Raw genomic sequence first — 72,089 nt, 5'->3', positions numbered from 1 at the left:
ATTACCTCCAGTTCAGCTATATATAATTGAAGCATGGCCTCTGGTTCCTGATCGAACTGCTTAATGGCCATGATCCCAGAGACTCAGAAACGAATCTCAGAACCCAAAGCCTTTTGGCAGAAATGCGTCCTGTTCCTGCAGTAGGTTACTGGCGCCAGGCCACTCCAGGTGGGAATAGGCTTTGTGCCTTGGCCTGTTTCCCCTGGTGGCCCGGTGACTGCCATCCTCCAGAGGCCACTGGACAGTCAGGTTTGGGCCTGCAGTGACGAGACACGAGGGTCCTCACCAGATGGGGGTGGAACCAGCACTTTCTCCCCATCCTAACGAGACCCTGAGTCGCCACCTACAAACAGCCTCTCTGGCTCCTGATCAAGCTATTTAACAGCCATGATCCCAGAGACTCGGAAACAAAACTTGAAACCCAGCGGCTTTTGGCAGAAATGCATCTGGACCACATACAAGGTGGCCGCTGCCTCAAAGCTTATTGGAAAGCCAGGTATGAGCCAGCGGTGATGGGGCAACTGCAGTCTCATGGGAAGGGGGACGGTACCGGCTCATCCGTCATGCCCTACTGAGGTCACAAGTTGCCCCCCAGAAGCGGCTCTCCAGGAGGGCCATAGCTCCAGAGGCAAAAGGACTTAATCCAGAGCCCAGCAGCTTGTGGCAGAAAAGTGAATGGACCATGTGTTAAACTACAGCACCATGCCTCCCCGGGAGGGAAAAGGTGTTGCTCCCTTCCGCCTTTCTTCCCCCCGCCCCCCACCCAGCAGCAAGGTGGCTGCCGCCTCAGAGCTTATAGGAAAGCCAGATATGAGTTGGCGATGACGGGGCAACTGCAGTCTCATGAGAAGGGGGGCGGTACTGGCTCATCCTTCACGCCCTACCGAGGTCACGAGTTGCCCCCCACGAGTAGCTCTATGGCATAGCCATAACACCATATGCACAGAAACCAATCTTGTAATTATCTGGCTCTTTGCAGAAATCCAAAATCATTATGTGATTCTCATAACCAGCTATAGAAAACAAAGTATTTCACAATGCCTTTTCAGCAATTCTGATCGTGGGGGGGGGGGGGAGATTCTAAACAATAATGGTGCATCTTTTGTCAAAATAATGAATGCAATCAATGTAGAGAAAAGTTAAGTATAAATCATCTGCCTCACAGGCATTGGGAAGGGTGGGAGGGGGGTATATTGGGCTTCTTGGTGGTGAAAAATGAGTACTGATGAAGGGAAAGGTGTTTGATCATTGTATGACCAAGACTTAAACCTGAAAACTTTGTAACTTTACCCACAGTAATTCAATAAATAAATATAAGAAGAAAAAGATAAATAAAATTATGGAAAAAAAAGTAAGGTGGAGTTCATGCCCAATTCAATCAGCTAATCAGTGGCTGAATAAATAGCAGTACTCCTACATAAAAAAAATATGGACGTAAGCAGAAAACAGACGAGGACAAGACTTGGTCATATATTATATGTAAGTGGTACTGGGAACTATTTTTATTGACTGTCCCAAATCCTTTCAGTCACCACTGTCTTTTCTCTCATGTAATTTCAGCCTGACAAACTGCGGTATCAGTCAGGAATATTTCCTTTGCAAGGAGTAAAAAGTCTGATGTGGGTCGTATCTTTTGAAATGGAATTTACCTGCTGGGGTACTTAAGTGGAGTCACCCGACTTTGGGGGGTATAAGTAATGGTTTGCTGAAAGCTGAATAACACTGTTTCACTTCACCATCATTGACAACTGCTCCCCCTCCTGCAGCAAAATCAATCGTTCTCGAGTTTGTAAGGAGCTTTCGAACAATTCCAGAGGTACCGGTCTTGGTCACACCCAGTGGCAGAGAGTGTGTCTTTCCATCTGTGTCCTGAAATTAGTTCGAAAACATTTCTCCAGAAGTCTCCAATGAGTTACATTTCATTGATTTCATTGTCCCTTTTGGGATTATTTACTAGACACACACACACACACACACACACATATGGATGGGGCTGGAGCAATAGCACAGTGGGTAAGACATTTGCCTTGCATGTGGCCGACTCGAATTCGATTCCTCTGCCCCTCTCGGAGGGTCCAATAAGCTACTGAGAGTATCTCGCCCACACGGAAAAGCCTGGCAAGCTACCTGTGATGTATTCGATATGCCAAACACAATAACAACAAGTCTCACAATGTTACTGTGCCCACACAAACAAATCGATGAACAATGGGAGGACCATGTGATGGTGCTACAGTGCTACATATATATATATATACATACATACATATATATATATATATATATCTCACTGTATCACCATCCTTCCTGGTATTCATTGATTTAGTTGAGCGGGCACCAGTAACATCTCCATTCGACCCAGCCCTGAGATTTTAGCAACCTCTCCTTATTTGTCTTTTCAACACTGTCATATTGGAGGCTCTTTCAGGGTCAGGGTAATGATGCCCATTATTGTTAGTGTTTTTGGCATATCGAATACACTATGGGTAGTTTGCCAGGGTCTGCTGTGTGGGCGGGATACTCTCAGTAGCTTGCTGGGCTCTCTGAGAGGCATATATTTCCCTATATGATTTGTTGCCTACTGTCTGAACCCCACCATTTATGGTGTGGAAAATGGGTAGGGAGTGTCCTATGATGTGTCCAGGAATATGTTTACTCATATGTGAGGCTTGGCCCAAGTGTGTGGAAAGCGGCCTGGAATGTGGCAGCCGTTGGATATATATCCAACTCCTAGACATTGTATCCACCAAAATCTCTTGTCAAGGTCATCAAGCTTTCTGCCCAAGACTGTTGATCCATCCTCGGTCTTCATTTGACTCAATGGATTGTCTGCTCCCTCTTGAAGTACTTGCCTCGTTCCCATGCCTGTTGTGCTCTCCTTCCACCTGCCTGCTTGCTCTGATTTATTCTCCTTCACTGGCTCTTCCTTGAAATCCTAACATCTCAGAACGGGAGCAGTCTTGCCATCTCTTCCCTTTTCTAGGCACACTCATTGCCCTGATGATCTTATCCAGTTCCACAGCTTCGATTGTGAACTACACTATGTTTAACCAAAGTTATCACCACAATCTACAGAATAGAACAAATCAACATCATCGTTCTCAATCCCAGATGCCAGAGAAGTGCTATCTTGTTTGTTCCTGAGAGGACCTATTAGGCAGTTACTGTCTCCATTAAACAGGGGAGAAAACTGAAACTGATTGACAATGTAAACAACTTGGTTAAGGCTAGGGAGAAAGTGGGATGACCTGACCTTGAACCCATTGATAGATCCTGTAGCCATTTCCATTCACCCCAGTTATAGCTGCTCTGAAAGGCTTGCCCGTCATGCTAGTATATGAAATCACTCAAGTGTCTTGCTCTCAGGAACCTGTTTTGCAAAAGTTCTCTGGCACATAACTTCGACCTTCAACATTTCCAGCACTGAACTGTTCTCCCAGGGAACTTGGAGAGGTTCAAAATGCGAGTGATTCTATTTTCTTAAACAAAGGCTTTCAAATAGCAGAGAAATGGCCTAAAACAGTCTTCCCACTGGCTAACACCTCCTTTATTTCGTTTCTTTGCAATCATTTCAATAAAATAATACTTTTCTAAATAAAGGCACAAATGTGTAATAAATAAAATCAAACCTTGTCTCCTTGTGTGCTATTTGCAGTCACTTCCAACTTTCTCATTCCATGGAAATTACATTGTTTTACTTGTCACCTCCTAATTGGCACGAACAAAGAACATTTTTCAGTCTCTGTTCTACTCAAATTCTCTCTGACATTTACCAGAGCTGATTATTCCCTCAATGAGACGATTTCCTCCCTTCAATTCCATGACATCAGACTGTCCAGATTTTCTCCTCCTTCGGGGACATTTTCTGCAGAGCACCTCTTGCTGAAAATGTGTTTCAGTTTGCTTTCCTTTGGGACCATGAGTCCTTTTATTATAATCTCTGCCTCAAGAATGGCATCTAAATCTTAGATTATCACTGAAAAAAAGAAATAACCCCAAACACGGATTTTCCCATGGAGCTCCCACAGGTCGTCAGCTTATCTGAAAGGGGTTCGCTCTTCTCTTCCTTGACTACATTAGTGATATGGCACCACCACTATCCTAAGTCCCGAAAACCTGCAGGTACCCAGGACTTGGTGCTTCTCTTCCCATGCGCATCCACCGGAGAGAATCCTGGTGCACCCTCAGCCTCTTTCTGCTCTTTCCATCCTCCTCACCTGCACCCGAGCCATGACAACTGGTTGAGTATCACATTCCTCACCTCACACTTGCCCCGGCACTCCTTTTTTCCTTCTGTTTTCCACCTTTTCCCCCTCTCCTTTGCTCTATTTGTTATTTCACTCCCTACCCTTTCGTCTTCTTTCAGTACAAAATTGCTTGTATTCTTGGAAAATGGCAAAGTTGCTTTAGAGCTTCCCATGGTGTGAGACGTCATTCCTCCCTTTATCTGCTCATTGCGCACCGATTCATCCTACCGGGTTAGTTCACTTGCTTTGCCTCCCAATTTCTCAAAACTAGGTTATTCTCGTCCATCCTTATACTGGTTTCACAACTTGCTTATACTTTATTATACACAGGATTATCTCATTAAACTTGTCTGTATTCTATGCCCTTACTAGGGGATAATTTCCTTAAGAGTGGAAGCTCTGGACTGATAGTACAATGGGCAGGGCAATTGTCTGTCAAGTAACCCACCTGGGTTTGATCCCCCGCCCCCACACACACACATATGGTCCCTCAAGGTTCATGCCAGACATGATTCCTGATCAAAACCAGCTAAGGCCTAAAAACAAACAATCAGACAAAAAAAAGTGGCAATTCTGTTTTATTTTGTACTCTTTTATTAATCATTACAAAGTTCAGCAGTAAGAGAGGCTCAATTTTGCTGAGTTGGGCTTAATTTAATACTGTTAAATAATTTCCCTTGGTATATTAATAGTGCATCTAGAAATGATATCATACACTTTAATGCCATGCTACTTAATAACATATGCATGTCTGCACAGCCTTCCACCAAGCCTAAGTAATTTTCACTGTAAGTTAACATTATAAGAAGTCACATTTGATACGTCGAATCATTAAGATACCATTTAGCATAATTAATAAATAACATGTCATTTATGCTAAAATACATATAATTTTTCATATGGAAAATCACTTCTGTTTTCTCATAGAAATAACCTCAAGGGAGGTGTTATTTGAGATAACAGTAAGAGCTGAATCCAAATACACTTGATTGCATTATTCTCAGGGAATATAAGGTTCGTTTTAAACCATTTATTTTTGCAAGCTTCAAATTTATACCACAGTGAGATATAGATTATTTAAAGATGACAAGAACATTACTTCTGATTGCTATCGGAGAGAACCCAGCTTAGGTTTTTAAAAACAAAACTAAGAGGTGCTGTAAAACAAACCTTGAAAACTCGTCTCTTCTTTTTTTAGAGTCAGAGCATACCAAAAATTAATCGTTGCAGCCCGAGTCTGCCAATAGTTCTATAGCTCTGTTTTTCTTTTCTGTCATCTCTCTCAAACCTTTACAACTTGAAAGAAATGGAACAGGGTCAAGGAAATTGAATTTTCCATAAATGAGTAAGATTTTTATCACATGTTCTCTTTTCTCTGCTTTCAGCCTTGGTTTATGATGGAAAAGGCTAACGAGGTTAACCTCGGTGTAATTATTTCTCTCTTATTTCTAAGACTCTGTATTTCTTAAAAATAGGGGCCACACCCAGCAGAGCTGGGGGTGGGCTGGAGTCCCGGGGGCACTTTTGGTAAGGCATGGCTCAGGGTGCAGGCCTGATTACCAAGACCCCAGCCAGGGATTTTCAGCAGGGTTCCAGGGTTCCAGGCTGCAGCACCCCGAAGAGGGGCTAGAACTTAGGAATCTACATATGCCAGGCTTTTGTCTGCCACTCAAGCTATCTCCCCAGCTCCTACCCAGTTTCTTTTCACCTAAAACACGCATTTCTATTTCATTGACCTCACATGATTTCATCCAAATTGTGTATTTATCTGTACCTGATAATCTTTCATCAATCACTCTGTTTATTTCTCCCAAAATTAAGCCCATTAAACTGAAATCAAATTAAAAAACTATTTCCTGTGGCCGCAAAGCACCAAGCATTAGTGTTTCTGTTCTGGATTATACAGCATTATAATTATCATGATTACCCAATTTATTAGTGCCATATAATTAAATTACAAATTCTGATAAATGATTATTAAAATTAGAAAGAAAATTTTCTTGGAAATGCATTTCTTAATAGATACAAAGTTCTGTGGATAATTATTCTTTTTTCTCCAGTTATTGAATTTTCTCTTCTTTACTTTTGTTTTTTGGGCCATTACTGGGAAGTGTTCAGGGCTCACTCCAGGCTATGCACTCAGGGATCTCTCCTGGCAGGCTCAAGGGTACCAGATGGGGTTCCGAGGATCAAACTCAGGTCAGCGACATGCAAGGCAAGAGCCCTTCTCACTATAATATCATTCCAACACTCAATTATTGAATTATTAATAAATATTATGCATTGCTGTATACTGAAAAGGGATTCAGCATCAATTCTTTTTCCTCTAAGTAGATTAATATTTTTGGAATGGGTTGCATCCGGGACCTTTCATTCTTTGAACAGTCACGAGGCTCCCTGAAGCTCGGGAAACTACTCCAAGCACATGCTTTGTATGCAGAAACTCTAAGTTTGATCCCCAGCTCCACAGCATCCTCTGAGCACTATAGGGTTTGTGTAGCCCTGGTGGCCCCAGAGTCTGGGATGGGCTTGGTCATCCCAGAGGGTCCCTCTGCCACCATTAAACCTGAGGGTCCCTCTGGCACCATTAAACCTAAGCAACGTTACAACACACAGAATCTTCCAAATGGCCAAACATGACTGACCCCAGACCCCTTGACCACTGCTTGGTCAGCTTTTGCTTGTAAATGTTTTATGTATCAACATTTATTGCACTAGAAATTAAAATTGAGATATTAAAACCATGTATTTACATCATTTAAAAAAACATAAATAATAAACTTATTGCATATAATATTTTTCATGAGAATTTCTATTTTTAAAGATGGAACAAGAAGTAGCTTTGCCTAAAATAATCTTGTTTTTTCAATATGCTACTAACCTTATTGTAGTCTTTTTCCAGCTATAAAACCCTTCTATTTTATGAAATTTACTTTTGCAGACTCTTTCTACTAGTTAAAAGGAATGCTGCCTGATTCCTGAATTATGTAATATACTCAATTACAGCTTTAAAATAAGCTGGGCTGAGGGCCCGGTGATGGCTTAAGAGCAAAGATGCCTGACTTGCAGGCCTGAAGCCTTGAGTTTGGTCCTTGAAACTTTCCATGTCTGGTGACACCCACGTGTGACGATCTTGGGCTTGACAGTGCTGTAATCTGGACCTCCAGTCCCTTAAACAGTGTGCGACCTTAGGAGTACCATGGCCATGGGTATGAGCACCACCATTAAAATGTGTGTGAGTCACCATTTAAGGGTTGTCCCCCCCCCCCACACACACACACACATGAGCATAGGGACAAGAAGCAGCACAAGCAAAAGTGGGCAAGGCCCAGTAAGCACCAAGGCGAGTGGGAAGTGGGTAAGCAATGCCCCCAGATGTGGGACCCCCAGTCACTGCAACAGGCAAAAAGGGAGGGGGAAATGGGGAAAGGGAATTAACTCTTGGAATCTTAGAGTAAGTCTCAGTTTTCTAGAAACAAAAGGTGCATTTCTCAGGTGGAAAGGGGTCACGAGTGGAAAAAGTTCCATTCCGATAGATGCTGCACAAGCAAATCTTTCTTGCACACTTAGGGGTGTCAGCGCCTGCTAAAACTTGGAGCCAAAGCCCAAGTTTCAGCTGGCACTTCCCCATCATTTAGTCATCTCCCATCCAGCCTCGTGTTTTGCTATCTGGTTTTGATTTTAAAAAAGAAGAAACAAAACCAAAAAACTGCAATGGCAAGTACACATACAAACTTTTAGAAAATTGTGAGTGTTTAATGTGTATAGTCAACACACTGGCATGCATTATTCATGACTACGTATGTTTTTATTCCTTCTTACTGACTTCAAGTTTTCTTTAACTTGTTTCTGCTTCTTGTTTAAATTAGAGGCTTAGATGATTTTCTTTTACAAAAATGTATGTGTGTGCGTGCGCACACTTGCGCGCACGCATGCGCACTGAGCACTAGCCCCAGGGTGTGTCCCATACGATACTTGGGCTCTTTCTACCCCTTCTTACCTTTGATTATAATTATTTTTATTTATTTGGTTTATAGGGCACACCCCACAATACTCTTGTTCTGCACTCAGGAATCACTACTGGCAGTGCTCAGGGGACCAGATAGGAAGCCAGGGCGTGAGCCCTGCTTAGTCGCTTGCATGGCAAGGGCAGTACTATGTCTCTGCCCCCTAACTATTCTTTTAAAATACTCTTTACTCACGCTCCATGATGAACAATATATAAGATAGAAATGCTATAAAAAGGGTAATAGGGAACCAAGATAAAAATAGAAGAGGAATAAAAACATACAGTTTAGCTAAGCCTTTGTTTCTTCTGTATTTTCTTTCGAGATGCTCTTCTTTAACCCAACTCTAAAAATCCAGTCAACACATAATTTCCAAGTGCTCATTTATCATTTATAGCACTTCTTGTCTAATAGGAACACTTGAATATAAATTTATGGAGCATTGCTAACCCAAGCAGTTTAGCATTTCTGCAAAGAGTCTTACTTCTTTAATAGGGAGGACACAGTGCACTGAGGCTTAAAAACACAATCACAAGACAGTCAACCCTGCGGTGTGCAAGCTCAGTCCCAACCCCATGCTAGTGCTAACTGCACAGAGGCAAGTACCCAAGTCCATTTTTGTGTACTTTCACTACAATCCCCATTTGCCCTATTTCCCTGCGGTATTTACTAACTAGCTGAGTGAAGAGTGTACACTCACTCAGAGGCAAGGGACTAGCACGTTTTAGACTCTAAGAATGCTTGAAAGATTCAAAAGAAAAATGACAAAATCCTTAGCCAGTTTCCCAGCTGTTTTGTGGTGGCTGCAGGCAGAAGTAGATTCTGGTAAGATTTACTTTAAAAGTGCTTAAGTCACTATTGGAAACAAGAGACTGTTTGAAAAATAAAATGTAAAAAGTAAAAATAATAGTATACAAATGCATACTTGGGGAATATGGGTCCTATAACTAACGAAGGTTAATTATTGCCTAACTACAAAGTATATGAAATGGGGTCAGTGGTTAGGGGTGTGAGTGAGTGAGTGTGTGTGTGTGTGTGTCTGTCTGTCTGTCTGTCTGTCTGTTTCTATACAAAGCACATATGATACCACAGCGGGTAGGGAGTTTGCCTTGCACGCGGCTGACCTGATCGGCCCAGGTTCGATTCCTCTGCTACTCTCAGAGAGCCCGGCAAGCTACTGAGGGTATCTCGCCCGCATGGCAAAGCCTGGCAAGCTCCCCATGACGTATTTGATATGCCAAACACAGTAACAACAAGTCTCACAATGGAGACATTACCGGGCCCACTCGAGCAAATTGATGAATAATGGGAGGACAGTGCTACAGTGCTACAGTCCTAGCTATATTGCTACAGTATTGTTTCTAGATTATGGTGGGGGAGACTTTATTATGTTAAAAATTTAGTAAAATAATCTCACCTAAAAGATAAAGATCTAAACAATGTAATTCTTCCTGTTGAGGGAGCATGGGGCAAATGAAAAGATGAATGGATTCTAAAAGCAAAACCAGCAGGGGTCCGAGAGTATAACACTTGCCTAGCAGGCCGCCAACCCATATGACCCCACAACTACCACTTCTGGGAATATATCCCAAGGATGCAAAAAAGCACAGTAGAAATGACATCTGTTACCTATATGTTCATTGCAGCACTGTTCACAATTGCCAAAATCTGAACCAACCCAAGTGCCCTAGAAGAGAGGACTGGTTAAAGAAACTTTGGTACAGCTACACAATGGAATACTATGCAGCTGTCAGGAGAGATGAAGTCATGAATTTTGCTTATAAATGGATAGACATGGAGAGTATCATGCTAAGTGAAATGAGTCAGAAAGAGAGGGACAGACATAGAAGGACTGAACTCATTTGTGGAGTATAAAACAACATAACATGAGGCTGACTCCTAAGGACAGTAGACACACAGGACAGATAGATTGCTCCATTGCTGGAAGCCTGCCTCATGAGCAAAGGAGAGAAGGCAGCTGGAATAGAGAAGGGATCACTAAGAAAAACATGGCTGGAGGAACCAGTCGGGATGGGAGATGTGTGCAGAAAGTGGATAAAGGGCCAAACATGATAACCTCTCAGTGTCTGTATTGGAAACCATAATGCCCAAAAGTAGAGAGAGATTATGGGGAATCATGTCTGTGGTGGAGGCAGAGGGAGGATGGGAAAGGGGGGGTTATACCGGGGATATTGGTGGTGGAAAATGTGCACTGGTGGAGGGATCAGTGTTTGATCATTGTGTGATTGTAATCCAAAAATGAAATCTTATAACTATCTCATGGTGATTCAATAAAATTAATAAAAAAAAAGTTCCACCCCCAGAGCACCACCAGGAATGATTCCTGAGCACAGAGCCAGGAGTAACCCCTGAGGACAGGTGTGTTTGACCCAAAATCCAAAAAGAAAAAAATATAATTTAAAAGAAAGAAAGAGTCACATAGGCAGAAAAGGAGACTATATTAGGCCATGAAGAGGAAAACAAAACAAAAAAAAGACACCAAAAACTAGAGGGTCCGCAGGTAGGCAGAACAAAAGGAGAAGGTGAAGGTCAGGCCCCTCACAGCACAGCCCATCACATGCCACACCTTCCTGAGGCAACTTAGGGTACTGTTTCTGGAGAATCTGGAGATAAAACTGAAACTTGGAATAATCGAAGTTGGGCACCCTCAATTGTTTGGTACTTGTTTCTTAAAAAGGCAAAACATTCTAGCAGCTTCATACAAGATCTGAATGGCAGACAGCTCAGAACACACCTAGCTGTGATGAAATTCCTGAACAACTGGAAATGAACAAAGAAACAGATTCAAACGCCTCTTTTTTTTCGCTGCCCCCCAGGGTGTGGGGAGTCAATCCAGAGGCTCAAGAGGTGTGTGCTCTCCCACTGAGCGACATCTTAGGTTCTTAGAACACATTTTCTTAATTTCTGTCTTAAACATAACCTGTTTGGGTGTAGGACCACCCCAAGTGATGCTTGGGGGCTGGGGGTGCCTCCCAGTGCTAGGGATGTGAGGAGCAGTGCTGGGGACTCATTTGTGTAGGTCTTGCTCACACAGGGCATGCGATCTACCTACCAGTCTCCGGCACTTGCATCTCGGGGTCATACTCAGGAACGTCTTCCCTAATAAATGTGAAAAATGATTTTCAACTTTCAGCTATCAATGCTTTGCTTCTGACCACACTTTTACTGAAGATCTATTATGCAAGATTACTGTTGGCTTCTCAATGGGATTGGATCTAAAAATAAATATAAGATCCCCGTCCTTGGAAGAAACAGAAAGACTCATGAACATTTAATTTTAGCAAATTAGCTAATTAGAGTGGCACTTCCAAAATTATTTTGAGTTCAGGACTCCTTTGATTCTTAAGAGCCACTGAAGATCCCGAAAAACTTTTGTTTGCATAGCTCCCATCAATCTAATATCTAATATTTGCATTAGATATTAAGACTGAAATAATTTTTAAAATAAACTAAATACATTCCTTAAACTGTGAGAATAATAATATTCTCACATATTTCTACATGGCCTCATAAAACCTCTATCATACTCTTGAAAAGATGAGAGCGAAAAAGACGAATAATGTCTTAACATCATTAAGAAAATATTCTTGACTTTGTGAAACTTCTATAAGGATTTAGAGAGTACCCATTAATCATATTTTGACAAAGAACTAGAAATAAAATGTTTGGAGTTACAAAGATACATAATCAAAATGCTCTGGGATTAGAGAGTGCAAGAAAAAAATATTTATAATAGCATAAAAATGTATTAATTAGTATATTTTAAATATTGACCTTTAACTGAGTGTAGGATGAAAGAAAAAGTTGGAATTTCAGTTCCAACCAAGCAGTTTCATTCAGGAAGTGAAGGCATTCCTCTGCCACCTGGTGGTAATGTATCCTAATTAGGAATTGAGGGCGACTTTGACTGGTGCATAATTATAATATATTTGAATTGCAGATTGTCAATGTGTTGTATACCAATCAATTCTAAAGCTTTATATTTGGAGCCTCTGAAACATGGCAATCTACACTATACGTTCTGCAACAAAATAAAATCATTTTAACTAGGTTAAAATCCTGCTGGATTTTTCCCCTTCTCATATGGAATCAGATTGACTAGGTTTTCTTCTGTCTCTCTCTCTCTCCCCTCTCTCTCTCTCTCTCTCTCTCTCTCTTTTGTTTTTTAAATTTCTTTCTCTTTTTTTAACTGAGTTTCAAAGCCTTGTTTAAAAATCAGAATAAGGCAAAGTGCTCAGTGAAGGTCATTTTGAATAAATCTCTGTTCTTCCTATATTGTTTGTTCAGTAGTCAGTTTATTTTAATTAAAATTTCTTTTGCTTTGTTTGAGGACAGCACACCCCACGGTGCTCAGGGACCCCTAGTCCAGCTCTGAAACCATAGGGTGATGGGGATTAAACCTGGGTGTCCTGCATGCAAAGCCTGTGGTCAGCCAGTTGAGCTATTTCTTTGGCCCTAACTTAGAAAATATCCTTATGTTTCATATAGTACCAATAACAAATGTTTGGGGATAATGGAAAACCACATGTTAAAAAAATGAAATCAGACCCCTAAAACTGTACTTAAACATTATTGAAAATGGATTTTAAATACTCTATACCAAACCTCTATCTATAAATACATAGGCATAAATATAAACAGGACTGTGCATAATATGTCAGGAGCATCTGCAATGAGACGACCCCATTGGGTAAAAAACCAAAAGCAGAAACAAACAAATGGGACAAAATCAAACTAAGTAGCAACTGCACTGCAAAAGAAATGAAGTTCATAATTTTTTTTTTTAAAAAGCATCCTACTGATTGGGAGAAAATACTTGCACACCAGACACCAAAAAACTAATCACGGTCACGGTCCTCCCGTTGTTCATCGATTTGCTCGAGCGGGCCCAGTAACGTCTCCATCGTGAGACTTGCACTCTACAAAGCTCAACAACCAAAAAAGCAAACAATCCCATCCAAAAAGTGGGGAGAGGAGAGCAACAGGTATTTCCTCAAAGAAAACGAAGGTGGACAACAGGCATATAAAAAGAAGACATTATCTTTGTTATATCTCTGTTAGTGCTCCCCACCACCCATTCTCAGGGAAACACAAATCTAGATGACAAAGCTGACACCAGTGAGAATGGTCTCTGTGAAATGTCTGTAAACAATAAGGGATATGAAAAAAAGAAAAAAATAAAATCTCCTCCATTCCTACTATATTTTCCAAATCATTCCAGTGTATGTAATATATACTACTTTTTACATTTTTAATCAAGGCATTATAATTTGTCATAACATTAGTATTAATGTTTTAAGCTATGTTTCTGTAAATTGAAACAATCTTTTTTTTCTTTTTGATTTTTTTGAGGTTTTTTTTTTTAATTGTTGCTTTTGCTTTTGGGGCCACACCCAGTGATGCTCAGGGCTTACTCCTAGCTCTGCACTCAGGAATTACTCCTGGTAGGACTCTGGGGACCAGATAGGAGACTGGGGACAGAACCCGGGTCGGCCAAGTGCAAGGCAAATGTCCTCCTTGCTGTGCTATCGCTCCAGCCCCTAATCTATTATACTCTTGATAGGGTCTAGATAGGAGTCCCCTCTCCCACCCTAGTCCAAGTTGGGTCTCCCTCTCCATCAGGGCTGAACAATTACCTCTGCTCAAGCGAAACACAATGCTCAACTGGGACAGTTGAGGTTTTCTGGACCCCCAGGCTGCCAGTCTGCTCTGCATGGTGCTGGGGCCAGGGTCTGGATGAGCATCTCAGCTCAGCCTCTGGACTGAAGCCTCCTCACTCCTTCCCGGTCTCCACACTGCAGCAGGACTTAACTGGCATTCCCAGAGCCTACAAATGTCAGGGGTGTTGCTCTGGGCTTTTAGGTCTCACCCTTCTCCTATCCCCCAAAGCCTCATCTTTCTCCCATCTCCCATAGCCTCAAAATCCCTGTTTGTGCACACTCATAGGCTGGGATTCATTTCTATGTGTCAACTCTTCTGATTTCCTGGGCAAGGAGGCCAAGTGGGGAACACCATGGGGTCGGTCTGACTTGCTGTTGATGCACCCACCTCATAGTCACAGATAAGGCTGAGGCTGGTGGTTAAGGGTGTCAACCGAAATCAAAGGAGCACTGTCTAGACCTCAGCTTCTCAAACTCAGGGGACCATTTCCTTATGTTGTCTGCTGGGGCACAAACCCTGCCCACAGTCTGATGCCACTTGGCCTTGGGGGACCAGAGTCGCGTGGTGCTAACTCTCATTATGGTCCTGTATACTTCCTCCACTTACTTCTCTGCAGACATTTTGGGGTGACCACCAGTCTGTCTAGGTCAAAGAGTAGCTTGGTGGCAGAAGCACCCGTACCACATCCAGTTCCCAGCACCATCTCACAGACGCAAGCACAACCCAGCAACTCTCCAGTATGGGATCCCTGCAGCCACCAGTCATGCAACCTCCAGGACGCCTCAGTCAAATCCACATCAGGATAGCACTGAAAGTGCAACCCCAGCCTGCAAGAGCCAGCGCCATGGTGTGCAACCCCCTGTCAGTACCGCAGCAACAGCAACAACAACAGAACCAAAACTTAAGACGTGAAATGGACCATTAGAGAAATCTCTGCACACACGCCCTATCTCCCTTCATTTGTGGCACCAAAGAGATGACTGACAAAGCATCCCCAGCCCGTGATGTTCACTGGTGATGATCACGCCGAAGGCATTCATCAGTTATTGAGGAAAGGGAAGTGGCTTTGAACACCCTGAAGTTCATCTCAGAATTCCCCACGCTCTTCAGTAAACATCACCATCTCTGGGGGAGACATCCACTGTCATGGTCCTGTTTCCTGATGGGCTTTTGATTCTTATCTCAGTGACAACCCCTGTGTTTCATCAAGTAACACTCCAGGCCCTCCGGTCTAAGTGCTGAGTGTTTTTGGTGACTCTGGTACCAATAAGCAAGGTCCTAAAATGGAGCAAAACAAAACAAGCTAGCCATCAGTCGAAAGTGTGTCATTTGCCCACTCTTTGAAGAGGCAGCAAATGAGTTGCAGATGAACCATTATTTACAATTTCCCGACAGGGCCTGAGGGCTTGGCGGATGTTTTCTCTAGTGTCACCACCACACAGCTTTTAAGCCTTCCACTTAAAAGGAGTCCTTGCTTAAGAGAAAATCAGCATCAGGAGAGAAAAAAAAAAAGCATTTTTCTTAGCTTGTCACATCATAGAATATTAAGGTATGAGCCTTCTTCCCACTTTTCTCTGGGCCAAGGTCACTGATCCTTAGGATAAAGAACTAACGTAAAGGAAAATAAAGGTCTATTCCTTACATCTGTCAGAACCCTCCCCCCCCCCCCTTGGTTTCTTGTCCATCTGTCCTTGTTCTCTTCAGAGTCTCAATCTGCTGGAAACATTGGACAGAAGTCTCTAAGGTGACCAGCCTCTGCAGAGCGTCGTGCCCAACAAGTCCCCTTTATTTCTGCTTGTCATCAAATTCAGTTATTTACTCCAGAGTGTCTCCTGTGAGTTTGGCGCATTGTATATATGCTTTTCAATGTTCTATCTCTTCTACTATAATTCCCCAACACACGTCTGTGTGACATGTTATAGTTCACACGTGACAGTTCATCCATGTATAAATAAATACTTGTATGCAGTATAAAACTCTGCACTGAGCTGGCACACAATTAACTAAAGAGGTGTAGGAGGGGCAGCTTCCACAGCTAATCTATTCCCCACCTGGGGTCTTTCTTCACCTGTCTTGCTAATGTTGTTTATCCAAAAAAAATTTTTTTTCTTTAAAAAACAAATCTAAATTGAACAAAGTTACTTTGCTACTTTCATGGGGGGTGCCAGGAAGTACTTATTTGTTCATATTTCTTTAGAAGCTAGGGGGATAGTGTTTCTCTAATAAAGTATCTCAAGATGGGGCCAGAGTGATAACACAGTGGGTTGGTCTTGCACAAGACCAACTCGGGTTGGATCCCTGGCACCCCACATGGTCCCCCAACCCTTAACAGGTATAAGCTCTGAACACCACTGGGTATGCCCCCACCCCACCCCCATCCCTGCTGCAAAAAAAAAAAAAACTCCTGAGAGAGTCCCTGTGGCTGTTCCAGATACTACAAAAATGAAACAAACCACTACAAGCAATGCACTGTAGCACTGTCCTCCTGTTGTTCATTGATTTGCTTGAGCAGGCACCAGTAACTTCTCATAAGAAATTGTAACTTGTCATTACTGTTTTTGGCATATTGAATACATCATGGGGAGCTTTCCAGGCTTTGCCGGGTGGGCAAGATACTCTCAGTAGTTTGCCAGGTTCTCTGAGAGGGGTGGAGGAATCAAACCCTGGTTGGCCATGACGGCTGCGTGCAAGGCAAAAAAACCCGCTGTGCTATCACTCCAGTCCTACACATAATGATCTATGTTAAATGTATATAGTAACTGGAGGCTGGAAAATGGAGCCATGCAAAGTGGGCAAGGGAAACTCCAGAACTGTTGCAAAGGGCAAACCATCAGCATGCAAACAGTTCCATGTGGTGGACAGCCAAAGTCTTCAGAGACATCCTGGTGGCTATCTGGTACAAGAGACACTAACTTGCTCCATCCTTGAGATGGAACTTAGATATTTGCTTATTACCTATTTAGGTCCGGGGGACACACCAATGGTGCTCAGAGACTGCTCCCTGCTAAGTGCTCAGAGATAGTTTCCAGCAGTGCTTAGGACCTCATGCGGTCTAGGAACTGACTGCAGGACTACTAAACGCAAGGCATCTGTTAAGTCCTTTGAACTATATCCCCAGGCCCTTATTTTTAATTTTTTGTATTTACCTGGCAGTGTTCAGGGCTTCCTCCTAGCTCAAGGTCCAGGAATCACTCCTAGTGGTGTCTGGGGACCATCTGGGGTGCCGCCCTGCACAAAGCAAATGTCCTACCTGCTGTACTTGCTCTCCAGCCCTAGTTTTATTCTTCCAAGGTGTTCTCCTTCCCATCCCTTCTCGTGACTGTGGCACTCTCCAGGGGTGACACACCTGCAGGCGTCTCCTCCGAGGCTGCACATCTGAGCTGCAGTACCCACCCGCACGTGGCTGAAGTCAGCTGAAGATGACCAGAGTCCTCTGCTGGGAACCCTGAGTGGCAGTGCATCAGGTACTGGCATCTGTGGTGACACTGAAGATGGAACTCAAGGGCTCATGCATACAAGATGAGCACTCTGCAACTGAGCCACTCAGCACTTGTGACTTCCAAAGGAAAGTCTGCCATATGCACACATTTGGGGGAGGGGATCTGGGAGAGCCACAGGTTGGAAGTTATGTCCAGCCCTGCTGCATACCTTTGCAGCTGCAGAGGAGACAGAGGCTGGACTGAAGAATCAGTGGCCCATCCCGTTCTTTTGAGGTACACCTAATGTTTGTACTTTGAAGCTACTTTTGGCTGGGGTCTTTGAGACGTAGAATGCTGCATTGACTGTCAGAAACAAGTACATACAACACACACACACATACAGAGAGAGAGAGAGAGAGAGAGAGAGAGAGAGAGAGAGAAAGAAAGACAGAGAGAGGAAAAAGAGAAAGAGAACAAAAAGAGAAAGAATGAAATCACTAGTTATAAATAAAGCATTTGATATTTTTAGTGACATGCCCCACCCCAAAAAAAACCTTCAAGTGTGACTTCTTAGGGATTTGGGTTTTTCATGGTAAAGACTCTATTTTTCTATTTCAACCACCTGGGAAGATTTCTGGTCACCAGTTTCCCCAGGGAAGGAGGGAAGTGCTGGGTTGTATGTTGGGGAGAGGAGTACGTATCCTGCATAGACGAGAAGAAAAGGTGTGGCTATGAGAAATGGGGTACCCCAGGCAGTCCTTCTGAAAAATAAGCAAGCTTGAAGGCGTGTGGGGACTCTCAGTGGGACCATGATCTCTGAAGCATTGGGGGTATTTTTGTTGTTGTTCTTTGGTGCTTTTTTTTCTTTTTGTAGCTACTGAGTACCAGTACCTTTTCTAAGCTAGCCAAGTCTGGAGGGGAGGGGGGGAAAACCCCTGCTAAATATAAAATCCACATGCTTAAGGCTGTTTGCTCTTTCTCACTCCACCGGATATGCAGCTAAGAAGCGAATCAATGATCTTCCTTTTTTGGGATGTAAAACTCAGTAATGAAAGCTCAAGTTTGTTTTCCCTTTTCGGTTTAAATATGGCAGGATGGTAACACCTTGTTAAAATATATGAATCCATAAATTTCCAGCTAGTGCCAAGCCACAAGTAAAATTGCACCTTTGCTTATACAAAATGAACCTGATTGTGCGCCCTCGGCTCTGTGGGCCAGACGGCTTGCACTCTCCAACCTCAAAGGGGAGGAATTCTCCCCGAATTCTCCTCCGGCAGGAAAGGTCTTTCTTGGCAAAGCTTCAGTAAGACGCTGGTGCAGACTCAGGGAGGCCATCCCAAAGGCCTTTAAGCAGGTTGACAGGTGGCTCTTGAGAGAATTTACAGTCACATGTTTCCTCCTGGAGGACTCAGCATGATTTCAGTTTCCTTCCATGCATTCATGCACCAAGCTGTTCTCTGTTCAGCCGGGCTTCAAGGGAAAGATATTCGGGCAATAGGCAGTGCTGAGAGGTACTGAGCACAGGTGTGGTACTTAGGAACCAGACACCACTGGGGAATCTCACTGATCATGTGTGAACATCTTTGGTGTAACTGTAGAGTCAGCTGCATTTAGGGTTATTTTGGCCACCTTGGTTTCTGTGGATTTTTTTTTATTTTTTTAAAAATTTTTTGTAATGGATCCCCAGTTACAGACTTATAAACTTTCGTGGTTATGTTTCAGTCATACAATGCTTAGTACCCATCCCTCCACCAGTGCCCATTCTCCACCACCAACGATCTCAGTGTGCCTCTGTCCACCCCCACCTCAACCCCCGCACCCCTCCCCACTTCTGTGGCAGGGCATAGCCTTTTGCTCTCTCTCATTTTGGGTGTTGTGGTTGGTTCCTGTGGTTTTTAAACGGGGAAAATGGAGACACCTGGGAAGTGTAACAGCCATGCATACAAATTAGCTTTCAGGATATTATTACTTTTTAAAAAAATAATCTGTGAGGGCATAAGACCTATTTCCTTTCCTTGTTTGTTCTCTCATTCTTTGAGGAGTATTTCACCATGGGAAGTTCTCTTGACTTCCTGGTCTCTATAACCTGCCTCCTCTTTTATCCCCAGCCTCTCACCTGCATGGTGTGTGGTTCTGAGATTGCTTCTTGCTTCTTTGACCAGTCATCTCTGAGCTCCATGACAGCAGTCATTTGATTATTACTACTGGTTTCTATCCTGGCATTTTTTGTGCCAACCAAGGTACCATTCTGGCCCAGTTAGTTTGCAGTGAGCGGTGAATCAATTACTTATTTATTGATCAGTCAAGTACTGTTTACAGTTCCCAAGAGAAAAAAAAAACATTGCCTGTATAAAACACTTGGTAGAGTAACCACCAGTATTATTTCTGACTTTATGATACACTTTTATTAGAGGCAAGATTGCACGTTGACCAGAAAGAGGACCAGAATTCATATAGCTACATTACAGATTTTTTAAATTTAATTTATAGCACAGCGGTAGGGCGTTTGCCCTGCGCACAGCCAGCCTGGCCGAGCCAGGTTCAATTCCTCCTCCCCTCTCAGAGAGTCTGCAAGCTACCGAGAGTACTCAATATGCCAAACACAGTAACAGGAAGTCTCACAATGGAGATGTTACTGGGCCCGCTCGAGCAAATCGATGAACAACAAGAGGACAGTGACAGTGTGTTTTTTTTAGTGAAACACCATAAGGTACAGTTGTAGACTTACAAACTTTCATGCTTGGGATTCAGTTATACAATGATCGAGTACCCATCCCTCCACCAATGCCCATTCTCCACCACCAATGATCCAAGTAACTCTACGTTACAGATTTGGATGGAGAAGAAAACCACGACTCAGAGAACTTTTTTGTTGTTGTTGTTGTTGTTGTTGTATTTGCCTTTGGAGCCAAATCATTGAAGATAACTCTGAGTTTCATTTCTGGAGACTTCTTTCTTTGGTTTTCCCAGTGTATTTTGTGGATTCTGGTCAAATCTGTTGTGTCTTTGTGTATGTGTGTGTGTGTATGTGTGTGTGTGTGTGTGTTGTGTTTTGGCTTTTTGATTCACATCTGGCAATGCACAGGAGTTACTCCTGAATCTGCACTCAGGAATTACTCCTGGCAGTGCTCAGGTATACTGGAGATCAAATCCAGGTTGGCAGCATGCAAGGCAAAATTCCTGAACTATTTATTTGACCTCAGAGAACTTTTTTAAAAAAAATTTTTATCAGTGAAACACCATGAGGTACAGTTGTAGACTTACAAATTTTTGTGCTTGGGTTTCAGTTATACAATGATAGAGTACCCATCCCTCCAGCAGTGCCCATTCCCTACCTCCAACGCTCCCAGCATCCCTCCCACCTCCCCACCCCCCCCCCCCATCCACCCTACCCCTGTGGCAGGGCATCCCTTTTGTTCTCTATCTCCTTTTGGGTGCTGTGGTTTGCAAAAGAGGCATTGAGTGGCAATCATGTTTGGTCTATAGTCTACTTTCAGCATGCATCTCTCATCCTGGGAGGATCTTCCCAACACCCTTTACTTGGTGCTCCCCTCTCTATGTGAGCTGCCTTCTCCCTCAGCATGTGCAGTTGGCCTTCAAGCCATGGACCTCCTGGTATTTATTTTGGTGATTCTTGAGTGTTGGACTCCCATTTTTGTTACTTTATATTCCCCAGATGAATGCAATCTTTCTATGTCTGCATGACTCAGAGAACTTAATCAAGAAACTTGGCATTGTGCAGACTGTTATTGCCAGAGTGCTCTTTGCAGGGGGCAGGCTCTATCATGAGGTGCCTGTTCATGGGCCTGAGGTCACACCTATGTTGAACTGGTTTAGCCACTGGACTGTGTAGCTCTGACCCAAACATTCACTGCTCCTGTCCTTGGTTCCCACTCCTCAACTATAAAGAGGGTGTTCAGCAAGGAAGGTGAGGACATGAAACTGTTCTTGTTAGGGTGATATGAGTTATGATACGAGAATGTGTTATACAATTATACAACCGTAAACAATAATAGCGTAACTCTCAATCTTTAGTTTAGAACTCACAAGGGGCCAGTGCCATACTATACCAAGTAGGGTGCTTGCCTGGCATGTAGCCAACACGGGTTTGATCCCTGGCATTCTGTATGGCACCCTGAGTACCACTAGGAGTGATCCCTGAGTGCAGACCCAGGAGTGAGCTCTGAGCACAGCTGGGTGAAGTCACTGGTTGGTTGCACTTAACCATCTCCAACTTACTATTTATTCCACAAAAGATAGGTGTGACTGACCTTTCTTGTCTTAGCAAGTACCTTTGTTATTAAGATATTAAGCACTCCTTGCACATACCTAACAAGGCAACAGTCAATTTGGTTTGTATCTAATTTCTCTCTCCCTTCCATCACTTTAATTTTCCAACCTCCAGATTGTTAAATAGCACACGCTGTCTTGGTTCTGACCTGCAAATAGCAAGCTGTCATTTGTGGATTCCTGCCGAAATGAAAGATGATTACAAGTGCTCATTTTCTTGTGATTAATGTTTAGAAGAGAACTAGGACACAGAATATTTTGGGACTATTATTTTGCCATGCTAAAATAATGCTGACATTTGATTATCATGCTAAGCTGCGCGGAATGCTTCTTAGCATGAGACCCACAATGCTTGGGAGTGGGTGCCCGCGCACAAACCCTTGAGGACTGACATTCAGAGCAAAGACCTCAGGGTGTTCCATGGCCGATGTGATAAGGAGTACTGTAGCACTGTAGCACTGTCCTCCCATTGTTCATTGATTTGCTCGAGCGGGCACCAGTAATGTCTCACAACAAATTGTGAGACTTGTTATTACTGATTTTGGCATACTGAATACATCATGGGTAGCTTGCCAGGCTTTGCCGTGTGAGTTAGATACTCTTGGTAGCTTGCCAGGCTCTTGTCTCATTGAGGGGTGGAGGAATTGAACCCGGGTTGGCTGTGTACAAGGCGAACACCATACCCGCTGTGCTATTGTGATAAGGAGAGGGAGAAAATTTAGAAAATAGGAGCTGGCCTGAGATCCCACTATGCAGTGGGTCAGGCTACTCTCGCCATTTTTCTCATGCCCAGACATGCCAGTCCTTCTTCAAAAACATTTTGTTTTTGACAAAAAAAAAGTTTCCCTCTGCAGAAACTTTGTTCTTGAGTCCATAAATTACTGTGACTCCTATAGTGATGCCTCCACTTTTATTCTGAAAAAAAAATTCCCTGCCTTTATCTCTTTCTCTCATGTCTGCATGCAAGCTTCCCACTTCTCCTGAGTCCATCTGATGGCCCTTTGCCTGATGTGCCTGCCGTTCTCTTGTCTCTGTGAGGGTGCATGGGTTTTCAGTGTTGTTCTAATAGAACAGAGGAGATAGAGATAGTATCAGTGTTTCTCTTCCCCTGTCACTAACCTTCACCCCAGGCACTCTGCCTCATTCTTGCCTTCTCAATTTCCGATTGAATCTTCCGATTGAATTCAATCTTTCCAATGGAATCTTCTTTCACTTTCTTGTTACATTGTCATAGTACCAAATAAAATTCTGATGATTTCTTAACATATTTTTGGGACTGTGCTCCCTGTTAACTATGTTTTATAAGTAATTTTAACTGTCTGTTTATGTTAATGAGTTCCAAAAACATATGAATGGTACAGAAGTTTCTATGGATAAAATAAAAGTTATAATGGCCTCAGACCAAAACCAGACAAGGGCATCACACACAAAGAAAACCATACATTTCTTTTTTTTTTTTTTCCCCCTTTATTTTATTTTATTTTTTTTAAAGTTGTAGATTTACAATTTTTTGTGCTTTGGTTTCAATTATACAATGATCAGATACCCATCCCTCCACCAGTGCCCATTTTCCACCACCATGGATAATATCCCTCCCACCCCCATCCCCCCATCCCCCCGTCTCTGTGGCAGGGCAATCCCCTGTGTTCTCTCTCTCCTTTTGGGTGTTGTGGTCTGCAAAAGAGGCATTGAGTGGCAAACATGTTCAGTCCATAGTCTACTTTCGACATGCATCTCCCGTCCTGGGAGGATCCTCCAAACATCCTTTATTTGGTGCTCCCTTCTCTATCTGAACTGCCCTTTCCCCTAGAATACCCGGCTGGCCTCTAAGTTATGGAGTAATCCTCCTGGTGCTGATCTCAGCTATTCTTGGGTATTAATCTCATACTTTGTTACTTTATATCCCCCAGATGAATGCAATCTTTCTATGTCTATCCCTCTCTTTCTGACTCATTTCGCTTAGCATGATACTTTCCATATTGTACCACTTGTATGTAAATTTCATGACTTCATCTTTTCTAACAGCTACATAGTACTCCATTGTGTAGATGTACCAAAGTTTCTTTAACCAGTCATCTGTTCTTGGGCATTCAGGTTTCTTCCAGTTTCTGGCTATTGTAAAGAGTGCTGCAATGAACAAACAAGAGCAGATGTCACTTTGACTATACATTTTTGCCTCTCTGGGATATATTCCCAGGAGTGGTATTGCTGGGTCAAATGGGAGCTCAATTTCTAATTTTTTGAGAATCGTCCATACTGGAAAACCATACATTTCTATCTCTGATGGACATAAATGTAAAATTCTCAATAAAACATAAGCAAATCAATTCAACAATTTATCAAAAGGACCATATTTCATAACCATGTTGTGTATATTCCAGACTTAGAAGAATGGTTCAACATTTAGAAACCAATCCATATAATGCACCTTGTCAATAAGAGAAAAAACAAAAGTCATATATAATATCAATAGATGCCAAGAAAGCATTTAATAACAATTAATACCCTTTGTAGTTTTTTAAAACCTTAATAAAATGGCAATAGAAGGGACACATTTCAGCACAATATAATCATAAGCCTACAGCTAGCATCATATTCAATGGAGAAAGACTCAAAGTTTTCTTTAAAATCAGAAGCAGGGTGCTAGAGACATAGGACAGTAGGTAGGGTGTTTGCCTTGCATGTGACTCACCCAGGCTAGGGCCCCCCATCTCATATTGCCTCTCAAGCCCCACCAGGAGTAATTCCTGTATGCAGAGCCAGGAGTCATCTAGAACAGAGTCAAGAGTAACCCTGAGCACCAAAACCAAACCAAAACTAAACAAAACAAGGTATAAAAAAAGATACAGTCAGAAGCAGGTTGGAGAATGAGTTTACTGAGCCTACGCGTTTGCAGGAGACCCAGCATCTCAGCACCCTGAGCTGAAAATAGCTCCAGAGTTCTGCTGGGAATGGCCCCAAACAAGGAAAATCAAATCAAACACAATCAGAAACAAGACAAGGTTGTCCGCTAAATTTGGTAGGATTCGTTTGGTTGGTTTTTGGCTTTGAGGCCATACCTGACAGTGCTCAGGGCTTACTCCTGTCCACTAATATTTTTTTAGTGCACATCTGTTTAACTTAGTATTAGATATCAAGTCAGAGCAATTAAGCAGTAATAAAAAAAATTTCAGATCAGAAAAGAACTGAGATTATCATTTGCAGATGATATGATTTTATATATATACATACACCATCCTTAAAACTTCATTAAAAAGCTATTAGAAGCAATGAGTACAACAAAGTGGAAGGTGATAAAATACATAAAATTTGGTTGTGCTATTATATGCAATAATGAGAGGAAATTAAGAAAGCAATCTCATTTACAGTGGTATGCAAAACAATTAAATACCCAGGAATCAATTTAAGAAAGCAGTGAGAGACCTGTATAATGAATACTATAAGACATTTTTTAAAGGTAGAGAACAACACATTAAGAGATGGATGGGGGATAGAGCGATAGCACAGTGGGTAGGGCATTTGCCTTGCACGCAGCCACCCGGGTTTGATCCCTGGCATCCCATATGATCCCTTGAGCACCACCAGGAGTAATCACTGAGTGCAAAGCCAAGAGTAACCTCTGTACATCACCGGATGTGAACCAAAAAGCAAAAAAATAAAGAGAGAGAGAGAGATGCATAGAGAGAAACATAGTCCAGGTGTTAAGGCATAAGACAACCCATTTTATCCCCAGCACTGCACAGTCCATGGAGCACCAAAAAGATAGCCCTGATAATCCCGTGGACTGCAGTGACTGAGGGAAATGACTGGCATGGATTAGGATGGGTGAAGTCTGCTACAAGCACCTATACAGCATAGATGCTCGCATCTTGCCAGTCTCACCAGGCAGCAGTCAAGCTGCACCTGAAGCCCACTTGTTGTACTATGGGGCATAGGAGACAAACTCAGCCACCCAATTCTTCGGGAGCAGCTGACTCAGGCTGGAGCAATGAATTTCTCTTCTTGGCACCGGGGTTTCAGGTTTGTCACCTTCCTCGCAGAAAATAATTTCAGGAGGTGGTGAAATAGTGAAACAAAATAGTTTTTATTGAAAGCAATTTAGAGAGAGATGTGAGGGGAGAGAAGAGAGGAATACATGTTCAAGAGAGAATATGGGCTTCTCCAGAGTGGAAAAAGACAGAGGAGAGGAAAGAAATGTGTATGCAAGAGAGAACACGGGCTTCTCTAGAGTGGAAAATGTCCAGGATGTCTTTTGGGAGAAGGTTATATATAATTCTTCCAATACTGACTCAGCCTGCTCTTCTGATTCCCTCTGCATATATAAAAGTTAATCTGGGCAAAAGTTAATTGTCACAGGGAAAGCTCTGGGCTCTTGATGGTCCTTTCATGTTCTTATCACAACCTTATTATGGCAGAGCCTGGCAAGATCCCCGTGGCATATTCAATATGCCAAAAACAGTAACAATAACGGGTCTCATTCCCCTGACCCTGAAAGAGTCTCCAATACGGCACGGCACTGTTGGAAAGGACGAGTAAGGAGAAGCTGCTAAAATCTTAGGGCTGGGATGACTGGTGCCCGCTCGAGAAAATCAATGAACAATGGGATGACAGTGATACAGTGATCACAACCTTTAGAATCTCCTGCAGCTTCTTCTTTTCTGAGTCAACCCTTCTCTGGGTGGAGCCTCAGTTTCTCCATTTCCAAAGAGCTTGATTTCTGCATTTCAGTGGGATGTGGTCTTTATGTTTTTGGATTACTTCAGGGCTGGGAAATTTCTTCATAAGTTTATAATTTCCCCAAAGCACACTACCAGGGTCTCCCTAACTATTTGCATGGGACAGTCAGAAGGTTCCTTGATCTTCCTGAGAATAATCTGCCCATGTCCCTAGAGTGTGTGTGTGTAATCTGCATGGAAACTGCCATGCTCTGTTCACCATATTCTCTCAGTATTAGGTCATCAGTGATGGGACCAACATGATGAGCTATAAAATGAGGAGGTGATACATGTATTTGCTGGCTAATTCTATGGCACACAGCCAAGAAATGATCAAGGAACGGTGATGATCCTGTTGGTGAAAGGCAAATATGTGTTTTTTGTGTGTGTGTGCGTTTGTGTATGAGAGATACAGAGACAGACAGACAGAGAGAGACAGAGACACACCAGAGAGGGAGAGAGAGAAAGAGACATGAAGGAGGAGAGGAAGAGAGAGGGCGAAGGGAGGGAGGGAGGGAGGGAGGGAGGGAGGGAGGGAGAGATTTAAAACATCTGGCTATCAGGTGCCCTTTGTATGCTGCTTTACTCCATCAAAGAGCCTATGTCTGGGCTGGGTTTGAGCAAGATGGACTTCCATACATGTACCCTTAAACATTTAAAGGGGTGAAATCCCTAGAGGGTTGAGGATGGGCAACATTGAAGGCAGGAAAATAGGGGATCTCTGACAATAAACATGGCAGACAACTTTGTTTGGAACCTAAACCCAACTCAAAAGCAACTCAACGGTTCCAAGTTTGTCTGAAATCTAAACCCAACTCAGAGGCATGAAGGCCTTTGACACAAAAGACACACCACAGGAGCTGAAAATTGCCATGTTTCTGCTATGCAGAATTCTGGGCCAGGTGTACGGAGGGTGTCCTGAGAGGAGAGGAAGCTGGGACAGGGAGAAAGGCTTCACCTCCAGAAAAAGGACCACTTGAGAAACATCACAAGAAAACCATCAACAACTTGGAGCTCTGCCCCCTGGTAACTGCCCTAGCAACAGATTGAGAAGGGGCAGTTTGGGGAAACTGTGTGTAAATGAAGCTGGCAGAAAAGGTGCCTCTTTGGTCTGCACCTGCCTAGATGTGGGCTTTCTTACTTTGGGGAGCATTTCTTCATCCCCATTCCCAATACTGAGCTAAGAAAGTTATGCATCTCATGAAATAAAGTTGGTAAGTTTGAGCATCTCTGCGTCCATCCTAGTGTCCCAATTTGTGTGGGTGGAACCGCACATCCAAAGAACCCACAGAATGATGCTCTTTAGTAACTTCTTTTTTATCATTATTATTATTAGTGAAACACCATGAGGTACAGTTGTAGACTTACAAACTTTCATGCTTGGCTTTCAATTATACAATGATCAAGTACCCATCCCTCCACCAGTGCCTATTCTCCACCACCAATAATCCCAATAGCCCTCCCACCCCCCCATCCCGCCCCCTCCCCCCGGTCCACCTCTATGGCAGAGCATTCCCTTTTACTCTCTCTTTCCTTTAGGGTGTTGTGGTTTGCAATAGAGGTATTGAATGGCTATCGTGTTCGGTCTATAGTCTACTTTCAGCATGCATCTTGCATCCAGAACGAATCCTCCAAACATCCTTTACTTGGTGTTCCCTTCCCTATCTGAGCTGCCTTTTCCCCCAGCATGTGCTGCTAGCTTCCAAGCCATGGATCAGACCACCTGGTACTTATCTCAACTATTCTTGGGTGTTCATCTCCCATTCTGTTACTTTAAATTCCCCAGATGAGTGCAGTCTTTCCATGTCTGTCCCTCTCTTTCTGGCTCATTTCACTTAGCATGATACTTTCCATGTAGAACCCCTTGTATGTAAATTTCATAACTCCATCTTTTCTAACAGCTGCATAGTATTCTTCGGTGACTTTTTATACCCCTGTTTTCTGCATGTCACCTGGAGAGGCTTATACTAGCCCCTGGTCTCCTCTCTGATGTGGCAGATGTCCTCTACAATAAATGCTTTGCAAATATGCGCTCATTTCATCAGTTTCCTTTCCTATTGTTTGCCCTTTTGTCCATTCAGCAGTGCAGTGTCTATAACCAAAACAGCTTTACCATGACTCGCTTTGCTCAGAAATATAGGGAAGTGAATGAACTAAAGGGAAATATTTTACTTTTTTTCTCTCTCTCCCTTAGAGTTCATATCATAAAACAACAGTCAAGTTCCTTTTCACTCCTGTGGATTTTTGCATGTCAGTCAGGTTCAATAGAAATGAAGAATGAATGTAATAAATCTAAATGTGTGCTGATCCAGTTTGGGATCTAACTAATGGTAAATGCAAATGACAACATAAACTTCCACACTGTTTATTAAACGTGTGGTAAACAGAGATTCTTCTGTGCACTGTTTTCTTAGAAATCTCCTCATCTGGGACTCATTGAAAATTATAATGAACTTTTTTTTTTGCCATTCCCTAGTTAATCTTCCCTTCAAAGCAGCCGTGCATGCTTTAGAAAATCAGTTGAATATTAAGGGGAAAATGTCTTCCCTGGGGTCATGGAGGGGAAGTGATATTATGTGATATTACGGGTATCACGACTAGTGGAAAACTAGTAATATTTAGGTCATAAATGGAAATGTCACCATTTCCTGGCACTGTTTGCTTTGCATATTTACAATTTGGGTTATTTATATCTTGCTTTGTTTTAAAAAGGATTTCAGGCAACTACAAAAATATACAAAATAAAAACAAATAAGTGAGGAAACGAAGGTAAAGGGAAAATATTACAGAGAAAAGAAGATAAAGCAAGGGGTGAAAGAACTTTTTAAAAATACTTGCTGAAGGATTCTGCCTGCTTGATAAAAACTGGAGTTGAGATTTGGTGCAGAACCTGTAGAAGCCAGTGTGAGAACAGAAGAGTAATTAGTTACAAGATTCACAAACCAAGGATACAAACAAGGCCATTTCTAGGAGACAGGCACAATATGCCTGGTATTAAAATACCCCCATCAGAATGCAATTACTTGTTTTCTTTCTTTTCTTTACTTTTTTTAAAAAATTGAATCACATTGAGACACAGTTACAAGGTTGTTCACATTTGGGCTTCAGTTATAAAATGCTCCAACATCCATCCCTTCACCAGTGTACATTTCTATGACTTGTTTTCTTAACAATCTGTAGAAGGTAAGGAAAACAAACTTCACAGAGAACCTGTAACTTTTCTCAACAAAATTCAATTGGATACCAAGGAATAATTTATTTAAAATGTGTTACTATAGGCACCAGAATGAAATTGTTCAGGTGCAAACTCCAGCTGGTTTGAGGATTAAGACTTGAATAGATACTGATTCATCGAATAAATGATTTTTTTTCTGTTGCAATCAAGGTATAAAATATATTCCCTGGAACTGCCTATGTTTCACTGAAAACCACCAGGATGCATCTGAAGAGGAAAAACTGGAGGGAAGGAAAGAAAAAAAGGCAGGAGAGCGAGAGGGGGTGGGGGGGAGGGAGGAAGGGGACAAAAGGAGTGAGAAAGACAAAGAGAGAAAAGAAAGGAAAGTAGGAAGGAAGGAAGGAAGGAAGGAAGGAAGGAAGGAAGGAAGGAAGGAAGGAAGGAAGGAAGGAAGGAGGGACGGAGGGAGGGAGGAAGGGAGGGAAGGAGGGAGGGAGGCAGGGATATATATGTGATCCAAAAACTCAAGTAAAATGAGTTTCAAAGCAAGAAACTTCTACTTTCTCAAAATACTGATCACTTGATCACTTGACTTCCCGTTAATCATTGAATGCTCAAGCGGGCGCCAGTAGCGTCTCCATTTATCCCTGGCACGTGCTAGTGTAGCCTAGTGGGTCTGTTCTTTCTAGGAATACGAAGAGCCTCAAACTGATCGTTCAGGATCTTGATGAAGAAGTCTGACCATCTAGTAGGTGGGTGGCCATGCGGTTTTTTGACGTCCCATGGAATCCAGTAAGTAATGACTCTAGTCCAGTGGTCATCTACAAATCTCATTACATGTCCAGCCCATATGATTTTTGACACCTTGGCAAACGAGACAGTGTCCCTGATTCTTGATTGTTGATGGAGGTTGGAACTCTGGATTCTTTCTCTCATTTGAGTGAAACGTGATACTCCAAACATAGCTCTTTCGATTCCTCTTTGGGAGGCCCGAATAGCTCTCATCCTGTTTGCATAGGGCCCTGGGTCTCTGAGGCGTATGTTAATGAAGGTAGAACAGTGGAATCAAAGAGATGTGTTTGGAGCCGGAGGTACTTCATCCTCTTAGCTATTTCTTCGATGCTCTTGAATGCATTCCAAGTCATTTTCTTCTTCCTGAGCAACTCAGGTGCCGGGTCATTCACCATGTTGACTTCTCTACCTAGGTACACATCAACATTGCATTCGGAGTTGGTGGTTCCATTGAGAGTGAATGGAATGTCAGGAATGAGACCATTTCTCATAAACATTGTCTTCGTGAGATTCAGCTGGAGTCCAACATTTCCACACTGATGGTCAAAGTCGGCCAGCATTCGTGCCGCTTGGCTAATGTTTGGTGTTATTAGAACAATATCATCAGCAAAGCGGAAGATGCCGTTGTTGACAATATTGATGAAGAATACGATTGACTGGTTCAGCATGTCCATGATTGTGTGAGGAACGCCAAGAGGGAGATAGCCACAAAGAACGCCTGTCTTCGAAAACTCTTGAGCTTATTCACCAATGTGGTTTGGTGCATGCCTCAGGCAACCACAAGTGAACGTCTGAGCTCACAAAGCAGTGCAGAGATGAGATCAAGGAAGACCTCAAAGAGAGAAGAGCAGAAGTGCTGGTAGATGTAGCAGAAGCTGGGAAAAGCACTCGTAACGCCCACCTGTCCTTTGCCAACTATAAGACCAAGATGACTGCCCTCCGACGTCCTGATGGATCTATCACATCTTCCAGAAGGGCAATGGAAAAGATTATCCATGACTTCTACTCAGATCTCTTCGATAGCCATGTCTACCTGCCCACATACCAAATTCCTCAGGATGGATATGTCATTCCCAATGTTCTCCCTTCTGAAATCTGACATGCCATTTTGTCGATTAAGAAACGAAGAGCACCCGGCCCAGACAAAGTCAGACCTGAACACCTGAAGAACCTGCCATCAGCACTCATCAATACGCTGGCTCAGCTCTGCACACGCTACCTGTCTGAATGCAAGGTTCCATCCCAATGGAAAACCAGCAGGACTGTACTTCTGTACAAGAAGGGAGCCATCCACAACATTGGCAACTATCGCCCAATCTGCCTATTGTCTGTCATCTACAAGCTGTTCACTCAAGTCATCCTGAATAGGATTGGCAGAACACTAGATGAAGGACAACCATGCAAGAAGCCGGGTTCCAAAAAGGATTCAGCACCATCGACCATATCCACATGGTAACCAAGCTCATTGAAGTTTCTTGGGAGTTCAAGATGCCGCTCTGTCTAACGTTCATTCATTTAAAGAAGGCCTTTGATTCTGTTGAGACAGAAGCGATCATTGAAGCCCTAGTCAATCAGGGAATTCAAACTCAATACATCAGGATCCTCTGTGAGCTCTATTACGGATTCACTACCAGGATCTCACCATACTACAAAGAATTAATCATCGATGTCAAGAGAGGGGTTCAGCAAGGTGATACCATTTCACCGAAACTCTTCAGAGCCACACTCAAGAACATTATACGATGACTGGAATGGGAAGGAATGGGAGTGAAGATAGATGGTCGGCAACTACACCACCTCTGCTCAAAGTACTGAATTTCCTTTTATACAAACAAAAATATCCATGTCCTTGTATGTGGGTATATACAGCCTGGTGTCTGTCACTCATGGACCCAGAGTTATCACTTTTCTTGGAAGCTTCTTGTCCACATGAACCATTGGGGAGGCTACTCCCCCTGCTGTAGGAACAGAGGGTCCCTTTAGGGGCAGGACACTGCTCAGGGATGCTGTCACAGTTATCAGCATGCAAAGTCAAGTTCTCTACCTGCCCCTATTCTCCTCCAACCTGGCAGAAAATGGCACAAGAGCGTCTGGGACTGAGAGGATTCAAATAAAAACGCAAGTGGAAAAAAGTAAAGCCTGTGTCCTTGCTGTAAATGCTGCAAATGCCCTGGTGGCACAGGGAATGCCAAACCTAAAAGACCACGGTCAGATGAAAGAGAGGGGAAGGAATGAACTCAACAGTAGGAAGTGAACCGGAGAATAATCAATGCAGGGAATGAAAAGAAATATCCCCCATGTCCTCAGAATTATAAACAGCCATCACAACCAAGGAACAAAACAAGGGATTTATGAAATGCAGGTAATAATACAGGTAATAATTAGAAAATGTGAATGCAAGGAATACTGGGTAATTATTTGGATGAACCTATCATTCACTTCATTTCCAGAAGAAACACGCAAAGATGGCTGAGAAAGAAATTAAGGAACTGACAGTGCGAGAAATGACATAAAAGGGCAGAATGCAAAAATAAATAAATAAATAAATAAATAAAAAGGAAAAAGAAGCAAAAAGAGAAGAGTTTTCTCTATCAATGGAGAAAACAAAATATAAGTTCTATTTAAGGAAAGAAAACAGTTTTTTTAAGAAACCAAAATATATTTCCTCATACAACACAGACACACACACAGACAGACAGACAGACACACACACACACACACACACACACACACACACACACACACTCCCAGCTATATGGTGACAATTATTAGAAGGTGAAAAAGAGAAAATTCTTAAAATTTCTGTTAAAACCTCAAGGATCTTTTTAAACAAAGAAATGTGTTTCTGACTAATAGTCATTGTCTAAGCATTAATACCCAGTGGTGGAAGGTGATAAAAATCAAAGATGAAGATTGGAAAACAGAAAAAGAGATGCTAAAAGTACGAGGAAGTAAATATCAAATTCTAAGAGTGAAATATTTTTATAGGAGAGAAGAGCAGATAAGTAAACATGAAATAGGTAAACTAAATTTTTTAAAGCCAAAGGTTACTAAAACAAGACCAGAAGGAAAATTATTACAACATAAGTCAAAAGGAAAAAGTCATACAAAAATCAGACCAAGTAAACAATCTTGAGTTATGGGAATCAAATAAAACAAAACGAATTTTGTTTTATAACTAGAAAGCATTTTGAGTAGAAAAGAAAGGTGAAATGTCAGAGAGGCAGGCAGATGAGCACAGGTAAGGAACTTGTATTTTGGGGTGATACTGCACAGGTGAGGAGGTTCTCAGGTCACTGCCATAAGGAGAGATCACAACACTGGTTCTAATATGCTGCCTCCAGCTCCAGTCTTTGGTATTAAAGCTAAAGGCAAGAACCTATAGGCACTCTCCCTGCATCTACACTGACCATTCTGAGGTTTTTATTTCAAATACACAGAAGCTGCAGTGGTCTTGGATGATCCACACCACTCTTAACATTGCCTCTGAAAACTTTTCACACAGCTGGAGCAGCAGTAATAAGCTGGAGAAAATCATAAGCACCCATAGAATTTCTTTTTTTTTAAATTTATTTATTGAATCACCGTGGGAAAAGTTACAAAGCTTCCAGGTTTAAGTCTCGGTCATACAATGACAAACACCCTCCCCTCACCAGTAATTAGTTTTCACCACCAAGAACTCAAATATATCCGCCCTCCCACCCCTCCTGATGCCTGTGAGGTAGGTGATTTCTACTTAACTCTCTCTCTACTTTGAATACATACTTTATTTTGACAAAAGATGCATCATTATTGTTTGGAATTTCCCCCCCAACAATCAGAACTGCTGAAAAGGCATTGTGAAATAGTTTGTTTTCTATTGCTGGTTATAAAAACCATATGATGTCATGCGGCCACAATAGCGGCTGCGTGATTTTGGCTTTCTGATACTTTATTAATTAAATCTGGAGGGATTTCTGCCAAGAGCCGGATAATTACAAGATTGGTTTCTGTGCATCTGGTGCCATGGCCATGCTGGAGAGCCGCTTGTGGGGGGCAACTCATGGCCTCGGTTGGGCGTGAAGGACAAGCCAGTTCTGTCCCCCTTCCCACAAGACTGCAGTTGCCCCATCACCGCCAACTCATACCTCCAATAAGCTCTGAGGCGGTGACAACCATGCTGCCAGGGGGGAAAAAGGCGGAAGAAGCAGACACCCCTTCCCGCCCTGGGGGGCATGGCACTGGAGTTTAAGGCATAGTCCATTCATATTTCTGCTGCAAGCTGCTGGGCTCTAGATTAGTTCCATGTGCCCCTGGTGCCATGGCTGTGCCAGAGAGCCACTCATGGGGGACAACTCATGGCCTCGGTTGGGCGTGAAGCAGCACCAATAGAATTTCAATGTTGTTGAGTAATCCAGGACATAGGTTATCACTTTACCCCTGATTGCTAGATTTAATAATTTAGTTGGAACTGTCTCTAGAACAAATGCTAGGGCAATATGCTTTGGATTTCTCGCTCTAGCAATGGCTGAACATGTTCCTCATACATAAAAGAAAAGAAAAAGAAAAAGAAGAATAGAGAGGAGAAGAAAGGCAGCATTGGGAAATATCTCTTTAAGATGATACTTCAAATCAATATCATTCTCTGCAGCAAGCGAATACTAATATCTTTGACATTTGCATATGGATACAACATTCATGAAGGTATAATTGCAATAGTAAACAAACTCAGAAACTGACTGAAAACTCTACTTGCTTTTTGGAGAGTCTGATTCCTTTGCCTTGAGAACTGTTAAAAGTAGTGTAAGATAGACTATGGCACCAGAAAACCGCTCATTTTGGATTTGAATGCCATAAAACTAGACAGTTATACTACTAGGGGAATCTATCATAAGCTGGATAAATCTAATTAAATTATGTCTCCAAAGCAAAATGCCACTTAATCAGTTGTGTGGCACATCCACCTGGATAGGCTCATATTTTATGGTCTTTTGTCCTTCTTGGCAACAGATGTTATTCTAACTATTTTCCCATAACTTTCCTCTCCTGTTAATGGAATGGGAAATCAAATATGCTTTCTTAACTTCCCTTGGGCATTAAGTAAACTTAGACTCTGACTAGGCATCTAGCAATGGGAAACAATGAGAAATGAATGTCAAATTCTCAAAGGCAAGTCCTCCCTTAAGGTCAGCTATGGCACACAAGCCGCACTGGTACAATAATACAAAAGAAGAAAATATTTCTAAGCTTTTGTGATAAAGATTCACCCCCAGTACAGCAGAAGCACTGCAGGAAAACAGCCAAGACAATGGTGGAAGATGTGTAGAAACCCTCCAAGTCCAAGGATGAAAAAAGATAGCACAGAGGGCTCTGCCAGTCCTGCAATTATTAGAGAATGACTTTAGTGTTCAAAGTCATTTAAATGTGTAATGAACTCAAAGAAATGATGGCACAGGCAGTCAGTAAAGCACAAGAAACTATGAGAGCGGAAATGAGAAATCTGCAATCAGAAGTTTCAGAAACAAGGATTTACACATTGTTGTAAAAAAAAAAACATAATAGAAGGTCTGATCAGCAGAATAGTAGCTTCTGAGGAAAAGATTGAGGAGTTCCAAGATGAGATGCAGGAAATTTCTAGAAAACAAAGAACATGGGAAAAAGTCTGAAAAGAAATAAATAGCACTCCAGGGAACTGTGGGATGAGCTCAAGAGGAACAATATAAGAACCACTGAAATTTGCCTTCTCTGATGAATAGAAAGGCAAATTTAATGAGAATTTCTAATTTAAAAAAATCATAGATAAAAATTTCCCAGAGTCAATAAGTACAGGCATCAAAATCCAAGAAGCATGAATGGTGTCAATAAAAATAGATCTAAACAGAAAAACTTCCAGACATTATAATCAGCAGACAAAAGCCAAGATAATCACAATATTGAAAGCAGCTGGAGATAAAATGGAACTTACATATCTGGATTGCCTGTAAAATTCACAGTAGATCTATCAAGCCTCTAGAAGTCAGAGGAGAATGATGGGATATAGTAAAAAATAAATCAATAAAATGAACAATACCACCAAGTATTGCCAGTTGCCCTTTAAGAAAATTAAGATTAAGAAAGCTATATTTATTCCAAGCTTCCTAAAGAATTTTATACTTTTTCAATAGTGAGTTTATATTTTAGTTTTACTGAACATTCTACGTCTGTTTAGATGACATTTTTACATCCATAGTGATTTTTATTACAATCTTTATTAATACAGATACTTAAGCATTACCCATGATATTTTCTAATATAAAGCCAATATCATCCTTTTCAGAATAAAACATACCTTTATACTTTTATAAGTCTATTCAGACTTTCTGTTAAAATTTTTCTAATTCTCTTCTACTTACTCATAGTAAATTGTTTATTTGTAGAAATTATATATTTCATGTAAATTTCAAAATGTATTACATAGAATATTCACTAATTTTAATTGGTCTATTTGTAAGGAAAAAATGTAAAGTTAAAAAATTTTTAATTCTTCAATAAAATGAGTATATAGAAGGGAAGGCCTCATAATAAATTCCATAAACAGTCATCCCAACTCTATTATACTCAGTCATGGAAAGCTGGAAGTATTTCCTTTATGATCCAGACGACAAGGATAACTACTTTTACCACCACTGTTCAGCAGTAGTGATGTCTAATCCAGAGTCATTAATCAAGAGAAAGAAATAAAATCAGGGCCAGAGCGTGATAGTTGAGGGCTTAGAGAGCTTGCCTTTTATGTGCTGACCCCAGTTCAATCCCCAGAACTGCTTATACTCTGCTGAGCACCACCAGGAGTAATTCCTGGACAGAGACAGGAATAAAATCTGAGGACAGACAGATGGAGCCCCAAAAAACAAAACTCCAAAGACTCCACTGAAAATGATTGGAGACATTAAACATGTACAGCAAAGTTGTAGGCTACAGAGTCAATATATGCCATTGTACACACAAACGTTATGTTTCTGCATGCAATCAGTAAATTAGCACACAGATTTTAAGAAGACAATCACATTACAATCATCTTTTTAAAAATACAATACCTAGGAACCAAGAGACACTGAAAATTCAGTGTAAAACTCTGTTGCAAGAGGGGCTGGAGTGATAGTACATCAGATAGAGTTGTTTGCCTTGCTGTGGCCAACCAGGTTTGATCCCCAGCATTTCATAAAGTTCTCCTGAGCACCACCAGGAATGATTCCTGAGTACAGAGCCAGGAGTAAACCCTAAACATCACCAGCTGTGTCTCAAAAAGAGTATAGAAAGAAATGGAAAAAACTATATGGTCATGGATTAGAAGACTCAAAACTGTTAAGATAACATTTTACCTAAAGCAATATAAACATTAATGAAATTCTTGACAGAATAGCGTATTTGTCACAGAAATGAAACCAAATGAAACCCATTATTTATATAGAACCACAATGCTCTGTAAGAGGCAAAACACCAACCGACTAAACAAATAACTAGGCAGTCAAAGCAATAATAATCACGAATCACGAATCACGATCATCCTGTTATTCATTGATTGCCTCAAGCAGGCCCCAGTAATGTCTCCTTCATCCTAGCCCTGAGATTTTTAAGAAAGTGCTATTTTCAAGGCTCTTTAGGAGAATGAGACCCATCATTATTACTGGTATTTCGCATATTGGGTACGCCACGGGGAGTTTGCCAGACTCTGCCATGTGGGCAGGTTACATTCGGTAGCCTGCCAGCTTGTCCAAAGTAGGAATGAAATAATAAGATGTCATAATAAGATGTCGCATTCGTGGCCGCGTGGTTCCGGGAGCTGGTTTTTATAGTCTCTGAGTCTTGGCCGTTGATGGGATTTCACGGCGCCAGGGGTCCAGTTGGTGGGTGTGACCCCCGCCTACTGGAATTCGGAGGATCTGAGTAGAGGATGCTCAGCCCCAATCGGAGTAGGCTTGGAGATCTCAGCCTCGGGGTCCGCTTGCCTTTGTTCCTCTGCCGGTACCTTCAGGTGTGCGGAGAGTGGTCTCAGCATGGTGGTGGCTGGTCCTGGAGGTCTTCGGCTGCCGGAGCCCTGGTTGGGGCAGGGAGGAAAGCTCAACCCGCTCCCCTCCAAGGGGCCCCGGCGAGGACAGCCAGGCGCGGGGGCAGGATTATTAAATTATTAAAGCAATAATAAGAAAAATGAAAAATAATGGAGGTATCATGCTCCTTGACTTTATACTGCAAAATACAGTAATCAAAACAGTATGGTATTGGAGTTAAAACAGATCAGTAGGTAGAATTGAGATAGGATAGGATAGAATTGAGAGCTCAGAAATTAACCCACAGAGGCATGGTGAACAAATCTGTAACAGAGATGCCAAGAATACAAAATAGAGAAAAGAAAATCTCTTCAATAAGTGACGTAGGGAAAACTGCACTGCCATGTGCCAAAAAATAAAGAAAAAAGAAAAAAAAGAAAAAGAAACTAGATCACTATCTTAAATGATACACATGAAGTAATTCAAAATTGCTTAAAGACTTCATTGTAATACATTAAACTATAAAATACTGAGCTAGAAACATTCTTGACATCAGATAAAGCAGTGCTTCCAATGGCAAGAACAATAAAAGAAAAAATGAAACAAGCAACAACAAAAGCAACTTAAGGAGGTCCTCTCAGACCTTGGGAGACAAAGCAACTCTGAGCCTCTGCCTCTTCCTCTTCGTCCCCCAAGCTGAGCTGGTCTTCTTCCCCACCCAGATCAATCTCACTACCTATATATGTAAATAATGTATACAAAAAACAATAAAATGTTGAGCATAAGAAAACAACTTAAGGAAAATAAAAACAAATGGAACTTCAGCAAAGTAAAAAGATTTTGCTAAGTAAAAGAGGCTATCACCAAAACAAAAGCAACTGGATTAAACAAAAGGGTTCTACCAATCAAACATTTGACAAGATATATAACCTTGTTATAATCTGATAGATACATAGTCCAAAATATCTAAGTAACTCATACCACTCAAGTAATTTTTTTAAAAAATCATGGAAAAATGGAGACATGATTCAAAGAAACTTCTTCAAAGAAGAAAAACAGATGGTCAATAGGCACATTAAAAAAATGTTTCTCCTGAATGCCCAAGAACAGATGACTGGTTAAAGAAACTTTGGTACATCTACACAATGGAGTACTATGTAGCTGTTAGAAAAGATGAAGTCATGAAATTTACATACAAGTGGTACAATATGGAAAGTATCATGCTAAGCGAAATGAGTCAGAAAGAGAGGGATAGACATAGAAAGATTGCATTCATCTGGGGGATATAAAGTAACAAAGTATGAGATTAATACCCAAGAATAGCTGAGATCAGCACCAGGAGGATTACTCCATAACCTAGAGGCCAGCCGGGTATCCTAGAGGAAAGGGCAGTTCAGATAGAGAAGGGAGCACCAAATAAAGGATGTTTGGAGGATCCTCCCAGGAGGGGAGATGCTTGTCGAAAGTAGACTATGGACTGAACATGTTTGCCACTCAATGCCTCTTTTGCAGACCACAACACCCAAAAGGAGAGAGAGAACACAGGGGATTGCCCTGCCACAGAGACAGGGGGGATGGGGGGATGGGGGTGGGAGGGATATTATCCATGGTGGTGGAAAATGGGCACTGGTGGAGGGATGGGTATCTGATCATTGTATAATTGAAACCAAAGCACAAAAAATTGTAAATCTACAACTTTTAAAAAAATAAAATTAAATAAAGGGAAAAAAAACCAACAAAAAAAATGTTTCTCACCAGTTGTAAGAAAAATGCGAATCAAAATCACAATGTGATATTACTTCACACATTGTAGAATGACATTTCTATAAGAAAACACACCAAAAAACTGCCCAACAAATATTGGGAAGGCTGTAGAGAATAGGGAACCCCTCTACACTGTTGGTATACATGTAAATTGTACTGTAATTGTGGAAACAAAACAGTATGAAGAATGCTCAAAAATGCTCAAAAATACTCAAAAAAAGAACTTGAATATTATATAATTCAATTATTTCATTTCTGGATATTTACCCAAAGAATATAAAATGAATATACCCATATAACTTTGTTCATTTTGCAGTATTATTTGCAATAGCCATGATATATAAGCTCATGCACACATGCATACACACACACACACACACACACACACACGCTTACAACTCAGTCACTAACGAAAGGCCAAAAATCATGTCATTGTGTACAACTTGGATGGTCTTTAGGATATTCTGCTAACTAAAGTGAGTCAGACCAAGAAAGATAAGTGCTGTATGATTTCATGCATGTGTAGAATATAAGAAAAAGAAACAAATGGAGAAAAGGTGGTAGCTACCAGACAAGTTGGTGAATAGGGTAAAGGGGTAAACAATTTGGTGACAGATAAAAATGATTCTTTAGGTAGGAACTACTATGTAGTACACATAAATGTCAAATGACAATGCTGTACACCTGAACGTTATAAATGTAGTATTATAAGAAATATTACAATAATTTTTATTTAATGAAGTCAGGAATCAATGACAATTAAAAACAACTAAATTGTCTACTACTTCTCAGGCCTTTGCTAAGTTTTGCCATCCTCAAGTGAATAAGACAGAACCGACTGCTATCCTCAACTGGAACTGACATTTCAAAGAAGGTAACAGGCAAAACACCAAATAACTGAACAAACCATCCCCAAAAGAGAAATATTGTTGCTTCAGGTGAGAGAGAGAGAGGACTTGGACATATGGCCAGCAGTAGAATGAAGAATAGGAAAGGAAGTGACATTGGAAGTGACTGTGTACCCCATAATAAGATGACATAGATGAAGGTCAAGTATCCTAAAGTTTTCCCGACCAAAAGTTTTGAGGTGGGAAAGAATTTACACAGAAGATTTATGTTTGGCTATGAGCAAAGTCATCTAGGAGCATGAGAGAACAAATTCTCTCACCTAGGAATCTTAGTTTTATAATTGTAAAATCAAAACAATAAAGGTTACAATGAAAATTGATGTGGAAATCCAAGTTCCCTATGACAAAATGCCCAAGACATTGTTGACCTCCAGAAACGCTTGTTTCCCTTCTTGGTCAATATTATATAGCTTTAAATTAATTCCTCACAGAATTCACATCAATAACAGCAACCAAAAAATGTTAAAACTTCCTAATGATAACAGTTGTTTTGTTTCAAGTAGCATTTACTGTAAAAGTAAAACTCTTTTGGACGCTTTAAACAGGATTCAGCTGTACTCTAACAACTGTGACCGTCACAGATTACCATGCCTACTTTTTAATCCAAATTTTTTCAGTGATTGAAACAACAAAAAACTCAGAATTGAAATCTAACAGACTGAAGTCTGCCTGAGTTTTCAGCAATAGATTAAGAGTGCATTTAATCGACTTTTCGGCATGAGTTAATTTAATCTCTTTTACATGAAACAGACTGTTACATAAGACCTCACAATGCTGCTCTATGACCACCAGGATTATCTTACCCTCTATAGACATTCTGAATTTTTGAAAAGCCCTTATAAAAACACGTGCTTGTTTATATGACCTTTCATAACTCATTCCAGTTGGGTTTTGTCAACCAATTGTAATGCTTGTTTTCTTAACAAGCAAGTAACCTTCCCTTTCTTGGAGCGAGAACACTTGATACATTAAACTATTAGAGCAATCTAAATCCTGAACGAACTCCGTTTGCTAAAACATGTTCCTCTGAGACCAAATCACAGCCAGAAATTGAGCCACAATTAGATAATAGCTGAGATTTGTATTTGTATACTTTCTGTGACCTGCTGAAGAAAAACTGGAAATACACAAGCAGGCCATGTAGTATTCCCCCCCGCCTCACTCCCAACACACATTCTTCATATAGCATAAGCCACCATCCATATGGTGGCTGCCATGATTGCTTAAAGCACTGGGATGGACGCCAGGTTTATACTGGCTTAGATTCCTGGGACTCATGCCCTTGTACAAACGATACACCGAATGTTTTTTTTTTTAAGGCTTACCTTCTCCTAGGAAGGGTCTTGCACTGCTTTGAATATGGATAGTAGGTGCCTTACTTTGTCCTGCTGCCAATGAGACTCCAGTTAGCCAGGCTGAGACTATTACAAAGATGTTTCTGCCGTGAATGGGTCTTTGGAGACAACAAAAGAGCTTATTGAGTTTATGGTGGTGTAATGAAAAGAGTTACAGTGATTGAGCAGAAGGACATGTGAAGGCGTGATGCCAAAGTGGGGTCTACACTGGAACTTTTCCTCTGGACCTTTAGGGTAGATTTTAAGGTTGAGCTAAGTATAGTTCTGAAGACTCAGTGGGATCCTGGGCACAAGCAGTGCTGTTCTAAGGCTTCATCAGAGCACCCAGAGCAGAGATGTGCTGAAAGAACCATCCCCAAGCCTAACTATACCTACTTCCCCAGCCCAAGACTCAGTGAGGGGCGTGAGTCAACTCATAACAACTGGGTAAGTTTACAGATCACAGAAGAGTTAAAATTCTTGGTCTGAGAATCAGGGCTGTCTCTACTGTAGGTAGAAGTGTCTCTGAAGTACTCTATGATAGTTAACTTAGTGGCTATTTCTCTGTCCCAGGTAGGTTTTTGTATGTTTGTTTGTTTTAAGGATAAAGAGCAAGAATACTGCACTGCACTGTCCTCCCATTGTTCATCGATTTGCTCAAGCAGACCCAGAAACGTCTCCATTGTGAAACTTGTTACTGTGTCTGGCATATCGAATACTTCACGGGGAGCTTGCCAGGCTTTGCCATGCAGGCAAGATACTCTCGGTAGCTTGCCAGGCTGTCCGAGAGGGGTGGAGGAATCAAATCCGGTCAGTCGTGTCAGCCGCAGGCAAGGCAAAAGCCTTACCTTGCTTTGCTATCGCTCCAGCCCAGAGAGCAAGAATAACCTAGCTAAAATGAAGAGAAGCCCTCTTCTTACAGCCATCCTTTAAAAAAAAATAACAGTTTTATTCTCATTGGGTAACATGTTGATAATTATGCTTTTGATGATCAAAGCTACTTCACCTCCACCATCACCAAAGTGCCAAAGACCCTCCACCACCATCTAGTCTGCCACTTCCCTCCCCCACCCCAAACTTGGTAACCTCCATTCTGTTGTCAAAGACCAAAAGTTTATTTTTGTTGGCTGCTTCTCATTCCCTTGCTTTGCCTCTTTATAGACTACATGAGTGAGATTATACAGTATTTTCCCTTCTCCCCCTGACTTATTTTACTTAACATGACTCACTCTAGAGACAAGGAACATACCTCAATATGATAGCCATATACTACAAACCCATAGCCAACATCTTGCTCAATGGCAAAATTCCAAAACCCTTCCCTCTGAAATTAGGCACAAGGTAATGATGTCTACTCCCTGTACTAGGCAAGAAAAAGAAACCAGAGGCATTCAAAAGAGGTTAAACTATTTTATTTTTTATTCACAGATTTTATGAGAATATAGATAGAAAATCCTTAAAGAACCCACTGAAAAACTCTTATAAAAAATTAAGCAGCAAAGTGTCATGGTCACGGTCCTCCCGTTGTTCATTGATTTGCTTGAGCGGGCCCAGTAACGTCTCCATTGGAGACTTTGTTGTTACTGTGTTTGGTATATTGAATATGTCACGGGGAGCTTGCCAGGCTCTGCCCTGCAGGCGAGATACTCTTGGTAGCTTGCGGGGCTCTCTGAGAGGGGCGGGGGAATCGAACTCGGGTCGGCCATGTTGGCTGCGTGCAAGGCAAATGCCCTACCACTGTGCTATCGCTCCAGCCAGTAAAGTGTCATTCTAACAAAATAAAAATACAAGAATTTGTTGTAATTTTACATGCAAACAATGGGCTAGAATATAAAGAAATTTTTCAAATACAATTCAATTTAAAATAGTGTCCAAAATCATCAAGTACCAAGGAATCTACATTGAAAACTCTAAGTTACTTTTGAAAGACACAGAAAAGTTTATCAGAAAATGGAAAAAGATTATGTGTGCATGGTTTGGAAGAATTAACATTCATGAAATGTGAAGTAAAATAAGTCAGAGGGAGAACAACAAATGCTAGGTAATCTCACTCACCTGTGGTATATATACAAAAACAAAATAAAGGAATAGATTATTGAACGAGGATAGACCCTTGGTCTTTGATTGCAAAGGTGAGATTAGCAAGCTGCGGGGGTGGTGGGGAGGGGTAGGGGAGAGGAGATCTTGAAGTGAAAGGATAATGGTGTCAATGCTGAGTACTCTGGTGGAGGTGCGGTGAAGATGAGGATTTTCATAACTTTGCACATATAAAACATGAAATTAACACTATTGTAAACACACTGTCACACTGTCCTCCCATTGTTTATCATTTTGCGCGAGCAGGCCCAGTAACATCTCCATTTTGAGACTTGTTACTCTGTTTGGCATATTGAATATGTCACAGTAGCTTGCCAAAACTTGTTACCTAAATTTCAAATATAAAAAAAAAAAAGAGAAATATGATACTTTCTAGTTTCATCCAAATTGTAGATGAAGAAATATTCTATGTTTTCTTATAGCTAAATAGTATTCCATTGTGCATATAACACTTTAACCCTTTCTTTTTTTTCACAGAAGAATTATTTATTAAGTCACTAAGCTGTAAACAATGAGAAAAATTATAGTAGACTGGATAAGTTGTGAATAGAATCATATAATAGAATCCTGTACAGAATGTAAATAAATGACATCCTACCACATGCACTAATGATACATTTTAAAGACACAATGAAGAGAATACACATATTAAAAATGATATACAATCCAATTATTTTTATTTAGGAGTACTGCTATTTATTCAGCCACTGATTAGCTGATTGAACTGGGCATAAACTCCACCTTACCTTTTTTTCATTTTTTATAATTTTATTTCTTGAATCACCGTGAGAGCAGTTACAAAGCTTTCAGGTCTAAATCTCGGTCATACAATGAAACATCCATACCTTCACCAGTGGCCGTTCTCCACCCCCAACAACCCCAGTATACTCCCATCCCACACCCTCCCCCTACCTGTGGAGCAGATGATTTCCACATTACTCTCTCTCTACTTTGATCACATTCAATATTTTGACACCAGACCCACCATTATTATTTGAGATTTTACCCCAACACTCAGATCTTCTGTAAAGGCAACTGTAGACAATTTGTTTTCTATTGTTGGTTATGAATAACATATGATGTCACATGGCTGCAGTAGTGGCTGGGTGATTTTGAAATTCCGAAATTTTAACACTTAAATCTGGAGGGATTTCTGCCAAAATCTGCTGGGTTCTGAGATTTGCTCCAGAGTTTCTGGGATCATGGCTGTTAAGCAACTTGATCAGGATCCAGAAAGGCTGTTCATGGGTGGCGACTCGGGGTCTCGTTGAAATGGGGAGGAAAGGGCTGGCTCCCTCCCCATCCCACGAGGCCACACGTGTCTCGTCACTGAGGGCCCAAAGCTGACTGTCCAGTGGCCTCTGGAGGATGGTGGCCACCGAGCCGCCTAGGGGGAACAAGCGAAGGGACAACACCCTTTCCCCCTGGGGTTCCCCTGCGACAGTAACCTACTGCAGGGTCTGGATACATTTCTGCCAAAAGCCTTTGGGTTTTGAGATTTGTTTCTGAGTCTCTGGGATCGTGGCCATTAAGCAGTTCAATCAGGAACCAGAGAGGCCATTCCTCCAATTATATAGCTGAGCGGGAGGTAGTTTGTGGGTGTGTTTCCCACATACCTAACTTTTGGCTGTTTACTTTCTCGGTAAGCTTTGCCCCAAGTTTTTGGGGTCTGGCCAAAGGCACAGCAGCAATTTTGGGGTATCCGGAAGTCTGAAGGCGCCATCAGGCTGCTAATGCACTCACCTCACAGGTACAGATTGACCTGTTGGTGGCACCATACCCCCTAACACTTTCTTTATAATAAAAACTTTCTTGGTCCACTCATCTGTTGTTGGACATTGGGTTATTTCTAGACCTTAGCTATTATAAGCAGCTCTGCAATGAATATAGGTGTGCATATATCTTTTGGGGCTTATGTTTTTTTGTTCTTGGAATAAAGGCCAAGGAACTGAATGACCATGCTATATAGTAGTTCTATTTTTAATTTTTTAGAAGTCTCCATACTATGCTTCAGAAGTTGAACCATTTTTGCCAACATGAAAGAGGGTTCCTTTTTTGCCATAAACCCACCAGCACTAGTTTCGATGGTCTTTTTGATAAATGCCATTCTCACTGGTATGAGATATCTCATTGCTGTTTTGATTTGCATTTCCCTGATAATCATACGTCTGTTGGCCATCTGTATATTTTTGTTGAGGAAATAGCTATTCATTCTCCTGTCCCAATTTTTTAATTAGATTTTTTGTTATTGTTATTGTTGAGTGCTTTATACATCTTTTGTGTTTGTGAGTGCTTTATATATCTGGATATTATAGCTACCACTTCTGTTTTAAAGCAGAGAGAGGGCCAGAGAGCATTACTGATTGCCTTGCAAATCCATTCCAGGTTCGATTCCAGGCACCCGTATGGTTCCCAGAATTCATCAGGAGTGATCCCAGAGTGCAGAACCAAGAGTAAGCCCTGAGCACAGATGGGTGTGACCTGCCCTCCCCACCCAAAAAATCCCAAAACCAAAAAAACAATAACCAGATGAGAACACACACAAGTCAATGATTAATTTTAAAAAAAAAGTTCGCAATTGAAACCAGGCAGTCTGGGACTCATGGACATCATATTTGTGACAGACAGTTTCATGGTGATGTGCTAGCTATGATCCATGTGATCCTGGGACTGGGGGGCAACCAGCTTTCCAAATGTACACAGGATAATCCCTGTGGTTTGCAAATCTGTAATCCTTCAAGACAACATTTACTTTTTTTTTTTTTAGAAAAAGGGAGTTTTATTGGCATAAAAACATTTTTTTAATTTACTTATTTATTTTGAATACCCATCCCTCCACCAGTGACCATTACCCACCACCATGGATCCCAGTATCCCTCCCACCCCCCATCCCCCCGCTCCACCCTGTCTCTGTGTCAGGGCATTCCCTTTTGTTCTCTCTCTCCTATTGGGTGTTGTGGTTTGTAAAAGAGTTAAGCCTGATTTTCAGGGAGAAACGTTGGATGATTTACTTTCCATTGATCACTTTGTATATAAGGAGATGTCGCGTGGCCGCGCACTTTGGACTAAAAGTCCTGGTTCCCGCATGCCCAAGCTCTGCTTGTAGAGGCTCATGGTCACTGGGGTTCCATCTGGAGAAGGCGGGATGCGGCACCTACTCCATCTGGGACTGCCCGGTGATCTCGGCTCTGTTTGGGACCTGGAGCATTCTCCGGGAGCTGTGGAGCCTCCCAGCAGCCTTTCTTCTTTGCTGCCGTGTGCTGTAAAGATGGTGGTGGGGGGCAGGTTGTGGGCATGACTTCTGGAATCAGAGGTTACCTAGGAGCCAGGGCAGTCCCGGCAGTTTGGAATAAAAGTCCTGGTTCCCGTATGCCCGAGCTATGCTTGTAGAGGCTCATGGTCACCGGGGTTCCATCTGGAGAAGGCGAATATTTACTTTTTAGAGGTAATTAGGATGGGAGAATTTAAAACAGGGAGATTATTTTGGATGATTTAGGGAGACACAATTAGTATCTCTGTCTGGAGGTGGTAGAGGTGACACAGAGGTTACAATCAAAGAGATTTAATATCCATAGTTGCCACTCTGGCCGCTCTAAAATGTTAAGGGAAGTTGGCAGCCTCTAAACACTGAGAATGACCCCTGGCGGACAGCAATGACATAGGACCTCAATCCTATCACCACATCAAACTGGATTCAGCCAGAACAATTCACTTAAAAGTGGATATTTTCTTAGAGCAGCATTCTTTAACCTTTTTAATCCTGCACACTGGTCCATGGACCAGTAGTTCTAAACAAGATGGAAGACCAATGGTTTTAACATTCCTACACCTGAGGCTTGGCATTGATCTCTGAATCAGTTCAGACCACTGTCCTAGAGGAACCTAGAGCCAAGCTTCTTGACACTTTGATTTTCACCTTGTGAACCTAAAAGAAAGGAGTGCAGCATTCACGAAACCTTCTAAGAACAGTATTGTAAACCACAGTGCCTCAATTTTTTTTAAAAAAAAGAAAGAAAGAAAGAAAAAGGGAGAAACCAGTAGAGTCAATACAGACTTCTACCCCACAGGTTTGTGATATCTATCTATGCTGACTTAAACTTCTAAACTCACAGCAATTTGTTATGGTGGCAACAGAAAGATCACGTTAAGGTGCCTGTAGGGGATCCTCTGCCTTTAAGATCAAGATAAGATTGGTTACAATCTCTCATTCAATGCCCTCATCCAAATCTCGGTAAAGCCTTGGGCCACCGTAGGATAATTTACACTCACATGAACTTCTCAGATGATCTCACACAGAGTTCCTGTCTTGTAAAAAAATACATTGGTAGTTGAGTGACTGTGCCCTGTCTTTCTTCCATTGCCAGGAAAAGATTGTGCTAGGCTGGGTCTACTGAAGAATGAATAACACAATGGTATCATCCAAGATACCTGGCTAAGGTAGCCACAGTTGCTCTAGACCAGCTAACAGCCGATTCATCTCCCTGCTAGTTTGTGGACAAGCCTAATTAAAGCCAACCTGATAACCCTATTGGGGCAAGCTGTAAGCACTCAATTGTAAGTCACTGGGGTTTGGTGGTTATTTGCGATAGATCATTCTGATGGCAGTAACTCACACTGACCTTAATGAAATGTATGCCCCTTTATAGGAACAGCGTGTTCATGTACTTGGCTCTTCATGCTCGAGACACACCATTGTCATAATTATCAAGGCATTAAACATTCGAGCCTTCACATAATGCTTCCTCTCTCTGTTCTGTTGCCTACTTATTACTATTGATATAAATATCTTGGGTTGTAAACAATTGTTTCTTTCAATAGTTGGTTCATCGGAGGCAAACCCTGTATATGGATGCCATCTGTGAAATTAGACAAGAGAGCGCTTCCGTAAAAGGTGAATCATAGCAGGGAGTTAATTCTGAGGATTAATCAATCCTGAATGATTGTCCTAAGAGCCTTGGAGACCAGAGAAAGATCAGAGACCAGGACAGATACAAAAAAGGGAGAAATGTCTCTGGTCATGGTTTCTGATATTAAGAGAATATCATTCAAGTTCAAGGGACTCCAAAATACCAGCTCCACACTACCTTGCATTTTTATTTTAAATATCCTTAATGAAGTTGTGAAATGCTTGAAATCAGTCTTTGATTTATCTTCCCTTTTGAAATCATGATACCCAGTACCCTGCACACCTACATCAATGTGTCTTTTAGATGATGATGATGAAAAATAAGTCTGAGGGAAAGGAGTAATTGTGTGAGGAGATTCTAATTAGTTTCGACCTTTCTTTAATTATTTTCTATCTCAATCTGGAGAGATATGTTTCAGCATTTTTAAAGAATAAATTAAAATGTCTTCCAAAGATCATTCTTAGAAAATAGAAATAAGTGTAAAATATGCTAGTCAAAAGAAATAGCAGATTGCAAATGAAGTCTTTGAAACTCCATAAGTTAAGAAGTTTGAATCCAGCAGCTACCAAGTGATTATTAAGTCAATGAAGATTATAATTCACTGGAATAAGCAGTGACTCCATCTGCCTGCTACAGAAAACTTGCTGCAAGGCAGCTGATCATGTGAAAATTATCATTTGATGTTGAATTTGTTTTTAATAAGTTTCCGAAAGAATCTTACTGGAAATTATAACTCAAAGCAGAATAGGTTACAGAAATCTGTGTGAAACAATAGAGTTTGAAATATACTTTATTTTAGAGCATTAATTCTTTGCTTTACACTTGGAATTTCCCCTGATTCTGTATTTATTTAGAACTTACATAGTTTTCTCAGCTATTTATAAAGACTGGTTTTGGATTCAAAGAGTCTTACTTTTATTAATTTGGTTTTGGTAACACAACGAGCAGTACTCAGGGCTTACTCCTGGTTCTGTGCTCAGGGATCATACCTGGAGGGGCTCAGGGAACCAAATGTGGTACTGAATCCGGGTGAGCTGTGTACAAGGCAAGTGTCCTATGTGCTGTTCTATTGCTCCAGCCCTAGAGATTCTTACTTTTAAAAATAACTTCTGTTATTTTTCTCAGTACTGTCAGAATTTATGCTTATTATTGTCACCTGCATGACTTAAATACTTTAGTAGTCACCTAAATTCTCAAAACCTACATAACAAGTTTTGTGCTTCCTGTTTTTAGATTAGTAGTATGGTACTCTGATCTTAAAATAATGGCTTATAAGGGGGTCGGAGAGATATACAGCAGGTTCAATGTCTACCTTATATGCTGCCAATCCGCATTGAATTCATGGTATCCCGTACGGTCCCCTGAGCACTACCAGGTGATGCAGAGCCAGCAGTTACCCCTGAGCACTGTCAGATGTGGCCCCCCAAACAAAAAAAATAATAATAACGGCCCATAAAACCACACACAAAGTTGCCCCTTGCTATGTTCAAATGGCTGTTAAGGATGAGATCAGAAGATCAAAGGTTACTCTGGGCCTTCTTGGTTCTGTGTTTTGGCCACATCCTTATATTAAAGCCCTTTTGTACCTCTCTCCTTTACTGAACAGACTGTAATTCCAGAAACCTTGCAAGGTAATAAATGCTAATTTAGGTGGGTTAGTTTTATTATTTTCCCCCTTTTCATTCCTTTTTTACTGTTGCTGCTGTGACCAGAGCCCTTTAACTGCAGGGTTCATCCAAAATGGCAGTGCTGCTGGAATCCCACTCAGTAATCAGAAAACTTTCATTGTCTTCCTCTTGGACTCATTTTAAATTCAGCTCATTCACAAATCCTATTTGAACCCTCTTCCCTGTAGTCTTTCTTTGTCCATCTATACCACATTGTTTATAACGTTCTGTGTTTATTTAGGATTTAAATTTATGCTTTATGTTCTAAGGAAGTCCAGGAACATTTAACTCAGTGCATCTCTAGAGTGCCTTGCACAGACTAGAAATATACGATGACTATTTGCAGAATTAAATTTGTTTTCTCAAACTGCCATTTTATCAATTTACAGGAGCTTCCTCAAGAGACACTGAAAAACTCAATGCCTTTAAAATGCATGAAGAACTCTTATGCTGACCTTTTTTTATTCCTTTGATCCTTTCTCAGTATTTAAAAATATGTTTAAAAACTTAACCTGCACCTTTGAGATTCAAAAGCATACATGATTCAGTTTCACCCTCAGTTCATAATGGCAAATGTCTCTGCATCTTTTTCTGTGGTACTGCTGGAGGCTTATTTATCATCAAGGGCTTAAGAGGTTCACAGAGCACTGCTGTTTCTTTCATCAAACACTTAATGACTGATTGATGACATTAATATATATTCATACTTGAAACAATATGTCAGGTGTATGTGAATTTCTTCAAATACAGGGTGTCCTTTTCCTCTCTCAGTAATTATTGGGGTAACCATTACTCAAAGATGCATGATATCTATAACTCTGAACTGATTTTCATTCTAGAAATAAGACTCTTAAGTGGATATTTACGAGGAGAGAGGGCAGTTCAGAGTAATTCATGGCAGTGTGACTCTCCCTTAACGCCATCTACTAAGGTCTTTCCTGTTCTAGATTTGGATTTCTAAACTCTTCCTCTGATGCACTGAGTACCACGGATTATTTTTGGTAGTATCACGGTCATGGTCACGGTCCTCCCATTATTCATCGATTTGCTCGAGTGGGCCCAGTAACGTCTCCATCGTGAGACTTGTTGTTACTGTGTTTGGCATATTGAATACGTCACTGGTAGCTAGCCAGGCTTTGCCATGTGGGTGAGATACTCTCAGTAGCTTCCCAAGCTCTCCAAGAGAGGCGGAGGAATTAAACCCGGCTTGGCCGGGCCGGCTGCACACAAGGCAAACACCCTAACACTGTGCTATTGCTCCAGCTAATCAATCAAATACATTCTTTTGCTTTCCAAAAAAATAAAAACACATATGAAAAAAATCTGGTTTTGGAAATTTTTTTAAGACCAAGCTCTCGATACATCAAGGAATACATTAACTGGAATTGGGGAGTGCTTATAAATGAAGAAAAGCTCCATTCTTTTCTCACTTCATCTCTTATTCTTGCCAGTCAATCTAGCCAGTGAACCTTGACTTCAAGAACACTTTGAAATAATTTTTACTTTCACAGCTCTAAAGCAGAGGAAAAGTGGGAAGGGGGAGAACCAGAAGTTGCAGTCAGAGATATGGTGATCTTAAGAGCTGGAGGGAAATGCTGAGATACTGCCAGGAAGTTGAAACTTGGAGTTTTCACTGTGAAAGCTTCCTGGGAGAAAATGCTCAGGCAAACCGATCAAAATGAAACCCATTTTTAATTCATTAAAAATGGAACAGGGCTGAGGTAGACATGAGTTTTGTTAGAAATAATCCATACTGCTTATAATAAATGTATGCCCAATTTTTAGAATTGTATGTTTGATGGCTGTTTTATATTATCTGGTGGGTGGGAAGAGTTTGATTGGAAGTCTACAAATAACAAGATAATGCAAATTCCTTTTCTATAAAGGCAAGCACAGAGTATAAACATAATTTCAGGTCTATAAGAAATTGGTTTATGGTAGAATTTTCGGGGGGGGAGGGTAGGGAGTTGGGTGACATGTGGTGACAATTAGGCTCTGTGCACAGAGACCACTTCTGCTGGGACCACTTCTGGTGGGACTTGAATCAAACTGGGGTTGATTTCATTCAAGACAGACACCTTAATGCTATACTATATCTCTTTCCCCTGATCTAATTTTTGATAGTAATATTTTATATTCAGAACATTTTTTCTAATAAATTGCAAATTAAGGTACAGCAGAATTAGATATCAATGTTGGTATCACATACATAGTTTAATGGACCATTGCACATCTTTAGACAGATATCTGAAGACTGCGTACAAGGCTGGCTTAACTATTATAAGACGTAACTTTTTTGTTATAAAAATTTGACTCTTTACTTTGAAAGTGGATTGTATTTGTAAATCGTCTGATGATTAAAGAGACTGCATAAGTTTTAAGTTTTCTTTACACTGCAAATTAGAGTGAAATTTTTAAACATATGGTTGTCAATGAGTATGTTTTTTTTCTTCTTATATAAACCCCCCGTCCTAAAGCTTATGCTTTTCTAAGTTCTTTAGAAACTAGACTTTGTTCTTTGTTTTTGAACATCTTTAATCTCAAAAGCTATTCTATATTTCAAAAAAGGCTTACAACTATTCCGTGGTCCCTTTGGCTTAGACAAAGAATGGATTTGGAATCACTTACATATGGAGAAGAGTTAATATGATTATCCTGAGAGAAAACCTGAAAGAAAATTTTCCCTCTTAGAGTAAAAAAAATAAAATAAAGCATACAGCTGAGGAGAGAGGCTGGAGGAATGCCAACATTGGGAACCAGTGAAAAAGAGAGGTATGGGAAATTTAATTATAATGACAGCTGATGCCCCCCCCCCCAAAAAAAAAATGATGGGTAGGACGAATCAAGAGTCTGAACACTGTTTAACACCACTGATCACAAAACCCTTTGAGCCCATGAAGACTTGGGGAAATAAATGGATACACTAAGGGCTAGTGGTCATCGTTTAAATTATCAAAACGATCTAGTATCAATTAAGTCTAAATTCATTCAATTCCAAAGAGAATGTCATAGTCAGTGGCCTGGGTTTACATCTCTCAGAGTCAGTCTGGGGATCATTGGAAATGTAATGATGGACTTGTCATAGGCAAAGGAAACGTGAGGACAAGGGAAACAACCCGGCAGGGCAGACATGTTGGCCCAGATTCTGCTGGAGTCTTAGCAGCTCTTCCTTAACCCTAATTCTCCCGATGGGAAATTTGTTGAGTTAACAAAAATTACTCAACACAAAAACAAAAAATATCCCATCAAGAACTAGTGAGAAGGGACTGGAGTGGGTAGGGTGTTTGTCTTGCACGCGGCCAACCCGGGTTCTATTCCCAACATCCCATATGGTCCCCTGAGCACTGTCAGGGGTAATTCCTGAGTGCAGAGCCAGGAATAAACCCTGTGCATCGCTGGGTGTGACCCCCCCCCCCAAAAAAAAACTGGTGAGAAGAACTTTACAGATACCTTATCACAGAAGACAATCAGCAGGTACATGAGAAAATGTTCATCATCATTCATTATGAAGGAAATGCATATCAAGATGAAAAGAGGTATCACCTCATATTGGTAAGAATGATGAAATCATGCAACTAGTTGTAGCTTGGATAGAACTGGAGGGTACCACATTAAGTCAGAAGAAAGGCAAATACTAGATGGTCTCACTTACCTGCAGTATAGAGAAAAGGACAAGGGAATCCAAGCTATCAAAATGGGGGATAGATTATAGAAATGAGAAGGTTAGATGGATACAAGTTGAGAGAGGAAGTAAGAAGTGAATGGGAGCCAACAAGGGAAGGGGCCAAGGCCTCCTAGCACTTCTGAGGTGTAGACTTTTATGTATATGTCTAAATCACAGAGCCAACAACACTGGAAGCAGAAGATTCAAACTACAATAACACTGTCCTCCCATTGTTCATCAATTTGCTCGAGTGGGCCCAGTAACATCTCCATTTTGAGACTTGTTGCTACTGTGTTTGGCATATTGAATACGTCACAGGTAGCTTGCCAGACTTTGCCGTGCAGGCAAGATACTCTCGGTAGCTTGCTCTCCAAGAGGGGCAGAGGAATCAAACCTGGCTCAGCTGGGCTGGCTGTGTGCAAGGCAAATGCCATACCGCTGTGCTATTGCTCCAGCCCCAAACTACAATAACTAAACTTAAAACATGTGCCTGCTGAGGAAATAGGCTGGGAGGAGGAAGGGAACCTGGGGACATTGGTGAAGAGAAGTCAGTCTGGTGGTGGATTGGTGCTGGAACATTGCGTGCCTGAAACTCTGTTGTAAATGACTTTGTAAATAATAGTGCTTTTATTTTACAAACCCCCAAAAGAAAAAGAGTGGCTCATCCAGATAAATACACTACAGTAGGTGCAGCACTTGCCTTGCATGTAGCCAGCCCAGGATTGATCCTAAATACCTGATATGGTCCCCTAAGCTTGCCAGGAGTGATCCCTGAGTGCAGAGACAAAAGTAAGTTCTAGTCACTGTTAGGTGTGGCCAAAACCCAATTTTTTTTCCCTAAAGAATGGCCCATATCAAAAAGGCTAGAAGCATGGACTTGTGTAGCACTGTAGCACTGTCCTCCCGTTGTTCATCAATTTGCTGGAGCGGGCCCAGTAACGTCTCCATTGTGAGACTTGTTGTTACTGTGTTTAGCATATCGAATACATTATGGGTAGCTTGCCAGGCTTTGCCATGTGGGTTAGATACTCTCGTTATCTCTGAGAGGGGCGGAGGAATCGAACTCGGGTTGGCTGGGTTGGCTGTGTGCAAGGCAAACACCCTACTGCTGTGCTATTTCTCCAGGTGGGCCTGTGTAATGTTCTTTAATTTGTAGTTGGACATTATTAATTCAGAGAATGTTGTGATACATTAAGGACATATGTTCTAATCTCTTAAGTATACATAAAGAGCAATGCACAATGAAAAAGTCAACAGAACAGAATACTAAATAATACATAAGTTATGAAATAAAGAGCTAAAGAAGAAGCTAGAGCGATAGCCCGGCCCCTTGCATGCATTTTCCTTACACACAGCCAACTGGGGTTCAATTCCCAGCATTCCATATGGTCCCCCAAGCACATCCAGGAGTAATTCCTGAGTGCATAAGCCAGGAGTAACCCCTGTGCATCACTGGGTGTGACTGAAAAGGAAAAAAAAGAGCTAAGGAAATAGGATTGGACAAACAGAACAGAAATCAAACAATAAGCCGCAAGTTCATCCACATCTGTACATTACATAAAATTTGTGTCTTGTTTTATAATCCCATCATTTAGTCTTTTTAAAAGAAGAATGGATATAGGTGCCCAGAGATAGGGCTCGGTGGTAGAGTGTCTGCCTTGCATGCGTAAGGTCAGGATCTAACTTTGGCATTGCTGTTGTGATTCCTGATGCCACAACAAATGTGTGATGTCTGGCGTACTGTAGCCAGGTGTGTGTGATCCCCAACAAGCACTGGAGAGTGCTGCAACCAAGTATGCAAGCATCCAACCCAAGTATGTGAGCCATGGACAACAACAGGAAAAGGAAGGGTGGTAAGGGATACAAAGACGATGAGGATGAAAATATGGGACAGAGGATCAAGTAGACTAAGTCCACTTAGCTGTACCATTCTGAGAGCAAGTAGAATTTGAGTCAATGAGTACTACCAGGAAGGAAGCAAACATTAATAATAGCCAAAGGATCATTTTTATCAGGGAAACATAGTTCCAAATGAAAATATGCCTAATAATGTAGTTCCAAAAACGCTGGAGGCAAAAATCCAGTAGAAGTCAAGGGCATCAAATGAATCCAGAGTGATAGTTGGAGAACTTAACATTCTTATCTCAGAAATTTGTAAATGAAGCATACAAAAATATCAATGAATAGTTATTAAATATATTTAAATAACACTATTAAACAGCTTGACCTAATTGAAGTTTAATGAACATTATACAAAACGACTGATGAATACGCATTATTTTTAAATGCATCAAAAATCACCAAACTAGGTCATAAACTGGGCCATCAAGAAAGTCACAAAGCATTTTAGAGAATTGAAATAAGAGTATTTCCTCTGACTTAAATGAAATTAAACTAGAAATCAAATTTTTGAATGACTACTATTTTCAGAATAAGAAAGTTTAAAGCATAAAAGAAATCATAAAGAAAATTAGGCAAAGCAAGTATGAAATAAGACATTAAAAATTGTAGAAGTCAACTAAGGTTGTGATAAGAATGTTATATGCAAATATTACAAAATATAATTTTTCAGAAAAATTCTTTCCATTTCAGAATGCCTAACAGAAAACAGCAAGTGAGACCCCCAAGGAAGGAAATACCAAAGGTGACAGTAGAGTCAATGAAAAGAAATAAAAAAATTTCAGAAACTAATAAATCTAAAAGTCAGTCTCATAAAAAATTACCATAACTAATATTCTCTCAATAATAAAAAGAGAAAAGAGAAAATACAAGTTATCAATATTAGTAATAAAGCAAGAGATAAAGTTAAGCTTGCTGCAGACATTGGGCAGGGGGTCCACACCCAGCAGTGCTCAGGGCTTACTCCTGGCTCTGTGCTCAGGATCACTCCTGGAAGGCTCAAGGGATTATGTGGGGTTCTGGAGGATAAGTCTAGCTTGACCCCGAGGAAAAGAAGCACCTTAATCATCATATTGTCTGTCTGCCCAACCCACAGCATTTGAAAATGAATAAGGGGACTTTATAAACTATTCCAGTAATTTTACAACTTAGGGAAAGTGTACATATTCCTTGAACAATAAAAATTTTTAGAAAGTACCCATAAAGAAACAAAAACTCTAATCATTCTCTATCTGAAGCCAGATAGCACTGGAAGTGAGGCTTCTCTCTCTGGATCCCTGGTACGATGTGGCCCTCAGAACACTGTAGGGGACAGCCCAGGCAGTACCAAGAACTGAAGAACTTGGTAAACCACTTAGGAGGCTTCCCCAAAAGAATACTGTTAGTTAAACAATGTACATCTACATTAAAAATTACAGGCTGTGAGTGAGCAGGGGGGTGAGGGGAGAGCTATCTGATGGAGGAATATACCAAGAATTAGAAGAAAGCTCAAGAGATAGTACAATGGGTAGGCCACTGACTCAGGTTCAATCCCTCACATCATATGTGTTCCCCTGAGCATTTCCAGGAGTGATCCCTGAGGACAGAGTCAGAATATGCCCTGAGCACTTCCAGGTGTGAACAAAAACAACCAAACAAAAAGAATTAGAAGATTTAAACCAGAGGTTCCCAAACTTAGGAGGGAGCAGTGCAGAGAAGGTGTTTACTGCATTTTTTTTGAGAAGAGCAAAGGCAGACTTAGTCCAGAACACACAGAGAAAAAGAATTGGAGGGGCTGAAAATAGTTCCTTCTTTTAAGAACATGTCTCTAAAGAAAAGATCGATTTGGTGGTTGTAGGAAGGAAGCATTTATGTTTATTCTTTAGGCTGAGGACGAAAGTCCAGATCTCATAGATCTGAAATGTGCTATTATTTTCTAGTTATTTTTAGAAAACTGAAAACTAAGGACATTTAAAGTATTTATTTTAGGAGTTTCAGGTTAACAGAAAAAATGGAGATAGTATAGTACATGCTCTAATTACAAAATATTTGAATCTATTAAAATCTTCTGAGCTTTTTATGTGTAGTGCCTTTCTTCTGCTCTAAAAGAAACTCTCCTCTGAGTCTCATATTTATTGGAATAAACTCAACTGTTCCTCTATCAATATTTTTCTCTACCTATTAGTCCATTTTCTATTCTCTACCTATTAGTCCTCTATCAAATTTTTCTCTACCTATTAGGGCTGGAGCGATAGCACAGCGGGTAGGGAGTTTGCCTTGCACACAGCCAACATGGCCGACCAGAGTTCGATTCCTCCACCCCTCTCGGAGAGCCCGGCAAGCTACCAAGAGTATTGGATATGCCAGACACAGTAACAACAAAGTCTCCAATGGAGACGTTACTGGGCCCGCTCGAGCAAATCGATGATCAACGGGAGGGCCTTTTATTAGTCCAGAGCACTCAATTTCTAGTTTTCTGGTAGGTGCCCTTCTCAAACTGATGGGGGACTTTTTTTTCACTTTTTTATTGAATCACTGTGAGATAGACCCTTACAAAGCTGTTCATGATTAGGTCTCAGTCATACAGTATTCCAATACCCATTCCTCTACCAGTGTACATTTCCTAGCACCAGTGTCCCCAGGTTCTCTCCCATTATTCCCCATCCGCACCCCCTGCCTGCCTCTATGGCAGGTGATTTTATTTCTTTTTTTTGAAGCAAGTTGCATTTAATTTAATTTTATTTTTAATTTTTATTAGTGAAACACAATGAGGTACAGTTGTAGACTTACAATTTTTTGTGCTTGGGTTTCAGTTATACAATGACCAAATACCCATCCCTCTACCAGGGCCCATTCTCCATCACAACTGATCCCAGTATCCCTCCCACCCCCCATCTCTCCCATCCCACCCCACCCCTGTGGCAGGGCATTCCCTTTTGTTCACTCTCTCCTTTTGGGTGCTGTTGTTTGCAAAAGAGGCATTGAGTGGCAATCATGTTCAGTCTATAGTCTACTCTCTGCACACATCTCCCATCCTGGGAGGATCCTCACAACACCCTTTATTTGGTGTTCCCTTCTCTATCTGAGCTGCCTTTTCCCCTAGCATGTGCGGCTGGCCTCCAAACCATGGAGTAAACCTCCTGGTACTTATCTCAGCTATTCTTGGGTGTTAGTCTCCAATTTTGTTACTTTATGTTCCCCAGATGAATGCAATCTTTCTATATCTGTCCCTCTCTTTCTGACGCATTTCACTTAGCATGATATTTTCCATGTAGTACCACTTGCATGTAAATTTCATGACTTCATCTTTTCTAACAGCTACATAGTACTCTGTTGTGTAGATGTACCAAAGTTTCTTTAATCAGTCATCTGTTCTTGGGCACTCAGGTTCTTTCCAGATTCTAGCTATTCTAAACAGTGCTGCAATGAACAAACAAGTGCAGACATCACTTTGACTATACTTTTTTGCCTCTCTGGGATATATTCCTAGGAGTAGTATTGATAGGTCAAATGGGAGCTCAATTTCTAATTTTTTGAGGATCGTCCATACTGTTTTCCAAATGGACTGAACCATTCGGTATTCCCACCAGCAATGCAGGAGGGTTCCTTTCTCGACATATCCATGCCAACACCCATTGCTTTTGTTCTTTTGGATGTGGGCCAGTCTCTGTGGTGTGAAATGATATCTCATTGTTGTTTTGATCTGCATCTCCCTGATGATTAATGATATAGAGCATTTTCTCATGTGTATAGCAGGTGATTTTCTTCTCCGTCTCCCTCTCTCTCTCTCTCTCTCACTCTCTCTCTCTTTCTCTTTCTCTCACTCTCTCTCTTTCTATCTTTCTCTCTGCCTCCCTCCATTCCTCTCTCCTAGCTCTCCCTCCTCCTTTTGGGCATTGCAGTTTGCAATATTGATACTGAAAGGTTGTCAAGAATATCCCTTTACCTACTTACCTACATTTGGCACTCAGATTTTGTTCAGCATGATCATTCCCTGCTATTATTGTCATACTGGTCTCTTCTCTATTTTATCTACCCTCAGGCCCACACACACACTTGTGGTTAGTTCCAACCATTGTGGCTAGGTCCTAACCTCATATGGAGACTTTTATCTGTAAAATAAAAAATACTGTGTCAACAATTAGTGTTTAACATCACTAATATATCTGGATTCGATTTCTGCCAGAGAACCTCAGTTTCCAATTACTATATCAGGTTATTCTTAAGAGTATAGATTTCTATGAAAGTTTGCAAACAAAATGCTCCCGGGGGAAGGGAGATTAGGACAGGGAAGGGATTACTTTGACAATGATATGGGAAAGTGGTCACTCTGATGAGAACTGGGCGCTGAATGGAGGTAAAGTGATATACATGATGTGCTTTCAGTGACAATATTGCAAACCATGATGCCTAAAAGGAAAAAGTAGAGGCAGGCTGGGGGGCATGATGGAAACTGGGGACACTGGTGAAGGGAAGGGGACATTGATGAAATAACTGGTGCTCAAACATGGGCAATCTAAAACTCCATCATGAATAACTCTATAATGTTGTGATTCACGGTGATTCCATTTTTTAAAATTTTTTTTAAATGATCCCTGGAAGTCAACAATCAGTGTTATGGCTGATGATGGGGGAAATAGGTTACTTTGCAATTTCGTCTTGAATATTTAACATGTCTAGTCAAAATTTCTGTGCTTTCAATGCATGTATGCTGGCATTGGATGCATCCACCGAGGATCTGATGGTGCAAGTGTAAAAGATCAAGTACGACATCATTGGTCTGAACGAGATGAGAAGGCATCAATCACATCACACTGCTTTTGACACTGGAGAAGAATTGTTCCTCAGAACATGCGAAAAAAGAGGCGTAGGTGGTGTCATTGTCCTTGTCAACACGAACTTGGCCATGAGCATTGATTCATTCAAATGCCTAACAACCCGAATAGGACAATTACACTTGAATAGATGTGGCTCACTGCCAGCTGTTTCTATCTTCGTTGTCTATGCACCAACATCCAATTATGATGAAGAAGAAATTGAGAAGTTCTACATGGAGGTGGAGAAGTTCTATAAAGAAGACCACACCTTCTACAAGATCATTGTCGGTGATTTTAATGGCAAGATAGGACCAAGAATATTAGCCGAAGAACTCTTTGGAACACATGACCTAGAATGTAACAAACAGGGTGAGAGACTGACTGAGCTCATCATGTCGCCCAAGACCATCCATGGTAACTCACATTTCCAAAAGGTCAAATCTAAATGTTGGACATGGGAGTCTCCCGGTGGATGGTTCCACAACAAAATTGACCAAGTCATATTGAATCAACAGTTTTGCCTGACCAATGTCGCTGTTGTCCCAAAATTCCGAATGGGATCGGACCACTGTCTCCTTTGCGCAAAATTCTACTTCACAGAGCAGGCAGAAAGGGCTGCGAAGTTTAAGAAGAGAACTCCCAGAATGACCACCAACTGGGAGATCTTTGGCTCTATTGCAGCAAGATGGAAAGATGCCGTTGTTGACAACATTGACCAAGAACATGATCGACTGGTTCAGCACCTCCATGATTGTGAGAGGAATGCCAAGAGAGAGATAGCCACAAAAAAGACGCCTGTCTTTGAAAACTCTTGAGCTCATTCACCAACATAGCTTGGCTCAAGCCTCAGGAAACTGCAAGCAAACGTCCGAGCTCACAAAGCAGTGCAGAGAAGCAATAAAGGAAGACCTCAAAGAGAGAAGAGCAGCAGTGCTGGCAGATGCAGCAGAAGCTGGGAAAAGTATTTGAAATGCCCGCCTGTCTTTAGTCAATCACAAGACCAAGATAACTCCTCCAACGTCCTGATGGATCTATCACATCTTCCAGAAGGGCAATGGAGAAGATTATCCATGACTTCTCCTCGGATCTCTTTGCTAGCCACATCCATCTGCCCACATACCAAATTCCATAGGATGGGTATGTCATTCCCAACATTCTCCCTTTTGAAATCTGACACGCCATTTCATTGGTAAAGAATTGAACAGCACCCAGCCCAGACAAAGTCAGACCTGAACACCTGAAGAACCTGCCGTCGGTACTCATCAATACACTGGCTCGGCTCTTCACATGCTACCTGTCTGAATGCAAGGTTCCGACCCAATGGGAAACTAGCAGGACTGTACTACTGTATAAAAAGGGAGACATCCACAACATTGGCAACTATTGTCCAATCTGCTTTTTGTCTTTCGTCTACAAGCTGTTTACTCGAGTCATCCTGAATAGGATTGGTAGAACACTAGATGAAGGACAACCATGCGAGCAAGCTGGGTTCTGAAAAGGATTCAGCACATTGACCATATCCACACAATAACCAAGCTCATTGAGGTTTCTCAGGTATTTAAGATGCCACTCTGTCTAATGTTCATTGATTTAAAGGCCTTTGATTCTGTTGAGACTGAATCGGTCATCAAAGCCCTAGCCAAACAGGGCGTTCAAACTCAATACATAAGGATCCTCCATGAGCTGTATTATGTATTCACTACCAGGATATCACCATTCTACAAGGAAGTGATCATCCATGTCAAGAGAGGGGTTCGGCAGGGTGATATCATTTCACTGAAACTCTTCAGTGCCACCCTCGAGAACATCATGCGATGACTGGAATGGGAAGGAATGGGAGTGAAGATACATGTTGGCAACTACACCACTTCCGCTTTGCTGATGACATCATTCTAATAACACCAAACATTAGCCAAGCGGCACAAATGCTGGCCGACTTTGAACATCAGTGTGGAAAGGTCGGACTACAGCTGAAACTCACAAAGACAATGTTTATGAGAAATGGTCTCATTCCTGACATTCCATTTGCTCTCAATGGAATGAACATCTCCGAATGCAAAATGTGTACCTAGGTCAAAAAGTCAATATGACGAATGACCTGGCACCTCAGTTGCACAGGAAGAAAAGAGCGGCGTGGAATGCCTTCAAGAGTGTAGAAGAAATAGCTTAGAGGATGTAGAACCTCTGGATCCTGGCACATCTCTTAGATTCCACTGTTCTTCCTGCATAACATACACCTCACAGACCTGAGCCCTATGAAAACAGGATGAGAATGCTATTCAGGTCTCCCAAAGAGGAATCAAAAGAACTACGCTTGGAGTATCACACTTCACTCAAGTCAAGAAAGAATCCGGAGTTCTGACCTCCATCTATAATCAAGAATCAGGGATGCTGTCTCATTTGCCACGGCGTCGAAAATCAGATGGGCTGGACACGCAATGTGATTTGGAGATGACCACTGGACTAAAGTCATTGCCGACTAGATTCCACAGGACGTCAAAAGATCTCCCACCGACAAGATGATCAGACTTCTTCGCCAAGACTCTGAATGATCAGTTTGATGTTCTTTGTGTTCCTGGAGCTAGCAGACACCACTGGGCTACACTAGCATGCAACAGGGACGAATGGGAACATTACTGGCACCTGCTCAAGCAAATTCATGAGTAACGGGATGTCAAGTGATCAAGTATTCAAGTCAAAATGAGCCTGTCAGTCCTCTTACTTCTCTAGCAAGAATCTACAGTCTTCATTCAGGACTGAGAAGGGTCAGATATCTTATTCAGAGAAGGAAATTATCACTTGAAAAACCCTAACCTATCATACACCTTTCTATCAAATCATCTATTTAAATTTTCCCTGTTCAACACAAATAATTTTTTTAAATTACTCTACAAATGGGCTGGATCGATAGGACAGCAGGTAGGGTGTTTGCCTTGCACACGGCCTACAGGGGTTCGATTCCTCCAACACTCTCTGAGAGTCTGGCAAGCTACTGAGAGTATCTCGCCCAAACGACAAAGCCTGACAAGCTACCCGTGACATATTTGATATGCCAAAAACAGTAACAACAAGTCTCACAAATTGTTGTGAGACATTACTGGTGCCCGCTCGAGCAAATTGATGAACAACAGGAGGGCAGTGCTACAGTGCTCTTCAACACAAATTTAAAAAATAAACAAAGACAACTCCCACCCTCCCCCCAAAAAAACCCAGCTGTTACAATTCCTCAATCTTTTGAGTAGGAGGTTGGTATAAGATACCTAACACAGCCGGTAGGGCATTTGCCTTGCATGCAGCTGACCCTGCCCACCCGGGTTTGATTCCCTCGCCCCTTCAGAGAGCCCAGCAAGCTACCGAAAGTATTTTGCCCGCACAGTAAAGCCTGGCAAGCTACCCGTGATGTATTTGATATGCCAAACACAATAACAAGTCTCACAATGGAGACGTTACTGGGCCCACTCGAGCAAATTGATAAACAACGGGAGGACAGTGCTACAGTGCTACATTCTATTTTTCAGCATCCAAACATTTCTGACTTTTATTACTCTGTTTGTCTTGTAAATTTTTATCTTTTAAACTGTGTAGTTATTGTGAGGTTTGGAAACTGCAAAGTTGGGTGTGTTTGCTAAATCTACTCATTTAACTCAGGACTTCTTTTTCTTGGCTTCTGACATTGCTAGGGACAAACTTGTCCAATCATTTCTGAAAGTGCTATGATTCATGTGTGCAAAATCAAAATATATCTAACATCATGTATCTTTTGTTTTAATGTAAGCATTCATTATTTTGATGAATGCAGAATATTTTCAGCACAGCAAATTATCTATTACAATCAAATTACTAAAATTTACCTGTGATTACTAACTCTTCTAAAGTCTTCAACCAATTACTTACAATTTAGTCACAATGGTGGTGGGGTCTACACTGTATGTATTCCCTTTAAGCATTTCTCAAACTTCTGTGATTATAACTTTTATAGAAAAAATAACTCTGTCACAATTTTAAACTGAGAAGAATATAAAGCAGGACTATCCTAGCTGTATTTCTCATATATCTGATAAGGACCTTAGACTTATTTTTATATAACACATAAAAGAGGGAAAAAATAGAACCTAAGGATTTTAAATACTAGTCTTTTATCATTTAACAATTGAGAGGTAAATAGCCCAGGAAATCTACTTCCATGACATTTTTAAGGCTAATAAAATTCCATAAAACCTTAGAAGAATTTATTTTGGTTTTCTTGTATCAAATTCTTATTAAAATAATTCATCTGATTATCATCTGTGCAGTAGGCAAAATAAAAGCTTGCTGGCACTGTGTGTGACACAGGCAGTTCTGAGCTCTCTATTTTTCCAATTATTGTGCCAAAACTATTTTAAAAAATGGTATCAAAGCCTTGCACAGCTTAATATGTTCCTTGGACCTAACCTGGTAAAAGATACGTTTATGTTTTTAAGTCTATTTGATGAATTCTGGTTTTAGCCCCAGTTAGTACCAATGTTTTAGATTTTCATGTTTCTAGCAAGAGTATAATGTTAGGACCTGAGTGTTTGGGAGTTTACAAATGAAACCAAAATAAAGTTAAAGAAATTTATTCAAACACTTTTTTCTAACATCTAAAAAAATGAGACTGGATCAATCCCTATTTGAGAAATGTTTAAGTTATTTTTGCAACAAATATCCAAAACTACTTTCAAATCAGAAGAGATGGATATTGTTGCTGTGAGTATAATACAACCAAATTTTATAACTTTCTGGGGTTATTTTTTGCATTATCTCAAATTATATTATTGGAAACAACCATTCCCAGAAGAATTCTCCTATAATAAATGAGGTCTGAAAATATATAACAAATTACCTATTGCCCCCTATTTTTTGGCTACTGTAAAACAAAATTAGTTTAGTTTATAAATAATGGGTTATATGGTCTTGTTGTAAATAATTGGTCACTGTCACTGTCACTGTCCTCCCGTTGTTCATCGATTTGTTTGAGCGGGCCCAGTAACGTCTCCATTGGAGACTTTATTGTTACTGTGTTTGGCATATCAAATACATCACGGGTAGCTTGCCAGGCTCTGCCGTGCAGGCGAGATACTCTCGGTAGCTTGCCGGGCTCTCCGAGAGGGGCGGAGGAATCAAACTTGGGTTGGCCATGTTGGTTGCTTGCACACGGCCGACCCGGGTTAATTTCCCAGCCCTACCGCTGTGCTATCACTCCAGCCCAAATAATCGGTATAATTTATAAATAACGGATAAAATAGTTTTATTATAAATCATAGATAATGTGGTTGTATTTAGTATTTGTTGCTAATAGACAGTATCTGCTATAAAATATTTCCCAATCTTTATACATAGATTGAGAGTAGATTACTGTTAATAATGAAAATAATGTTCAGTTAAAAATAACTAAAATGGGCAATAATCTAGGCAAGGCTTCTTCATTGGTAAAGGGAATAAAAGTAAAGAACATTATCATGAATACTTACTAGGTCACAGAGAACATTTTATGAGATTTATGTGTATTAGTTGATCTTCACAACAGTCTTTTATAACAATAAAATTATTATTGTTCCCATGTCATAGACGAAGAAACAGAGGCAAGTCATGTCAAGGTAGGTATCAACCCCAGACAGTCTGGCTCCAAGTTCACAAGCTTAATGACCACTCTAAATGGTTGCTACCAACAGATAGTTTCTTTAGAGAAATGCAAGATTCTTCCCAAACACAAGAAGAAGAAAAGCAGCAGAATAAAACCAAATAATTTGAGACCATTGTGGCTCTGCTTTACCAAGGAAGTCACTAATCAGCATGACAGAGATTTAAACCTTCTTGGGCTTATAAACAAAAAAGGATAACTAAGGCAAAGGAGACTAAAATCAATTTAGCACATTAAACTCAAGACAAAACACAGTGATTCTCTTACAATTAGTATATTGCCCTTTGGTTATTCTACTGATATTATTGTGACAACAGGAAATTGGGAGTGAAGAGAATACAAGGTCCACTTTTAAGACAATCAAGTGGAGGCGTCAAATAAGTGGTAGACAAGAGTAATTCGAACTTGCAGGGAGGGGGCTGGAGCGATATAGCACAGCGGGTAGGGCATTTGTCTTGCACGTGGCCGACCCGGGTTAATTTCCCAGCATCCCATATGGTCCCCTGAGCACCGCCAGGAGTAATTCCTGAGTGCAGAGCCAGGAGTAACCCCTGTGCATTGCCAGCTGTGACCCAAAAAGAAAAAAAAAACTCGCAGGAAAATCCGAAGCATCAGTTAGTGAATTGTGGGTTATCAAGGAAGACAACTGAGAAGGAGAACAATGTTTCCTATAGGTGCCACAAGGTAAGCATGGAGACTAAGACGGAGCATCCAAAGGAAAGAAAGAAAAGCATGTGTAGGTGGTGCTAGGAAAGCAGGGGGAGGAAATCATGAGTGAGCACTGGGACGGAAGTTGGCTGGTGGTTAGATGATATGGGACAAAATTTCACTGGATGAAGAAAGGTAAAAGTTGCTGGTAAATTTATCATTGGAGCTTTAACTGGATGTGGAGAAGGAAGCCAGGTTTTAAGTGGGTGGAAACGTAAGGGAAAAGTAAATCTGAGTAGGCTAACTGGGTAGACAGATTCTACCTACTTCCTAGAATGAGAGAAAGCCGAGCTGTTTCACTGCAGTGTGAACTCCAGGGAAACATTATCTACAAAGGGGTCACATGTTCTCTATAATTGTTTTCCTTTTGTGTATCTCCCCTCCTCATCTTTCCCTTCAGAGTCTCTCCATAGGCACATTCTATAGGGTCAAAAATCTCTCCTCAACTCAAACATATCAAACGTTTTCTTCTCTTCATTGTCTTACCTTTGCCTTGATGGGGTCAATATTTAGGTTCTTTCACTTGCCATAAGAGCCAGGAGAGGGACCACACGACTTACTTTCAGATCCAGGCAATACCAATATATCTGCCCTTTCAAAAGTTTTCACCTCCCCCTGAATTGGACAGAATCTAAGTTATCTTTAAGGTGACAAGCTCTTTCTCTCTCTCTCTCACACACACACACACACACACACACACACACACACACACACACAATGTGGATATTTTATCCCTATTAGCCTGAAATGTCAGTCTGTTGTTGATAATACCCAAGTCTCTAATTTGTATTTATTTTTTTCTCCAAAAAAGATTTAGAGTAAAAATAAAACTAAAATAAAATTGTTTTATGAGAGTAAAGGTTTTGATTATAAAATTTTCATCATCTTTAACTTCCCTTAGATCACGGTCCTCCCGTTGTTCATCGATTTGCTGGAGCGGGCCCAGTAACATCTCCATCATGAGACTTGTTGTTACTGTGTTTGGCATAGCGAGATACTCTCAGTAGCTTGCCGGGCTCTCCAAGAGGGGCGGAGGAATCGAACTCTGGTCGTCCATGTTGGCCGCTTGTAAGGCAAACGCCCTACTGCTGTGCTATCGCTCCAGCCCTCCCTTAGATATTACCCCTGAAAAATAAAAACGAATAATTTACTAAATATGAAATACAAAAAATTGTTACCTATGGAAAAATAGTATGAAATAATGTGACCACTGGGAACTTGGGAGCTAATAGTATACACAAGCAGTTTCTACTGAAAAACCGTTGTAACTTTCTATTTAAAAAAATTCAGATGCTTTTTTTTAAATTTCCAGATTATAAAACATCTTGGCAAACTAATAATTTTATCTCTCTAAATTTATAACCAAATCTGTCTTCAGGAAATACATTCATGCATTTTAAAATCAAACTAATCCAAAGAAACATTTGAATCCTAGGAAGATAATCTTTGTGGCAAGATTTTTCATTTTAAAATGATTCCTTATTCATTTTTTTTCAGGGAGGGGGGGTCACACCCAGTAGTGATCAGGGCTTACTCCTGGCTCTGCACTCAGGGATCACTCCTGGCAATTGTTAGGGAATCATGTGGGATGCTGAGGATCAAACTGGCTGGTCAAGTGCAAGGCTTACCTGTTGTTCCATTTCTCTGGCTCCCATATTCAATTTTCTATTAATCACTTAATCACTTAACTTCCCGTTAGTCGTCGATTTGCTCGAGCGGGCGCCAGTAACGTCTCCATTTGTCCCTGTCGCGTGCTAGTGTAGCCCAATGGCATCTCTTCGCTCCGGGAACATGGAGGGCCTCAAACCGATCGTTCATGATCTTGACAAAGAAGTCTGACCATCTGGTAGGTGGGCGGCCACGTGGTCTCTTGACATCCCGTGGAATCCAATCAGTAACAGCTCTAGTCCAACGGTCGTCTTTAAATCTCATTACGTGACCAGCCCATCTGATTTTCGACACCTTGGCATATGAGACAGCGTCCCTGATCCTTGATCGTCGACGGATGTCAGAACTCCGGATTCGTTCTCTCATTTGAGTGAAACGTGATATTCCAAGCATAGCTCTTTCTATTCTTCTTTGGGAGACCTGAATGGCGTTCTCATCTTGTTTGCGTAGGGCCCAGGTCTCTGAGGCATATGTTAATGCAGGAAGAACAGTGGAATCAAAGAGATGTGCCCGGAGCCGGAGGTTCTTCGTCCTCTTAGCTATTTCTTCGACGTTCTTGAAGGCGTTCCAAGCCGCTCTCTTCCTCCTGCGCAGCTCGGGTGCCAGGTCATTTGTCATGTTGACCTCTCGACCTAGGTACACATAGCTGTTGCATTCGGAGATGGTCGTTCCATTGAGAGCGAATGGGGCGTCAGGAACAAGGCTGTTTCTCATAAACATTGTCTTCGTAAGATTCAGCTGTAGTCCTACCTTTCCACACTCACGGTCAAAAATTTTCTATTAAATTAGACTTTAAAAAGCATGTGCTCAAAGCATTGTGCAATCTTTAATATTAGATAATTTTTAATGGCAAATGCTTTTCTTTCAAAGATCTATAATTAAAAACCTGGTTTATCAAATTGCCATAATTTTGAAATCTGCTTCCTGTGGTTCTGGGGATCAAATTCAGGTCCTCATATATGAGATGCACATGACTCACTAGGAAGTCACATTCCCAGTCAATTCAAAAAAATCTCTAGAGCAACAGTATAGCTTGCCTTACACATGGCTGACCTGGGTTCAATCCGCTGCATCCCATATGGTCCCCCCAGCACCACTGGGAAATTTAAGAATAATTCCTAAATGCACAGCCAGAACCAACCCTTGAGCATCACTGGGTGTGACCCCCAAACAAACAAAAATCTCTCATTCAGTATCTCGATACATTCCTTCAGTTATTTCTTAGTAGCAATAAATTGTAAGTTGGTTGTGACTAGCATTAACATTTACTACTACAACCAAAATATAATTACTTTTAGGTTATTTCCTGCTCATAAACAGGTACCAGTATAGCTCTGGATATCAAAGATTAGTTACTTCAGTGGCTCTGTCCTGTGCAAAAGTTCTCTAAGCTAAACCCTTCCTCTTCTTTGAGAGTATTATGTGATTTTTTAATATTTTTTAGAAAAAGTGACCGCCAACGCCAAGAACATAATTTAATCTACTTGGTTGTCTATTTGAGTTTTCCTTCCAATATCAGATTGTTCGTGGCAGATATTGAATTCCTTGGCTAGATTTTCTCAAATTGCAGTTCTGCCCTTAAGGCAACAATTATAAATACAAATGTAAAATCTAGGGTTAGATCAACTATAAATGCCCTGACTGTATATGGAAAATTATTTTGAAAGTAGATTATTTTTCAATTTTATAATACTTTTCAAATTTTTCAATTGCCTAACACCAGTAATAACACTAACTCTATTGGAATACTGGTATAAAATAAACATATTTTTGGGTTTTTTTCCCCCCTTAGCTTCTCTTTCCCTCCTATTTGAAACAGAATCACACTGCTTTTCTTACATTGAATAAATTATTTTCTTTTTCTGATAACCATCAGGCAATGTAAGTTAGGAGACAACGTGATATTTTCCTCAAAATTTTTAAATATGAAGGATTTGCAGAATTTTCTAAGTATTCTGCCTTAGTTTCTTAACTTAAGCAAGTCATTAAATTTCTCATTAAATTTTTCATCTGCCTCATCTATGAAATGAGAAAGTTGGAAAAAATTACAAGTTCTTGCAGTACTGAAATTCAGTTAAATTTGAACACATGAATCATTCTAAGATTAAAAATTGGAAGTATAACAGCAGATCTCTAATAATCATGAAAAAATTATTAAGTTAAATTTGTGCATGATAATTACTGTTTTAATAAAATTTATAGAACTGAGTCTCTGTCTTGAACCAGCTTACACTAAAAAGGAAAGTCAAATGGACAACCAGAAAACATTTTCTAGATCTTGATTTATTTCTCCATTCAATATATTTTCTTATAACTATTAGCACGATAGCACAGCGGTAGGGCATTCGCCTTACAAGCGGCCAACATGGCCGACCCAAGTTCGATTCCTCCGCCCCTCTCGGAGAGCCTGGCAAGCTACCGAGAGTATTCGATATGCCAGACACAGTAACAATAAAGTCTCCAATGGAGACGTTACTGGGCCCGCTCGAGCAAATTGACGATCAATGGGAGGGCCTTTACCTTTACCTTTACCTTTACCTTATTAGCTAGACTTTATGAGGAAAGAGATGAGTCAAAAATGAAAATTATGGCCTTTATTTTGATTTTAATTGGATATATTATATCTGAAAAATCACAGCAAAAGTGTGACCATAAAAAGCACTGTAGCATTGTCCTCCCATTGTTCAT

The sequence above is a fragment of the Sorex fumeus genome, unplaced genomic scaffold (assembly GCF_029834395.1).
Source record: "Sorex fumeus unplaced genomic scaffold, SorFum_2.1 ptg000033l, whole genome shotgun sequence".
NCBI classification, from domain to species: Eukaryota; Metazoa; Chordata; class Mammalia; order Eulipotyphla; family Soricidae; genus Sorex; species Sorex fumeus.
The sequence above is the reverse complement of the archived record's forward strand: the minus strand, read 5'-3'. Positions refer to the sequence as shown.